We start from the raw sequence: 60,948 nt of genomic DNA, 5'->3' as shown, positions 1-60,948 counted from the left end.
GTGGAAGGGATCTCAAAACGGCAGCCCCCTTAGCTCGTGTGAATGCACCACCAGCCTTGACACCCAAGTGGGAGATTTCCTATCGAGCATCCCAACGACACCCGGAAATGTGGCTTCCACTTCGTTAGACTGCGCCCCCTTTACTCTCCCCTTTCCGCCGCCAGCCTCAATTCTTCGACCAGCGACGGCGGTGGGGTGTCTACCGCATTGCCTGCCAAACCTAGGGTCGGCGAGGAGAAACGAGGGGCGCTTGTGGCTCTTCAGACAAACAACAACAACTCTGTGGAGTTAAGGAGAAGACGTGCGGAAAGAAACGAGGGCGTCATAAATAACCCCCGGGAGCAGGCGGCATGTTGGGCAGCCTGAAACGCGCCTGCTGCGCCGGAAGGCCCCCGCCCCGCCAACCATTCAGCTCAGCGCGCCACCCGGTCAAGAAAGCCCCCTCCCCTTTTCCCACACTGGCTCTTCTTGGGGTTTTGCCCGCTCCTCTTCCTCGTCGTCGTCGTCCCGAGGGCAGCCGCCGCGATGCCGCTTTACGAGGGCCTCGGGAGCGGCGGCGAGAAGACCGCGGTGGTGATCGACCTGGGCGCGGCCTTCACCAAGTGAGAGGCGTCCCTCGATTTATCTCCCCCCCCCCCCGCCTCCTGCTTCCTCTGGGCGTCGCCGACCCTCCCCGCCCCCCCCCCCCCGCATATTTGTTGTTGTTGTTGCTGCCCTCCCCGCCCCCTCTCGTTAATAATAATAATAATAATAATAATAATAATAATAATAATAATGATGATGCCTCGGGTTATAGACGCTTCAGGTTACAGACTCCGCTAACCCAGAAATTGTACCTCGGGTTAAGAACTTTGCTTCAGGGTGAGAACAGAAATTGTGCTCTGGCAGCGTGACGGCAGCGGGAGGCCCCATTAGCTGAAGTGGTGCTTCAGGTTAAGAACAGTTCAGGTTAAGAACGGACCTCTGGAACGAATTAAGTTCTTAACCCGAGGTACCACTGTAATAATAATAATAATAATAATAAATATTGTATGCCGCCCTTGATCCATAGATCTCAGGGCTGATCACAGCATATAAATACAAGATATAAACACAAAACTACTTGATGTATTGGTGTTTCTCCTTTTGCAAGACGACGCCATATTTTTGCCTTTCGCTCCTATTTACTCCCAGGAGGGATGTTGCAGACCTGGAAATTTGTTTTTGTTTTGATTTATTTCTAAGCCGCTTTTCATTAAAATGAATCAAAAAGGGCACTAAATAAAGGAGGGGGGTTATTGCTTTTATTTTGATTATGTATTTTGTGGTTTTATATTTTGATTTTATTCTGTGAACCGCCCTGAGACCTCTGGGTATAAGGTGGTATATAAATTCTGTTATTATTATTAGTAGTAGTACAGTGGTACCTCGGATTAAGTACTTAATTCGTTCCGGAGGTCCGTACTTAACCTGAAACTGTTCTTAACCTGAAGCACCACTTTAGCTAATGGGGCCTCCTGCTGCTGCCGTGCCACCAGAGCATGATTTCTGTTCTCATCCTGAAGCAAAGTTCTTAACCTGAAGCACTATTTCTGGGTTAGTGGAGTCTGTAACCTGAAGCGAATGTAACCTGAAGTGTATGTAACCTGAGGTACCACTGTGGTATCATGATATGTATTTTGTGGTTTTATATTTTGATTCTATTCTATGAACCGCTCTGAAATCTCCAGGTATAGGGCGGTATATAAATTCAATTACTATTATTAAAACAACAGCAGCAAATAAATTGATGCATGTATGTATGTTTGCACGCTCTCTCTCCAAAATGCCATAATGTGATTTTACGAACTTATATCACGCTGCCTCTCACTCGCCTTTTCTCCAAAATTAAAAAGACCCCAATGCTGCTGCCTTTACCAAAGACAATCTGGGTCGCTGGCTAAAAGCATTTTCTTCTTTTGCCAATCTAGACAAAGTTGTTTGGAATAGGTTGGCATATTTATAGAAATACACACATTTACTATTCAGTCTTAAAATTCCAGGTGTGGCTTTGCAGGCGAAACAGGGCCAAGATGTGTTATCCCTAGCGAAATAAAGAAACCTGGAATTTCAAAGGTAGGCCCCTTTTTTTTGTTTAAACGGCTAACTTTTGCTGTATATTAAAAGCTTGTTGAATGCAAATCCATTTAAGGTATTTTATCTGTGGTAACTTCTATAACGCTAACGTTAATTTTTCTTTAGTATTATTGTTATTGTGTCCTGAGAAGATTATAATCTGAAGTTCAACGCTGGGAAGCAAATGGAGGCAAGACAGGGAAGCAAGATTTGGTTGTTTTGGTTGCTTGAGTTCAGTAACGAAAACATCCCGACATCATCCATCTACAATAAATACAACATTAAAAATGGCTGGGCCTTATTTTTCAACTTCTGTTGAAATAAGTCCTGTGTTCGACAGATTTATCTGATGTAATACCGTCTCTATCAATATCTGTATAATTAATGGGATAAGTAATGCTGCATTTCTGTGTAAGTTGCTGAGACCTCCTCATAGGATAGGATGACAAGTCATGTGCCCTTAAACTGGTGTAGCCATAAATACAAGGGGTTGAAGGATTTGCTTAAGTTCTTTCCGTTCCACCTTAAAAGGGAGTAGGATGTTTGTGTCACAGCCTGCGTATTTCCTGTTCACAGGATGTTTCTGTTTTGATAGAGCTGTTGTCTCTCTCTCTCTCTCTGTGCCTGAACACGCAAGCAGGCAGTCATGTTTTTTCTTTGTTCTGACCAACGCTGAATAAACTTCTAAATAATGCTCTCCTGCGTGCATCTTTCGCTGTGCAAATTCTGCTGATAGAGCGTGCATCAGCTCTGGAATGTGGCAAGCTATTTTCTGGAGCTCGTGTCACTAATTGCTGATACTGTATCTACGGGAGATCGATGGATCGTCCGGAGGTGACGTGGGGGCCATGATGGGCTTTATCTCCCTGGCAGTATCCCAACAGTAATACCGTCTCTATCAATATCTGTATAATTACTGGGATAAGTGATGCTGCATTTGTGTGTAAGTTGCTGAGACCTCCTCATAGGATAGGATGACAAGTCATGTGCCCTTAAACTGGTGTGGTCATAAATACAAGGGGTTGAAGGATGTGCTTAAGCTCTCTGGGGTCTTGCGAACAATCCTCCTAGCTAAACACCAGTTGTCGGGTGGCAGTAGTGACATTTGGTGGCATCTTACCCTAAGCAAAGTGGACTGGATTAGGAGATGAGAGAGGGACCGAGGAGAAGGAGGAGCTTTGTTAGCTAGACCAGTATTGGGCTGCTTGCATAGGGGTCTAGCACAGGTAAAAGTTCACTAGGTTCCCACTAGATTACAGTGGTGCCTCGCAAGACGAACGCCTCGCAAGACGAAAAACCCGCTAGACAAAAGGGTTTTCCGTTTTTCGATGCGCTTCGCAAGACGAATTTCCCTATGGGCTTGCTTCGCAAGACGAGAACGTCTTGCAATTTTTTTCGCTTTCCCCCCTTTTTCTAAGCCGCTAATAGCCTCTTAGCCGCTAAGACGCTAAGCCTTTAATAGCCGCTAAGCCTTTAATAGCCGCTAAGCCGCTAATAGGGTTGCTTCGCAAGACGAAAAAACCGCTAGACGAAGAGACTCTCGGAACGGATTATTTTCGTCTTGCGAGGCACCACTGTAGTTTACAACTATCGAGAAAGAAACCTGTTGTTATTTTTGAAGGCAGTTCAGTGTGTGTGGTGATGATGTTAAAACTGTTTCAAATGGAATTCTTCCACAGCCTGTCAAAGTTGTTCAATACAACATCAATACAGAGGAGTTATATTCGTACCTGAAGGAGTTCATCCACATGCTGTACTTCAGGTAGGAGATGCCACTGTAATGACTTTTCCTCTAATAAGCAATTGACTAGGAAATGGATTGCTTAGGTATCCTGTTGCAATACAGTGCCATAATGGTTGTATCAAGCATTATAAAGTCTACATCCGCATTTGAATTGTACATAATTTGGTGTTGCATCTGTGAAGAGGCTTCCAGAATTGGGAGGCTGAGCTCGGATTGTCTGTGTAAAACAGGTAAGGGGCACCCTCGTTGCCTCAAAGACCATTCTGACCTTCAGCACTCTTTGAATCTTACGTAGCCTAAGACACAGGAATTCTGCGCTTTGGCTTGTACGTTAGACTAAGCCAAGGTGGGCTGGAACCTTGTATTAGGAATTGGAAACTGGATAATATTGGGCCCACACGTCCCCTGCAAGCCAGTCACCTGTCAAGTCACCTGACCATAGCGATCAACCGTCCCTTATTTGGTGGGAAAGTCCCTTATCCCAGCACCGTGTCCCGCTACTGTCCCTTATTGATGATGTCCCTTAAATTTCCCGGGTTTCAAAGGAAGCAGCTCCTCTCCCTCCCTCCCTCCCTCCCTGCCGGCCAGGGAGGAGGGAGGCGCCAACTGTGTTGCTTGGCTGCATTGCTCACCCAATAAGGAGTCTAAGAATGACTGGGGGGTGGAGCTTGCATGCCTTGTGCCGATCAAATTGGCCGCGTTGCCTGGGGACTCACCTTTGCTCAGCGCTTCTGAGCGGAGAGGTGACGGTGGTTTTCCTTGCTGCATCCCCTTTGCCGGGTTGCTGCGCTGTGGGAACCACCGCTTGAGGCTTTGTTTGGCTGCTGGCTGGGCTTTCTGCCTTTGGCTTGGAGGGGCTCAGAAGTCGAACATACCTGTGCTTGGAAAATCCCTTATTTTGGCTGCTGATCCCTTATTTCCGAGGTTGCTGGTCCCTTATTTTCAAATCTGTAAGTTGACAGCTATGCACCTGACATCACAACGACAGTGTTTCTAGAAGAAAAATGTCCATCTGCAATGCAACTTGAACCCAAAATGTGCCTGAAGACAAAATAACAGACTCCTGCAGGCAGCAAACCACCTCGACAGCACTAGGGAGTTTCTAGTGGGAAACTCCATAGTGCAGCTAATCTAAATGGGGCTCACTGTCAGAGTCTATCAGTCAGCAAGCCCTGCTAGTAAACTTTCATTCAGGAGCTCATTTGGAAGTCCTGATTGTTCCTTCGTGGCCACATCCTTGCATTACTGCATGTGATATCAGGTGTGGGGCAGGTGGGCATGATTTGGGTAGGGACGACTGCCTCGCAAGCCATATTGGGACCAGTGCTGGTTCTTATTCAGTCCAGAAGCCAAAGTTTCTCCTCCCATGCCATACGAAGAGTTTAATTCCAAAAGGGGCTTGAGTCAGTTTTGACCAACATTCCGTTTGGAAGAAAATAATTTCTGGCTAGGGCCTTTTTTGAATGCAAACACGATTTTCAAGGCTTGCTAACAATGACTTAGGCCCAAAATTTATACAAGATTTTTTATTTTGTATTGGTAGGACTCATGGCAACATCTACAGGTCAAAATTGGGTTTTTTGTCAAAATTAACTTAAGCCCCTTTTGGAATTAAACTCTTAGGTCATAGCAACTTTAAAGAGCAACAAAATCTGCTTTCCTGCCTGTAGGCAGGGTCTCCTTCCTCATATTTTTCTGTGCCAAGAGACAGTGTTCCAACATGTGGCTCTGCTCATTCTCCCATTCCAGTCCCATCCATACAACATTATTTCTAGCTCCTGTTGTTTTATTTATTAGCTGTGCAGTCCTGTCTACAAGTAAGTCCCACTGTGTTCGAAGGGATTGAATCCCATACAATGGATTGCAGCTTATGTTGAGTGACTGTGGTAATCACCAAAGTCTTGACTGGGGGTGATTTATTTTACAAGAAGAGGTACCAGCTGTTGATTCTGCTTTCTGGTCTCATCCATTCACTTTTCAGGCACTTGCTGGTAAACCCCCGAGACCGCCGTGTCGTGATTGTGGAGTCTGTACTGTGCCCTTCCCATTTCAGAGAGACGCTTACAAGGGTTTTGTTCAAATATTTTGAGGTAATGCATTCCAGACGTCTGCTGCAGCTGCCTGTCTACTTGTCTAGGTTTCTTGGCTTGCTTGTGGGGAAAGCAGCTGCTGAGCTCACCTGGGCTTTTCAGTAGCTGCTGTGTTAACGGTTGAATAATGGCCAAAGCCTGGATCTCAGTTCAGTTCCACAGCAGCACCTGCAAAGCAATCCCCTTAAAAATGGAGCTTAATAAGATGGCCAGGTGCTGGAGACCTGGCTTTGCAGTTCCAACATGAACCTGCTGGGTGGTGCAGCCTAGAACCCTGTACCTGCCCCAATGGTGCTTATGGAGCATCCTCACTCGCAAAGTTTTCCATACCAACCTGAATAGGTAGGGTAGACAGGTATTCACAGAGCTAGTCAAAGGCAAGAGGAAGCGCTATTGAGCAAGGGGGAGATTTGTGTGTATATCAGAGCCCTTGCACCTGCAGAAGAGTGCTGAATTATTATGATTGTTTATAAATATAAATATAATAATATATTTTATTTATACCCTGCCCTCCCCAGCCAAGGCCAGGCTCAGGGCGGCTAACAAGCAATAAGCAATAATAAAAACAAGTTGAATGAATACAACTTAAAAACAAGATTAAAATACAACATTAAAACATTGAACCATTAAAATGCAGCCTCAATCACAAGAGGAGAAAGGAAAAAAGAAAGGCTTGACTCCAAGCCAAAGGCCAGGCGGAACAACTCTGTCTTACAGGCCCTGCGGAAAGAAATCAGATCCTGCAGGGCCCTGGTCTCACGAGACAGAGCGTTCCACCAGGCCGGGGCCACTGTTGAAAAAGCCTATCTACATAATCAAGACACAATTCAATCAAAACATTAAAATGAATATCCATAGTTAAAATATGCAGCAAGCTCATTAAAACAGCATGGTGGTTAAAACAGGATCTTCAGATCAAGAGAGCAGGAGAATGCTTGTCTAAACAGCTGTGTCTTCCAAGAGCCGGCGGAATGCCAATACCGATGGGGGCCACTCATATTTCGGCAGGGAGGGCATTCCACAACACTGGCGCCACCAGTCCAAAAGCCCAGCTTATCACAAGGGCAGCTTTCTCCAATCTGGTGTCCTGGGCACCCCAGGCTACAAACACTCTTAAGGTCCCATCTGCACTATATGTTCAACCCAGTATCCTACCCATTTTAAACATGTTGGCGGCTTCCCCCAAAGAATGCTGGGAGATGTAGTTTTATGTGGGTGCAATTCCCATAGTGATTTAACAATCACTCTTCCCAGGGAATTCTGGGAATTGTAGCTCTGTGCGGGAAATGGGGGTCTTCTAACAACTCCCAGCTCCCATAGAAAACGACAGCTCCCAGGATTCTTTGGGGGAAGCCATAGCTGTCTAAAGTGGTGCTGCTTTAAATGTTTCATGCAGATGGGACTTAGCTCTCTCTTTCAAATACATCTAAAGGGAAGAGCAGTAGCCTGTCTCACTGCATGATGGTTATTTGAATATGAGAGCTCAAGATGGTAAAATAGGGTACTATAGTCATACCTCAGGTTACACACGCTTTGGGTTGCGCGATTTCAGGTTGCGCACTACGCCGAACCCGGAAGTACCGGAACTGGTTACTTCAGGTTTTGGTGCTTGCGCATTCGCAGAAGCGCCAAATCACGACCCACGCGTGCGCACACGCGGCGCTGCAGGTTGCGAACACTAGGTTGCGAATGTGCTTCCCGCACGGATCACGTTCACAACCCAAGTATCCACTGTATAGAAATGTCTAGAGTTTTATAGGCCCATATCCTTTTGAACCCTAGCTACCAGTTGCCTCAGAAAGGCAGGTGCTTGATGCTTCCAGACCTTCTAAATTCTCTTGCAATGTGTTCAGCTTGTCACCTCTGTGTTCCTTCCAGGTTCCTTCGGTGCTCTTTGCCCCAGGCCACCTGATGTCTCTCCTGACACTTGGGATCAATTCTGCTATGGTCTTGGATTGTGGCTATACAGAAAGCATGGTGCTCCCCGTATCTTTTTTTTTACTCTCTGGTGTGACTACTTCAGGAGGAAAACATTAATCAAGACAGCTTTTAACTCCCACAGTCAACCTACTCAACGGGAGGCCTGTTTGTCTCATGTCTGTCTTTGCCAAACTTTCGGAAGACACTTGATTCTTACGCATGCTGGCCTTACGAGGTCACACTTGCTTCTGCAACATGCTTTCATCACAATTCCATTCCTTTCTGTCTCACATTCTCCCTCTTTCCATATCGTGAAAGATACAAAAAGATAGTTGAAACAAAATAAAATAAAATTCCTTCCAGTAACACCTTAGAGGCCAACTAAGTTTGTTCTGGGTTTGTTCTTTCGTTTGCATGCACACTTCTTCAAATACACTGAAACAGAAGTCACGGGACCCTTATATATAGTGAGAAAGTGGGGAGGGGTATTACTCAGAAGGGTGGTGGGAATGGGTGATTGGCTGATAAGTGTGGTAAACCTGTTGACGACTGTTAACGACTGCAGTTGGGCTTACATTAAAAAGCAATGGGTGAGATGGCTAAAAATGGGTGAGTTGGCTCCTTATCTCTCTCGCCCTGGCCTAGCTACTGTGATCCACGCGGCGGTCACCTCCAGACTGGATTATTGTAACTCGCTCTACGTGGGGCTACCCTTGAGACTGACCCAGAAACTCCAGCGGGTTCAGAATGCTGCGGCGAGACTCCTTATGGGGTCTTCGCTGCGAAATCACATTCACCCGGTACTATACCAGCTGCACTGGCTCCCGGTGGAGTACAGGATCAGGTTTAAGGTGCTGGTTTTAACCTTTAAAGCCCCATACGGCCTAGGACCCTCGTACCTACAGGACCGCCTCTCCTGGTATGTCCCACAGAGGAACTTACGGTCTGCAAATAAAAACATCTTGAAGGTCCCAGGCCACAGAGAGGTTAGGCTGGCCTCAACTAGAGCCAGGGCCTTTTTGGCCGCGGCTCCAATCTGGTGGAACGCTCTGTCACAAGAGACCAGGGCCCTGCGGGACTTGACATCTTTCCGCAGGGCCTGCAAAACAGAGCTGTTCCACCAGGCCTTTGGTCAGGGCGCAGCCTGACCCCCCCTCCTCTGGCAATCTGCACAGAATTTTACTTATTGGTTGCCATAAATTCGATTTTAATTAATTTTTATAATGAAATGTTTTTAGAATCGTTGGATTATTTTGATTGTTGTTAGCCGCCCTGAGCCCAGCTTCGGCTGGGGAGGGCGGGATATAAATAAAATTTATTATTATTATTATTATTATTATTATTAAAAATAGCTAAAAATGGGGGAACATTCTATGCAAGATATCAAAGTAACTGTCTTATTACAAAAGAATTTCAGAAATAGACTGGAAAGAGAAGTTGCTGAATTGCAACTTAATACCAAACTTAAAACCATGGAGAGACCTGGTCTGAATAGAGACATTGGATTCTTATCTCATTATACATAATAAAGCCATCTCGGCCATCTCATCCCTTGCTCTTTCCTGTAAGGCCACGAAAGCTCATACCAATAACAAACTTAGTTGGTCTCTAAGGTGCTACTGGAAGGATTTTTTTAAAATTTTGTTTCGACTACGGCAGACCAACACGGCTCCCTACCTGTAACTAAAACCAAAAGATAGCTTGTCACTGGACTGCTTCCAGCCCTCCAAAAGACATTTCTCAAGCTTTTGGAGAGCTCAGGGCTGCAGTATTTGGAGCCAAACAATATAAGTTTATCTTCTTTCCTCTTTGGCCCATTTGACTTGTCAGTTGATTGTATGGAGAAGGAAGCAGCTGTTAGAAAGATGGTGCTTGTGTGGTTCTTGTACCTGGTATAGCATAAATACTATTCACGAAACATCCTTAGCTGCTTGCAGATCTATGAAGGAATTCCAGTTCTGAACTGCTGGGGGGCGCTACCGTTGGGAGGAAAAGCCATTCACAAGTAAGTTGACAGCAAATATTTTCGCAAAGTTGGAAGGGACCTCGAGGGTCATCTAGTCCAACCCCCTGCAATGCAGGAATCTGAACTAAAGCATCCATGACAGATAGTCAGCCAACCTCTGCTTAAAAACCTCCAAAGAAAGTCCACAGCCTTCCATTCCACTGCCAAGCAGCTCTTACTGTCAGAAAGTTCTGCCTGATGTTTAGTCTCCTTTCTTGTAATTTGAATCCACTGGAACAGGAGAAAACAAGCTTTCTCCATCTTCCACATGACGTCCCTTTAGATATTTGTAGATGGTTCTCATATCTCCTCTCAGTCTCCTCTTACCCAACTCCTCCTTCTGTTCCTCATAAGGCTTGGCTTCCAGACCCTTTAACATTTTGGTTGGCCTTCCTCTGCACTCATTCCAGCTTGTCAACATCCTTCTTAAATTGTGGCGCCCGGAACTGGACACGGTATTCCAGGTGTGGCCTGACCAAAGCAGAACAGAGCAGTATTATTCCTTCCCTTGATCTGGATGCTAGACTTCTGTTGATGCAGCCTAGAATAGCATTAGCTTTTTTTTTTTTTTTGCTGCTCATAAGGAGAAAGATTTTCCACCAGTCCTCCAAGCATGACATCTGAAACATGTGAGCATCCTCCAGTTGCCTTGCAGGCCTTTGTGGAATAGTTAACACTGGCTGGTGGTGAGCCACTGTCCGTCTCATAAATACTAGGAGCAGAAAGTTAGAAATGGCTTGTTGTGCGTATGCATCGTGTTGCCTGAATGCTATTTTTTGCTAAATCACCTTTTTTGCAATCCTTTAGAGAACTGGAGTACCAGCTGCTGGAGCAAAGCACTGTGGATACAGGAACCACCAAAGGACAGAGCCTTCCCTCAGTGATGGGTAACTATTATTACAATTAATGAGAGGCGGGTGTTGCTTATTGGAACTGTTCAGATGAGAATGGGGTAAATCCCCTCTCCTCCCATTCGATTTTTTTAAAAAATATAGTTTTTATTAAATTTTCTGTTTTACAATTTCAGATAAACATTTTACATACTTGAAATATCAATGACTACCCTTCTCTTTCCATGGTTCAGATTGTATATCTTAAATCCCTGCATATTTTACCAGTCAGTTTTCCATTATTATGTCCATCAAAAATTATTTACGCTGTTGAATTAATCTTAATGCTGCCATCGTTTTCATCTGCACACAATTATTTTCCATATATACAGTAAACGTTTTCCAATCTTCTTTAAACGTATGTTGTTCTTGTTCCCTTATTCTATAGATGAAACGGAAAAAAATAGAATATCGTGGAAAAGTTCATTTATTTCAGTAATTCAACTTAAAAGGTGAGACTAATATATGAGATAGACTCATGACATGCAAAGTGAGATATGTCAAGCCTTTATTTGTTATAATTGTGATGATCATGGCATACAGCTGATGAAAACCCCAAATTAACTATCTCAGGAAATTAGAATATTAAATGAAATCAGCAAAACAAGGATTGCAAATAGAGCAATATTGGACCTCTGAGAAGTAGAAGCATATCTCACTTTGCATGTCATGAGTCTATCTCATATATTAGTCTCACCTTTTAAGTTGAATTACTGAAATAAATGAACTTTTCACAATATTCTAATTTTTCGAGTTTCACCTGTATATGTTAAGTCTGCAATCTGTGCATATTCCATCAGCTTAAGTTGCCATTCTTCTTTAGTTGGGACCTCGCTCATTTTCCACCTCCCATCCGATTATTGTTACTAAAAGAAAAGTAGAAAGCAAACCCTTTCAAGTTAGAAAAGGGAGTGTCAGAAATGGTTCATGAATTCTTATTGCCGCTAAGAAGCAGTGATCGACATGCATTACTGAATCTGTTGGTTTCCAACCATGAGCAGGTTGGTTGAAAACATAAAAAGAGCCCGTTTGCTGGACTTTTTCTGTTGCTTATTTCAGATGAAAGGACCATCTACCGTATTTTTCGCCCTATAGGACGCACTTTTTCCCCTCCAAAAATGAAGGGGAAATGTGTGTGCATCCTATGGGGCGAATGCAGGCTTTCGCTGAAGCCTGGAGAGCGAGAGGGGTTGGTGTGCACCAACCCCTCTCGCTCTCCAGGCTTCAGGAAGCTATCCGCAACAGCAGGCGAACAGCAGCCTGCAGCCCGAAACCCGGGGAGCGCAGCAGGGCGCACCCCGGGCTTCAGGAAGCTCTCCGCAAGCCTTGGGAGCCCGGCGCGACTTCCCACCGGGCTCCCAAGGCTTGCAGACAGCAGCCTGTTCCGCCCCAGCCGCGCAAGCTCCGGGAGCGATGGCGAGGTTGCGCAACCTCGCCTTCGCTCCCGGACACCCAGCCCCGAGGCAATAATAATGATAATTATTATTATTATTATTATTATTATTATTATTATTATTATTTATTTATACCCCGCCCTCCCCAGCCAAGGCCGGGCTCAGAGCGGCTTACAAGCAATAATAAAAACAAGATGAATGATTACAACTTAAAAACAAAAATAAAATACAACATTAAAATAAAGGAACATTAAAATATTAAAATGTAGCCTCATCGCAGGAGGAGAAGGAAAAGAAAAAAGAAAGAGAGGGAGGGAGGGAATCAAATGGGCTCCAAGCCAAAGGCCATGATCCATCCCGCTCGCTGTCATGGCTTCTTTGCTCTTTGGGGCTCGGGGGGGGGGATAAATTTTTTTTTCTTTATTTCCCCCCGCCCCCAAAAAATAAGTGCGCCCTATGGGCCGGTGCACCCTATAGGGCGAAAAATACAGTAATCCTTTTCTCACTATGGCTGCCTCTGGGAAGTCTCAAGTTGGGCCTGAGGGCAATATTAAGCGACAATATTCCCTGCTCTGCTGCATAATTGGGGGGGGGGCGGATGTTATCAGGTGTCTGCAGGATGAGGCGCAAAGTTCCACACACTGCAGTTGTCCTGTTACTGTAGAGAATATGTGTTTTTAATAATTGGATTATTCTGAAGGACTCTTCTGCTCATTTGTACTAAATTCTAAGTGCATTCTGTCTTTGGGTGCTTACAGTTCTGTTGATGCTGTTTGAGCAAAACCTATTTTGTCTGTAAGCTGCCTTGAGTCCCTGTAAGTAAAAAGGGTGGGGTATAATCATCATCATCATCCTGTATTTTAGGTTCTGTTCCAGAAGACATTGTAGAAGACATCAAAGGTAAGATGACTGCCTTCATACAAACCTTAGCTTTCCTTTCATCCAGAAATTGCCGTTTGTAAACTTCGCAAGGGAGCAAACCATTCCTGAAATGGATTGCCTTGATTTTAATTGATTGCCTCATTCTTGCTGGTATAATCTTAATATTTACAACCAGATGAAGGTTTCATTTTTGGAATAATAATTTTTCAGAGTAGTATTTACAGTTATATCAAAAATTACTGATTTGGTTATACTATTAGAAATGCATAGACAAATAATTATGAAATTATTGTGAGGTTTAATAAGTTAACTGTATTTGGACAACTTTTCTGCTGTACTTTATTTGAAGGAGAAAAGTAATCATTTCCTTAATACAGTGGTGCCTCGCAAGACGAAATTAATCCATTCCGCGAGTCTCTTTGTCTAGCGGTTTTTTCGTCTTGCGAAGCAAGCCCATTGACGGCTTAGCGGATTAACGCTATTAGCGCTTTTAGCGGCTTTTAGCAGCTTATCGGCTTAGCGGATAAGCAGATAAGCGGCTTAGCGGCTTAGAAAAAAGGGGGGGGAACCTGCAGGAACTCGCAAGATATTTTCGTCTTGCGAAGCAAGCCCATAGGAAATTCGTTTTGCGAAGCGCCTCCAAAATGGAAAACCCTTTCGTCTAGCAGGTTTTCCGTCTTGCGAGGCATTCGTCTTGCGGGGCACCATTGTAACTATTTAAATAATTTATTTAACTAAAACAATAACATTATAGCATATGTATCCATGTTTGTTAACTGATGTGGTTAAACAATTAAAAAAACAGCAACAACTGAGTTTTAGCACACGTGAAAAACTTAAAACAAATCCTGATTTCCTGATTTCCTGCCTTTGGACTATAATGTAACTTAAACAGAAAACTATCTTTAGAAAGATTTTTCCTCCAAAAGCATTTTATTTTAAAAATCCAATTTAAATCAAAAAAATCCAATTTTTTGGATATATTTTTAAAAATCATTGGTGTGATATGCTCAAACTGGCGTGCTCTGGTGAGTGACCTGACCACTGAATTCTGCGCTAGCTGAAGTTTCTGAACAGTCTTCAGAGGCAGCCCCACATATAAATGCATTGCAGTAATCCAGCCTAGAGGATACAGAGCATAGACAACAGCAGTTAAGCTATCCCTCTCCAGATAGGAGCGTAGCTGGACCACCAGTCGAAGCTGATGGAAGGCACATTGCAACAGTGAGGCCACCTGAGCCTCAAGCGACATGTCAAGAGCAGGCAACCTCCCATCCATACGCCCATTAAAAGGTTTTTATAGACCAGTGGTTCTCAACCTGTGGGTCCCCAGGTGTTGTTGGACTACAACTCCCATCATCCCTAGCAAGCAAGGCCAGGGATGATGGGAGTTGTAGTCCAACAACTGGGGAACCACAGGTTGAGAACCACTGGTATGGACTGTTAGGCTGAGAACAGTTCTGAAACCATTTCTGCTCGTCTCCAAAGTTCGCACCTGTTTCGTGAGCGACCTCCAGCGGGGGCTGAAAATCCAGGCGGCGAAATTCAACCTCGACGGCAGTGCTGAGGTATGTGAGGAAGGAGCTGGATTTCCGCAATCAATAAGAATGAACTTGATTGCCTTCTCTTTCGCTTTTCGCCCTCTGACAACCTCTCTTGTATTGCAGCGCCCCACTCCACCTCCAGACGTGGACTATCCGTTGGACGGAGAGAAGATTTTGCACGTGAATGGAGCAATTAGGTTAGATTAAAAAAAAAAAAATTCTTGATTTCCCCCTCTAAAAACTAAGTGCACCTTATGGTCCGGTGCTCCTTATGGAGTGAAAAATACGGTAGTTTTATCCTGTGTTCTAGTAGTACGAGAGAGAGAGAGAAAAACGCCGCTCTCTTTTGACTTGCTGTGCAAACGTGGCAGCCGCTATCCAAAACACTGTCATCACTGATGGCTCAGCTGGTAAATCCACATAGCCAAACAGAAGGAGCAACAAACTTTGCCTCGTGGGGGTGTCCTAATGTCAATTTTGTGCCTTTGGTTTTTCAGCTGGGAGGAGTTGCATGGCGTCTTCTGATCCCTTGTTCTAAGTCTGCATTACTCAAAAGCCTCCGTTTGCTTCTTTCCAACAGGGATTCTGTTGTCGAAATACTCTTTGAGCAGGACAACGAAGAAAAATCGGTGGCTACTTTGATCCTGGATTCACTGGTTGAGGTACTATGGTTGGCATTCTGCTTCTCTTGGTTCCTCCCACTCCGCCAGGGATGAATCTCCCACCCCCACCATACAGAGCGCACTCACCCTGCAAACTAGCTGGCCCTTCTGTCCAAGAGCAGAAGATAAGCTTCCTCCAACCTTCCGCCGTGCGTCATTTTCTCCCAGTTGCTGGGACGGACTCCCTTTTTGTGCCCCATAACTCGCCGAATTTTAAAGAGTTCAGAGTTTTAAAGCAATGCTCAGATTAGCTCTGCCAGTTATAAGTCTGAATTCGTTATTAATTTTGGAAGCTAGCCACTTTCATAAGATGCCTGAGACTTCACGGTGTGGCTTTGAAGCTGCTCCCCCTTCGTTCCCGCAGCTCAATCCCATCCCCGAGTCTATTATTAAGACCCGGGGAGCAAGAGAGCACTTCTGGGCACCGCTGGGTACCACGTCCCTCAGGATCTCTTCCTGAAATTCCGAGGTCCACATAGCCTTCGCGAAACCTCTCAAATAACCCCCACACCGCTCGAGACCCCCCAGAGGGTTATCTCGCGCTTCTTTTCATGGCCGCAGCTCTGCCGGAAGTTCAGAAGATAAGCTTCCTTAGCAAAGCTGCAATGAACCTCCTGGCAGCCACGCAGTTTCAGTCATGTTGTCTGCCAATCCTCTGGTTGATCTGCTCCACTCCCTGCCATCTGCAGCCCCTTTCCTTTCCCCCTCCGCAGATCAGTATGTCGCTACACACACACGGACATTGTGGCAAACCTGCAAACTGCACACCAGCCCTTGTTGAGCCCGTGGCCCGAGTGAATCATCTTCTCTCCTCCCTTTCTCTGCCAGTGCCCGATAGACACCAGGAAGCAGCTGGCTGAGAACTTGCTGGTGATTGGCGGCACCGCCATGTTGCCAGGATTCCTGCACAGATTAATGGCAGAGATCAGGCACCTGGTGGAGAAGCCCAAGTATAAGGAGACACTGGCGTCCAAGACCTTCCGAGTGCACACGCCACCAGCCAAGCCCAACTGCGTGGCCTGGTTAGGAGGTAAGTCTGAGACATCTGTGAGTTAACTTTGGGGTTCTTTGAGGGGCTCACAACTCGAGAACAGGGCCTCCTCTGCAGTGGCTCCCCGTCTGTGGGATGCTCTCTCCAGGGAAGTCTGCCTGGCGCCTTCATTATACATCTTTAGGCGCCAGGCAGAAACGTTCCTTTTTAACCAGGCCTTTGGTTGACCTGATCAACATCCTGTACCCTTTTAAAATGTGGCTCTGTTTTTTTTTGGGGGGGGGGTATTATTGGTGTTGGGATATTCTGTTCCACCTTAAGAACAGATGTGTGGATTGTTGTATGTCACATGTCTGTTTACACCCCAGCACAGCTTGCTGGGAACTTCCGTTTGGTGTATAGCTATTGCTTGGACATGAAGGGAAGAAGACATGTTTTTCCTTTCGTCCTGATGTATGCTGAATAAACAGCTTGTAAATAAGCTCACGCAGCCTTCTCCTGCCACTTCTGTTGCACAATGTTATTTACTCTGCTGAGTGTTGCATGCTCCAGCTTCTGAAGGCTCCTGAAGTTGTGGGTCACAGTTTCATGCTGATCCAAGGACTGGAGATCTGCCTGTCTTACCGGTCAGTCAGCTGGGGGCTGGCAAATTGCCCCCGTTTCCTTGGCTGCATCCCAACAATTGGGTTATTGTTTTTACTTTGATTTTATACATTGTGATCTTTTACGTTGTGTGTACGTTTCCAAGCACAATTCAAAGTGTTGGTGCTGACCATTAAAGCCCTAAACGGCCTCGGTCCAGTATACCTGAAGGAGCGTCTCCATCCTCATCATTCTCCCCAGACACTGAGATCCAGCACAGAGGGCCTTCTGGCGGTTCCCTCGCTACGAGATGTGAGGTTACAGGGAACCAGGCAGAGGGCCTTCTTGGTAGTGGCGCCCTCCCTGTGGAACGCCCTCCCACCAGATGTCAAAGAGAAAAATAACTACCAAACTTTTAGAAGACATCTGAAGGCAGCCCTGTTTAGGGAAGCTTTTAATGTTTAATACGTTATTGTATTTTAGTGTTCTGTTGGAAGCCGCCCAGAGTGGCGGGGTATAAATAATAAATTGTTGTTGTTGTTGTTGTTGTTGTTGTTGTTATGTGAGACCCCTGAGACCTCCGGGTTTAGGGCGGTATATAAATTCAATTAATCAACAACAACAAAACAACTCCAGCCCTGAGTCCATACCAAGATCGACCCAGAGGTGCTGCATTGCCCAAATGCGAATGAAGCCTAATGAAACAAACACTTCTTGTCCCAAGAATCTCTAATTCCTGCTTTCTGTTCCGTGTTCCAGGAGCCATCTTTGGAGCCCTCCAAGACATCCTAGGCAGTCGTTCTGTGTCGAAAGAATACTACAACCAGACAGGCCGCATCCCCGACTGGTGTTGCCTCAATAATCCTCCATTGGAAATGATGTTTGATGTTGGGAAAACGCCCCCGCCTCTGATGAAAAGGGCCTTTTCCACAGAGAAGTAGGAGTCTGCCTGAGACACGGATCCTGTTTGCATTGTGGCACTTCCTCCCTCCCTCCCTCCCTCCTCCTGAGGTTGGACTGTGATGGAGCTGGAAGCACACGTTCAAGCAAACCAGCAAGGGTCCAATTCTGGAGCAGTAGACAAGCTATCAGCCACTTCTGCTCCCCCAACTTAAGATGATACCCCAATGATAATGTTTATTTATATGTACAGTCATTACAAGGGCCTGAGCTTTCAACCTTTGCTGTTATTTAAAGCATTCTAAAACTTGTCAGAACCTGAAAACGCACTTCCAGGCTTCTCTGCCAAACTCAATGTAACGTTTTATTTCACAGTAGTTCATTAAAATGTGTAATTTATCAGTATTTGTGCCTGTGTGTTTTCTCCATGCATCCTCCTGGAGTAGGCTTTCGTGCAGCTGACTCTTGTTTCCCAAAGCTTACATCATAATAAATTGGTTAAAGATGCTACAAGACTTTGCTTTTCCTGCACAGATTAACACTTCTACCCCTCTGGACGTTTCCCCCCTTTTTGAGTCTTTTTCATGTTCTCGGGCCTACTTTGCCAAAGGTTTGAAGTGAAATCTTACACCTCTGTATCGGTTGAAATGGCCTTGAGTCCTCAAAAGCTTACACCACGGTCCATTTGTTAGTCTTTAAGGTACCAGAAAACACTTTCTTTATATCAAACAGTACTGTCTTTTTCACTTGCTCACTACCAAATTCCCTCATAGTGATCTCTGCCTGCTGACAGTCACCTCAGAGTTACCTGAGGTGGGATCTTTTGGATTGAGGCAACCATTGTTGTAATAATAATAATAAATTTTTATTTATACCCCGCCCTTCCTGGTTCAAAAACCAGGCTCAGGGCGGCTAACAACAAATTTAAAACACTTTAAAACACTTAATTATAAAAGCAGCATAAAATACAGTATAAAAACATGAATAACAATAAAATGCAAAAATCAGATAATCCCCAGGGCATTGTTGTTGTTGTTGTTTAGTCGTTTTGTCGTGTCCGACTCTTTGTGACCCCATGGACCAGAGCACGACAGGCACTCCTGTCTTCCACTGCCTCCCGCAGTTTGATCAAACTCATATTGGTAGCTTCGAGAACACTATCCAACCATCTCATCCTCTGTCGTCCCCTTCTCCTTGTGCCCTCCATCTTTCCCAACATCGGGGTCTTTTCCAGGGAGTCTTCTCTTCTCATGAGGTGGCCAAAGTCTTGGAGCCTCAGCTTCAGGATCTGTCCTTCCAGTGAGCACTCAGGGCTGATTTCCTTCCGAATGGAGAGGTTTGATCTTCTTGCAGTCCATGGGACTCTCAAGAGTCTCCTCCAGCACCATAATTCAAAAGCATCAATTCTTCGGCGATCAGCCTTCTTGATGGTCCAGCTCTCACTTCCATACATCACTACTGGGAAAACCATGGCTTTAACTATACGGACCTTTGTTGGCAAGGGCTAGCTGGCTGAATTGGTCCTACTTGGGCCAGCGAGGAGGCCAGGGGAGAATTAGATGTGGGGTCTCAGGGCGGGTGATCTTCATAAAAGGGGAGGGAAGAGAAGGGAAATAAAAAATCAGGCTGGATTCAAATTAAAGGCCAGGCAGAATAGCTCTGTCTTACAGGCCCTGCGGGAGGAGGTTAAATCCTGAAGGGCTCTGGTCTCATGGGACAGAGTGTTCCACCAGGTCGGAGCCATCACTGAGAAGGCCCTGGCCCTGGTGGAGGATAAGCTGACTTCCTTAGGGCCCTTGTAACCCATCCTTTTCTTGCTGAGTTGGGTGGCCATGTGCCCTACTTTACAGATGGAAATCCTTGATTTGAAGGCATCCTCTGCTCAAAGGACGCTCTGGTCAAAGTCCAGTTCAAAGATAAAGAATAGTTTAAATATAAAGAATAAGGGTATAGTGCAGGGACCTTGGAAATTGCCCATCAACAGTGAACACCTAGACAACAGATTGAGCAGACACACAGAACACCTGATCACCGTCTTCCTGGCTAGTGTGAGATGTCTTGTGTTTCTGCGTATATAACATTTCCATATATGCACCTATGTATAAATTAGCATGTGCAAATCAGTGTTCCCTTTCTTTAAAATTTATTTTTATTTGATTTTACAAGTATAAAATTATAACAATACAACCATATACAGTACATCCACATTTAAAGATTTCTCCGAATCTCTGGACTTCTCACCTTCCCCTCCATGGGTCCTACTTTTAACCTTTTCTACTACATATTTTTTCAATAGTCCATATTTTATATAACTCCATTATCTCCATAGTACTTGCTACATTACAAGTGTTCCTGCAATTCTGCTAATGTTTTCATCTGCTTACAGTGGTCTCCAAGATAAATTATAAATTTTCCCCATTCTTTATTGAAGTTTCTGTCTTCTTGGTTCCTGAGCTTTCTGGTCAGTTTTGCTGTTTCAGTGTAGTCCAAGAGTTTGAATAAATAAAAATAATTAGGAAAATTGTCCAGTAGCGCCTTAGAGACCAACTAAGTTTGTTCTGAAGAAGTGTGCATGCACACAAAAGAGACAGAATAACAACAGGAAAAAACTGCAGAAACCCAGAAGACAAAAGTCAAACATTGATGTGCATTATAATGAGTGAAATAAATATTTGATCCCCTATCAACCAGCCAGATGTCAGGCTACCTGGTATCTTCACTGTATGTAACGAGCTGAGATTAGAAGCACCTGCTGTAAGGATCATAGAATCCTAGAGTTGGAAGAGACCACAAGGGCCATTGAGTCCAACCCCCTGCCAAGCAGGAAACACCATCAGAGCACTCCTGACATATGGTTGTCAAGCCTCTGCTTAAAGACCTCCAAAGAAGGAGACCTCACCACACTCCTTGGCAGCAAATTCCACTGTCAAACAGCTCTTACTGTCAGGAAGTTCTTCCTAATGTTTAGGTGGAATCTTCTTTCTTGTAGTTTGGATCCATTGCTCCGTGTCCGCTTCTCTGGAGCAGCAGAAAACAACCTTTCTCCCTCCTCTAAAGGAGAGGCCTTACCTGTAATCCCAGCTCGTTAACAGTATCTGTACAAAAGACACCTGTCAACAGAAGCAATCAATCCAGCAGATTCCAAAGTAGCCACCATGACCAAGACCAAAGAGCTGTCCAAGGATGTCAGGGACAAGATTGTAGACCTGCACAAGGCTGGACTAGGCTACAAGACTATTGCCAAACAGCTTGGTGCGAAGGTGACCATGTGCCAATGGTGCAACTCGGTGGAAGGCGCATTCCTACATTCTCCGCCACAGATTAAAATGGAAGCCCAGCTTGATGGTCTGTTACTTTTGAACACATTTAATCCCAACAAATCCCAAGACGTCTCTATTCACCCTGCACCGTTCTGAAAAGGAGACTCGACCTCTGCGCTTGGGTTCTGCTAACCTGACATGCCACATGTTTAATGCTCTGTGGGTGTCTTCCTATGCTCTTTTCCTTCTGTTGAAGTGCTCTGGGAGACGATCAGTCTTCCAACCGGTACCGCAGCTTTAGCTGGCTATCTGCTCTTCATCACCTTCAAAGATCTCCAGAGGAACAGAGGAAAACCAGGCAATCTGTACCATACACCCAAAGCACAGGGCTGGGAACTAGTTTGCGAAGGGTGCTGGGAATTGTAGCTCGGTGAGGGGTGTGAACTACAGCTCCCAGCACTTGAGGGGCAGCCATGTTCTTGAAATGTCCAGTTCTGGGCACCACAGTTCAAGAAGGACACTGACAAACTGGAACGTGTCCAGAGGAGGGCAACCAAAATGGTCAAAGGCCTGGAAACGATGCCTTATGAGGAACGGCTAAGGGAGCTGGGCATGTTTAGCCTGGAGAAGAGGAGGTTAAGGGGTGATATGATAGCCATGTTCAAATATATAAAAGGATGTCCGAAGGAGGAGAGAGAAAGGTTGTTTTCTGCTGCTCCAGAGAAGCGGACACGGAGCAATGGATCCAAACTACAAGAAAGAAGATTCCACCTAAACATTAGGAAGAACGTCCTGACAGTAAGAGCTGTTCGACAGTGGAATTTGCTGCCAAGGAGTGTGGTGGAGTCTCCTTCTTTGGAGGTCTTTAAGCAGAGGCTTGACAACCATATGTCAGGAGTGCTCTGATGGTGTTTCCTGCTTGGCAGGGGTGTGGACTCGATGGCCCTTGTGGTCTCTTCCGATTCTATGATTCTATGAAATAATAATATATTTATTATTTATACCCCGCCCATCTGGCTGGGTTTCCCCAGCCACTCTGGGCAGCTTCCAACGAAAGATTAAAATACAATAATTTATAAAATATTAAAAACTTTCCCTAAACAGGGCTGCCTGTTTCTGGTGTGGATGTGACCCAAGACAAAGCCTCTCCTTGTTCTCCAGGAGGCCACATCCAAAATTATCCTGCTGCTGAGATGCATGCTTTTTTTGGATATTTTTTTATTTATACTTTTCGACTTCATACATTTCCCTGATTTTATACATTTCACTAATTTTAAAATAATTTTATCTGGAAATATTCAACCAACCATTTCCATTCTTTTATTTAAAAAATGGTTATCTTGATTTCTTACTCTTCCAGCAAATTGTGTTATTTCTGCATATTCCATAAGTTTTTGTATCCATTCTTCCTTTGCTGGGACTTCTGCTTCTTTCCATTTTTGGGCAAGTGACTTTCTTGCTGCTGTAGTAGCGTACATGAACATGCATGTGCTGAGATGCATGCTTTTATACACAACCGCATTAGCAAATGCCCATGAACCAGCCTCTGAGCAGACACGGTTTTTCACAGACCAGCTACTTTCATGCCTGTTTTAACTATTTGGCTCCTCATTGAGAAACACTGGAGGTTGTTGCGGTGATGTAAAGGGGCTCATTGAACTACAATTCCCAGGCTACGCTGGGGAAAGTTGCGCCTTTTGAAGCCAGTTTAATTTCAAAGCCTTTGTATGACTCAAGTGCTTGTTGCACACCGTCAAATGGAAGTCAGGTGTTATAGTGTGAGCACCAGCACAGCTTTGCTTGGGTAAGCCTGTGAGATTCTCCTGTATATACCAACAGATCTAGAGAGCAGTCAGGAGAACTCTCCCAGTGAATAGCTTCTCAGGCTTTCTTAGACCACCTGATTCCCTTTTCTCCAATTAAGGGGGTTTCTTAATTCAACTCACCTGTAGTCATTTACTCCCAACACCACCAGCTGGAGAGATGTTCTCCAGGTTGCTACAGCAGTTTCCATCTTCTTTCTCCATCCATACTGTTACTGGAAACCGTTGACCTGCTCTCCTGTGGAATAGGGAAACCAAGCATGGATGAGGATTTATCCCTGGAAAAGTACCTGGACCAGTGTACAGGCCAGGTAAAATGAAGGATGCTGGGGCTTAATCCTTAATCTGTGATATATTAGTGTATTTTTGGTTTTTATGGAAGCCGCCCAGAGTGGCTGGGGAAACCCAGCCAGATGGGCGGGGTACAAATAATAAATTATTATATTATTATTATTATTATCCATTCTGAAAGGGCAACTGTTTTTCCTGCTAGTATTGCCAGAGTCAAAGAATACCTGCAGGCCTTAGTAAAAGGCGGCTATCCGGTTTTTACTGTGGAACTAGCAAAACTCCCAGTCATGCTACTGGAACAAGTTGAGCAAGTGTGTTGTTTCCACATTTATTTTGATGGATTCTGGTCATATTATTTCTGTTCTGCTCCTATTGCTTAGCATTTAGGAACATAGGAATATACCTTATATTGATTCAGCCTATTGGTTCATGTGGCCCAGTAGGGAGCAGGGTTTAAAGCAGGAGTTTGTCCCAATCCCAGGTGGGATGTGTGAGGATACAAGAATTTTGGGACATAATATACAACAAACTTAAAAAGATCTTTAAATTCTCCTTTCAAAAAAACCCCAGAGGCTTTCTGTTAGGCATTATGTCCACTGAAATACAAAAAAACTTTAGAACAATCTTTATGTATGCAACCACGGTGGCCAGAATTCTGGTAGCAAAAAATTGGAAAGGTGACTTAATTCCTACAAAGCTTGACTGGCAGGTGAAGATGATAGAATACCTGGAACTGGCGAAAATGGCTGGGAGAATAAGAGGAAACTCAAATCAGAAAGTGAGCAAAGAAATGGACAATATTGAAAGAATATTTAAAACAATACTGTGAAAATGCTAATCTCCTGACAGGTATAGATTGAATCTTGAATATTAAAGAGAATTGTAAATGTAAAAAAATGTTCCTGAGATGTAATAGATATAATAGGAAGTGCGTATAGGTTAAGAATATTTAGAAAGCACAATGAGGGGATTCGGAAGTCAAAAATATGTGTGATGTTAGGTGATGTGTAGCCAATTAATGTTGGCATTGTGGTATTGTTTTTTCTGTTTGTGTTGCATGTTTTGCAATTAATAATAATAATAATAATAATAATAATAATAATAATAATAATAAATTTGCCCCAGTCATCCATCAGGGATTGGACCTGGGATCTTTGGCATTAAAAGTATGTGCTGCACTAAGTAAACTGGGCAAATCTAATTACCGTATTCCCAAATTGCAGATAGCGAGCTGAAGCTGAGTGTTAGTGGACATTCTAAGAAGGGGAAGTGTGCCGGAATGTGTGGGATAGCGCTTGCTTTGACACAACACCATCTAACCTCCCCGCAATCAAATCGGAATAAATGCCCAGAATCTGAATAAATGCCCAGTAGCTGTGGGTGTTGAGGTTTGTGAGAAACGGCAGCTTTGAAGTGGACAATTAGTGAGTTGGCAAGAAGCCAAGTGACGCAAGAGTAAGTGAGGAAGTCTGCTTGGAGACAGGGAAGCCTAGCAACCACAGCTGTCAACTTTTCCCTTTTTTTAAGGGAAATCCTATTCGGAATAAGGGAATTTCCCTTTAAAAAAGGGAAATGTTGACAGCTATGCTAGCAACAGGTGGTGATGGGCTAAAAGTTTTCCCTTATAAGCAGCATGACACAGTAGTTTGGTGTTGGAGTTGTTGGAAACGAAATTTCCCTTTTCCCTTATGGGGTATCCAAGAGCCCATATAGAGAACTTACATAGGTTCCCTATTGGTAGAAGAGAATAATAGAGGCCAACCAGAGAATATTGAGAAGCAAAGCAGCTAGTAAGCCTGATCTTTATTGATCTGTTGCAACAGGGTGCTCCCCTCACATGCAGGAAAGGAGGAGGAACCCAGAAAAATGGTGTGCAAGGCCTTATAAAGACTTTTGAAATTGCCACCCTGTAGATCAAGACCACCCCCAGAAACATCATACATACATCACAGAAGGGGTGTAACCTAAGACCACCCCTCAGATACATCACACCTACATCACAGAAAAGGCGGTCTAAAACAGAAAATTTGAATGTTGTGTTTCTCCTGTCGTTGTTTATCTCCTGTCTGGCAGGTCACTTGATTGGATTGCCTGGGGAGCCTGGCCAGTCTTTTGTAGTGATAAATACTTAGTTCCTGAGCCAGGTCACAGGCTCACACCCTGTTCATATCTTAAATGTGCCCTTAAGACAGGATTTGTGAGGAAAGAGACAATCGGGAGGTTTCCCACTTTGACCTTGCAGAGAAAACATTTGCTCAGTTTAGGAGTCAAAATGGTTCCAGGTCGGTCTTCCTGTGCTGATCTATGTACGTGCTTGGTTGGTACACTTATGAACATTACTATATATCTAAGACCTCAAAATTCCTATCACAGAGTTCAGTGGTTGGTGTGTAGAGTAAGAATCAAGTCTGTGCGTATAGTAACTTGTACAAAGCTGTGCTGTACTCTGTATATAATAAAAGCAAATACAAATCAAGTTACTGTTCAGCAAGTTATGTTCCTGAGTTGTCATCCTGGACTACACGGACTAAGCAGCCGGTAGCAGAGAGGTTTGGCTGAGATCCACCAACAGTGGCTTCAATACAGTAAACATGGCCCTATGAGGGAAAAGCCATGGCTTTGCTCGAATTGTGGTCCTCTGCTGGTGCAGAGAATTTTGAACGTATTATTTTGGAGGGATCTGGCATAGACTCCTATCACTAGACCCCATGGACTTCAAGTGAAGCTGAATAGTGGGGAAATTCAGGACAGATCAAAGAAAATGGCAGTTAAACTATGGAACTCATTGGCACAGGAGGCGGTGATGGACGCCAATCTAGATGGCCCTGAAAGAGAATTGGACCAATTTATAGCGAAGGGCGGGACGTGTGTGGCGTGTGGGTTAAACCACAGAGCCTAGGACTTGCTGATCAGAAGGTCGGCAGTTCGAATCCCCGCGACAGGGTGAGCTCCCGTTGCTCGGTCCCTGCTCCTGCCAACCTAGCAGTTCGAAAGCACGTCAAAGTGCAAGTAGATAAATAGGTACCCCTCCGGCGGGAAGGTAAACGGCGTTTCCGTGCGCTGCTCTGGTTTGCCAGAAGCGGCTTAGTTATGCTGGCTGCATGACCCGGAAGCTTTATGCCGGCTCCCTCGGCCAGTAAATGAGATGAGCGCCGCAACCCCAGAGTCGGTCACGACTGGACCTAATGGTCAGGGGTCCCTTTACCCTTTACCTATAGCGAAGGGCTTTTGGCAACTGCTAGCCACAGTGGCTCGGCTCTGCCTCCACAGTTGGATTCAGCAATGCCTCTGAATCCCAGTTGCTGGAACCCACAGGAGGGGAGAGATGCTCTTGTGTTCGAATCCTGCTTGCTGTTTTCCCCCAGGCAAGCCACTGTGAGAACAGCATGCTGGACTAGATGGGTCCAGCAGCCTCTTCTTATGTCCTATTAATGCAGAAGTGTGATGACTGTTTTTTTCTCTCTCCCATGTTGTGATAGGATAACTTCCCACCATCCAGCCCGCATGTTTCTGCTCCCATGAGCCCCTTTGCGGCAGACTTGCCTCCTTCCTCCTACCAGGGAGCATCGTTTCATTCTCCGCCCAATCCGACCCACAACTTCTCGATTGACCTCAGCTTCCTGCCTGACTATTTAAGCCCGGATAACAAATATGAGGGCCGTGCAATGGTATTGGAAGAGCAGCACGGCTCTCAGTCAGGATCGCAAGATAGTGGCATCTTCCTGAATGGCCTGTCCCGAGAGAGGGATGAAAACGCAACTCAACCATCACCCGATGCTTCTGGGATGCCCGATGCCTCTGGGACCTGTCTTCCCATGAACCCGATGACCCCTATGGCCTCCGCTTCAGAAGGTTCTTCTGGCATCGTCCCACAGTTGCAGTAGGTTCATTCCTGTTAGAGCGCCTTGAAGCTTGGGTGACTTAGACTGAAAGTCACTCTTGTTGTTTGTAGAGTTCAAAGGCTTTGTTTATGCAGGAACTGTTTACGGGATGAGTGGAGATAGGAGAGAAATAGACATCTCGTCTGGAGAGAACAGCAAACAACAAATGACTCAGCTTTTAAGGGGTGGAGTTAACTTAAACACAGAGGCTTACCAACAAGTTCTGGTTAGCTTTCTACACAAACAGTGCCCCCTGGTGGGTTAAAGTTATATGAGTATTAAGTACAAAATCAATAAATTGAAATATGGTTCCTTTTATCCAGCAAATCATTATTATTTTTTTAATTGTTATTTTTCTATGTTTTTGGTTGTTCTTATTTTTATCTGCAAGCTGCCTTTTGTCCCCATCAGGGGACTACTACTACTACTGCTGCTGCTGGCCATTTTGGGGCGTTCTCCCTGAGCAAGTGGGAGCCTGCCTCAAGGTTCTAAGCAATGGCAACACGTTCTCTTTGCTCATCTTTAACTCTCAGGTTCTATGTTTAAAACATGCGTTGGATGTGCTTTGAATGTACAGTGGTATCTCGGTTTACAAACTTAATCCGTTCCGGAAGTCGGTTCTTAAACCAAAACCGTTCTTAAACTGAGGCGCGCTTTCCCTAATGAGGCCTCCTGCCGCCAGTTCCCCATCCACCATTCAGCTTCTGTTCTTACACTGAGGTAAAGTTCTCAAACCAAGACACTATTTCCGGTTTTGCAGAGTTTGTAAACCGAATCGTTCTTAAACCAGACTGTTCTTAAACTCAGGTACCACTGTATCGTGTGAATGTTCCCAAACTAGCAAGGTCAAATTTATGCAATCCCAACAGATGGTTGATTTCCTGAACCAATTCCATCTAGAAATAAGAAGAAGAGGAGGAGGAAGGGGTGGACATTCAGTTTATGACTCAGTACTGAAAGGAATGGCAGATTTGCTGTGATACATCCCATGAACTTATCCACGCCACTTCTAAGCACTAAAGGCACCTTTGTCAATCTGTTGCATCCCCTCGTAAATGAAATTCTAAATGTGCAATGTTTCTCCCTTGTTCTCCTAGGAATATAGTGGCCACTGTAAACTTGGCTTGTAAGCTGGACCTCAAGAACATAGCCCTTCAAGCTAGGAATGCAGAATTCAACCCAAAGGTAAGTCCCTGGGAAACTGTTTGGTGCCATTCCTCTGAGAAATTGTTCCCCTTTGAGATTCTGGTTGGGCTCAGACTTAAAAAAATATATATATATATAATTTTTATTAACAAACCAATCAAATCACATTAGTTCCAAATTACACAGCCAAATTTTTAAATTTTTGTTGGGGGTACCCATGCTTTAAGCTCAGAAGGGGATCCAAACATCTCTCTTGCTGCTGCTTTAATGTTCACAGTTCTGTCCAGATACTATTCACAGTTCTGTTCAATCTTCTCTTTATTATTTTCCTCATCTTCTTGTTGTTGTCATATATTCCTTTCTTTGTGACCTCTGATAGTCTCCACAAGCGGGTTGAAAACAAACATTGTTATGTCCTGTGTGGATTTTATTCCTCCAAGAGCCATATTCAAACAGACAGACCCATTTCCGCACTTCCATACAAAACATTCTTAAAGTCTGCCCATTAATTCTCGCAGGTCTGTCACTCTCTCCTCAATCTTCTCAGGGGGTACTGCCAGGTCAAACTCACAGTCCCATATAATAACAAGCCATGGTCTCCTCCCCCTCGATCATAAATCCTGTAGCCAGACCTGCCCTAACAAGTCTCTTTTTATAACTGCGTCACAAAGGCCTTTCATTCCTTTCCAGATATTCCACAAGCCATGCCTTTGATTAGTGATTTATTTCCACACAGTTCTTAATCATCCTGCTTGTTATCAGTAATTGCAACGATTCTTCTTGGGGGGAGGATTGTTAGGTACTCACATGGTTGGGCTCAGACTTGGTGGACTCTAGAGATGGATGTGCTGGGGTAGCTCAGTCGGTAGAGCATGAGACTCTTAAGCTCAGGGTTATGAGTTTGAACCCCACGTTGGGCAAAAGTTCCCTGCATTGCAGAAGGTTGGAGTACATGACCGTCGTGGTCTCATCCAATTCTACAATTCTAGAATGTTGAACTATGACTTTGAGAGACCAGGGTTCGAATCCCCACCCAGCCATGAAGCTCATTGGGTGACCTTGAGCCAGTCACTATCTCTCAGCCTAGCCTACCTCACAGGTTTGTTGTGAGGATGAACTGGGGTGGAGGAGAACCTTGTACACAGCCTTGAACTCCTTGCTTAGAAAAGGTGCCATATAAATGTAATAATAGAAAGGGCTTGTGGAAAACAGGTCTTGTAGATTCCTCCATTGCAAGAGCCTCAGAAATGAGAAGGATGAGCATGCGCAGAGTGCACCTGTCGGGTCAAATCTCTGTATTTCATAAGATACCGCCGGAGGCACTTGTCTAAAACAGATTCACAAGGTGGTAATCTGGTTTTTTTCCTGAACGTTAGAGGTTTGCTGCTGTGATCATGAGAATTCGAGAACCAAGGACAACAGCCCTCATATTTAGTTCCGGCAAAATGGTCTGCACAGGAGCGAAAAGGTAAGCTTTTACTATGAACCCAGAATAAACGGGGCACTGACATGGCGGGCAGGATTGAGGTTTCTGCAAATCTTAGCTTTCTTTCTCTCCTTCCTTTTAAAATACGTTTTGCCTAGCCATGTGACTCTGAAAATAATAATAATAATAATAATAATAATAATAATAATAATAATGATGTTTATTTATACCCCGCCCTCCCCAGCCAAGGCCGGGCTCAGGGCAGCTAACAAGCAATAATAAAAACAAGTTGAATGAATACAACTTAAAAAAACAAGATTAAAATACAACATTAAAATATTGAAACATTAAAATATTAAAATGCAGCCTCATTAGGGGGTTGGACTCGATGGCCCTTGTGGTCTCTTCCAACTCTATGACTCTATGATTCTATGATCACAGGAGGAGAAAGAAAAAAGGAAAAAGAAAGAGGGGGAGGGAATCTAATTGGCTCCAAGCCAAAGGCCAGGCGGAACAACTCTGTCTTACAGGCCCTGCAGAAAGAAATCAGATCCCGCAGGGCCCTGGTCTCATGAGGCAGAGAGTTCCACCAGGCTGGGGACAGTGTTGAAAAGGCCCTGGCTCTGGTTGAAGCTAATCTAACTTCCTTAGGGCCCGGGACCTCTAGGGTGTTGCTATTTATGGACCTTGAGGTCCTCTGTGGGGCATGCCGGGAGAGGCGGTCCTGTAGGTACGAGGGTCCTAGGCCGTGGGAGAACAGAGAAACAAAAAGGAGGAGAATGGCCGACAAGAATAAGGAAACAACAAGAACTGGACAGAAATGGGAAAGGGGATATTTGGGATATCCAGATTTGACAAGCTTATGGAATTAAAATTGGAGTTTCTACTCCTGGATATAAAAATCTGGATAGAAGAAATGGACCCTCTTCTCGATAGACTTTTTTTTAGGATTGGACATTCGTAATTAAATGATTGGACATTCGCAATTAATAAGACTGGCAAAGAATCAGAGGGATGTGGGTTTAATGTAATGTGGGAACTCCAGGAAGATATTAGAGATGGAGGGCTAGGAGGAACGTAACAGGGAAAAAGGGGAGGGAAAGTTGGAATCCAAAGGTTGTAAAATTATTACTTAATTCTATGTTGTTGTTTTTTATCTGTATTAAAGGGGGAAACTCGTGGAAGGGAATAGATCGATCTTAGGGGGATGGGAATTACGCTAAACTGGGTAATGGAGGATGATTACAATTTGGGGATAAGAATTTGTTGAACCTAATTGTTTATTTGGAAGATTTGGAATACATGAGGGGGTGGGGAGGGGAAGTCCTAGTTATTGGAAAAAGTTTATAAATTGGATTTAATTTGTTTTAATTTGGAAAACCTTAATAAAAATTATTTAAAAAAAAAAAGAAATAAGAATTGTCCAGTCCAAAAATACGGTTCAAAAGCTTTACTAATAGAACTTGTTGCAAAACAGACTTGCAACAGTAATGTTACACCCAAATTATTGCATAGTATCATATGCTTCTCCACGCATAGGTTAAACATCTTAGAAACATGAAATTACTTCACATTTCTCTCCAGCTGCTTCCAGGGAGAGAGCAAAGACCAACTCACACAAAATGGAGATTTGCAACCCAATACCTTTCTCATGTGATCTAAGTTAACACTCCACGTGCAAGCTTGCAGAGAGACATTCTAAGTTGATTATCATCTCTTAGGCTCTCTGTTCCTCTTGCTTAGCTTCAATGGAATTTTCCCAAGTTGCAGCTGCAACAATAAATATACAGAGTTATTTTTCATTTTGATGTACAATTAAATAATTAATAATAATAATAATAATAATAATAATAATAATAATAATGTTTTATTTATACCCTGCCCATCTGGCTGAGTTTCACTATCCACTCTGGGTGGCTCCCAATCGAGTGTTAAAAAAAATACAGCATTAAGTATTAAAAACTTCCCTAAACAGAGCTGCTTTCAGATGTCTTTTAAAAAGAAGATAGCTGCTTATTTCCTTCACATCTAGTGGGAGGGCGCTCCACAGGGCGGGTGCCACTACCGAGAATGCCCTCTGTCTGGTTCCCTGTAACCTCACTTCTCGCAGTGAGGGAACCGCCAGAAGGCCCTCGTAGTGGACCTCAGTGTCTGGGCTGGACGATGGGGGTGGAGACACTCCTTCAGGTATACTGGACTGAGGCCGTTTAGGGCTTTCAAGGTCAGCACCAACACTTCGAATTGTGCTCGGAAACGTGCTGGGAGCCAGTGTAGGTCTTTCAAGACTGGTGTTATGTGGTCTCGGCGGCCACTCCCAGTCACCAGTCTAGCTGCCGCATTCTGGATTAATTGCAGTTTCCAGGTCACCTTCAAAGGTAGCCCTACTTAATGGGGAGCGGGGAGCAAACTCAGGCCACTAGATTAGCTGGGATGGGAAATGGCTCAAGGAGAGAAGTCAAAAGTTGCAGCCTCTCAGCAGTCAATGGGGCGGCCCTGCTCCCTTGGTTCCCTCTGCAGCAACCTGATGGAAGGTGCTCTGTCCAATGACAGCTATTGGAGGGGAAGCCTGATAGAGCTGGCTTTTCAGCCAAGCAGATGATGCTCCTGTTTGGCTTCTCTCCCTTCTGCTGTATCCTGATGGAACCATTGCCAAGCACAGACCAACCTATAGCCCTCCTCAAACCATAGCTGTCAAACATCCCTTATTTGGCGGGACAGTCCCTTATCCCAGCGCCGTGTCCCGCTGCTGTCCCTTATTGATGATGTCCCTTAAATTTCCCGGGTTTCAAAGGAAGGAGCTCCTCTCCCTCCCTCCCTGCCGGCCAGGGAGGAGGGAGGCTCCAACTGTATTGCTTGGCTGCGTTGCTCACCCAATAAGGAGTCTAAGAACGACTGGGGGGTGGAGCTTGCATGCCTTGTGCCAATCAAATCGGCCACGTTGCCTGGGGACTCGCCTTTGCTCAGCGCTTCCCAGCGGAGAGGTGACGGTGGTTTTCCTTGCTGCATCCCCTTTGCCGGGTTGCTGCACTATGGGAACCACCGCTTGAGGCTTCGTTTGGCTGCTGGTTGACTAAAATCCCTTATTTTGGCTGCTGATCCCTTATTTTCGAGGCTGCTGGTCCCTTCTTTTCAAATCTGTAAGTTGACAGCTATGCCTCAAACCTTTGGTGGCTGGATTTCTGCCCCACCCCCCTTTTTGTGTGTGTGTGAACCTGCAGCGAAGAACAGTCGCGGCTGGCGGCCAGGAAGTATGCCCGTGTGGTGCAGAAGCTTGGGTTCCCTGCTAAGTTCCTGGATTTCAAAATACAGAACATGGTGGGCAGCTGCGATGTGAGATTTCCCATCCGGCTCGAAGGCCTGGTTCTCACGCATCAGCAGTTCAGTAGGTACGTCCATCCATGCCGCTGTTGGAAAGGAAAACAGAACATTTGCTCTTCCTGTTTTGGGGGATGTTATGTACTGAAGTTCTCACCCTGGGCCAGCAGGGGGATACTGTAGATAGTTATGCAAATAAGGGATCAAAAGTGACGTTCAGTGATTGGATAGTTTTAGAAAATTGTTACAGTTACATGGTACTGGAGCTCTATATAAGCAGGCTGACTGAACCCTTCAGTTCAGTTCTGTTCTGGCCTCTGAATAAACAAGAGCTGTTGAAGAATCGCTGTGTCATCTGATATGTTCACCCACAACTTAACAGGGGAGATGCCTGAAATAGCTTGTGGGTGTGCAAACCGGGGAGCACTTTGCCCTCAGGGCAAGATCACGTTCTAGTCCTCTGCTGCTTTATAATAATAATAATAATTTATTATTTGTACCCCGCTCATCTGGCTGGGTTTCCCCAGCCACTTTGGGCAGCTTCCACAAAGGCCAAAAAATACACTAAGATGTCACACATTAAAAACTTCCCTGAACAGGGCTGCTTTCAGCTGTCTTCTGAATGTCAGGTGGTTGTTTATCTCTTTGACATCTAGTGGGAGGGCGTTCCACAGGGCGGGCACCACCACCAAGAAGGCCCTCTGCCTGGTTCCCTGTAGCTTTGCTTCTCGCAATGAGGGAACCGCCAGAAGGCCCTTGGAGCTGGACCTCAGCGTCTGGGCAGAACGATGGGGGTGGAGACGCTCCTTCAGGTATACTGGGCCGAGGCCGTTTAGGGCTTTAAAGGTCAACACCAAGACTTTGAATTATGCTCAGAAACATACTGGGAGCCAATGTAGGTCTTTCAAGACCGGTGTTATATGGTCTCGGCAGCTGCCCCCAGTCACCAGTCTAGCTGCTGCATTCTGGATTAGTTGTAGATTCGAGGTCACCTTCAAAGGTAGCCCCACGTAGCCCCATTTACACTGCTTGTGAATGGAGGGCTTGCATCATTGCAATGGATTTGGAGTAAGCGGTCATATGAACATAGCCTGGTGCTGATATTGTATCCTCTCACATAATTCCACAATGATTCTTGCTGGCTTTGCTAACCAGGACTACCTGTGTCCCTCATGACCTTTTCAGAAGCCGCTTCCTCCCTTTTTCTTTCGAAGAGGGTAGACGCTCTTTTGATATCTCACCTCCCCCTTTCTGATGCATTAAACCCCAAAGTCACATAAAACCCTTCCATTAGTCACATACAATGTCAAATGACTTTCTAACTTCATGCATTTTAATTCTTTCTTAAACAGCTATGAACCAGAACTGTTTCCTGGCCTCATTTATCGAATGGTCAAACCACGGATTGTATTGCTTATCTTTGTGTCTGGAAAAGTGGTATTAACTGGTAAGTGATGCACAAACTATTGACCTAGGAGTTTGCATGTGAAGGGGAAGAAAAGGCTATAGGCACAGTCTGTTGGAAACATCTCCAGTGCGAGCCCTGTTGAAATGTATGGGAGCTGTAAAATCGGACATCTTACATTTGTTCTACCAAAATTGCACCGTGTGACAATCGGTGCAATCCTATACCTATCTATTCAGAAGTCCCACTGAATTCAGCAGGGCTTATGCATAGGTTAGTCGTATTGGACTGCAGCCTAAGAACAGTTTCGTTTTATTACACCCAGATCAGTGTAGTGTGATTATCTCGGTTTACTGATGTGTGAAATGCGAAAAGCATTTTAAGCATCACTTCTGCCCTAAAACTATAAGGAAGAAAAGAATTTAAGGCCCTTTTCTGAAGCCTGCAAAAATATTAAAGGTAAAGGTAAAGGACCCCTGACAGTTAAGTCCAGTCGCAAACAACTCTGGGGTTGCGGCGCTCATCTCACTATACTGACCAAGGGAGCCGACATTTGTCTATTTATTGACCTATTTATCTACTTGCACTTTGATGTGCTTTCCAACTGCTAGGTTGGCAGGATCAGGGACCGAGCAACGGGAGCTTACCCCATCATGGGGATTCGAATTGCTGACCTTCCGATCGGCAAGCCCAAGACTCAGTGGTTTAGACCACAGCGCCACCCGCTGTGTCTAAATACATAATATTATGTATTTTACATAATATATATTATGTAATTTTATTTTATTATGTACAGTGGTACCTCAGGTTACATACGCTTCAGGTTACATATGCTTCAGGTTACACACTCCATTAACCCAGAAATAGTTCTTCAGGTTAAGAACTTTGCTTCAGGATAAGAACAGCAGCAGCAGCAGGAGGTCCCATTAGCTAAAGTGGTGCTTCAGGTTAAGAACAGTTTCAGTTTAAGAATGGACCTCTGGAACGAATTAAGTACTTAACCCGAGGTACCACTGTAATATTTTATTATATATTAAGTAAAATTATGCAATTTTACATAATATATAATATGTACATTGTTGTTGTTGTTTAGTCATTTAGTCGTGTCCGACTCTTCGTGACCCCCTGGACCAGAGCACGCCAGGCACCCTGGCATACATTACAAGATACATAATGGTGATAGGATAAGTGTGTGTGTGTGTGTGTGTGTGTGTGTGTACACACATGTGAGAAGCGGGAAACAGGATAGCTGTTTTAGGGGGAAAGTGAACAGTGTAAATTCTTAATAAAAAACTATTGATTTCTCATTGAAATGGATAGCTGGCAGGTTTAAGAAAAACGAACCCAATCGGAATGCTGTGGTGGCAACTAGGGAAAATTAATGTGAGATAGATTTGTCTCTGTTCAGGTCAGGTGCAAGCTGAGCTAGAAAAACAGTATGTCCAAACTGAGATGAAACAAAACAAATTCCTTCTAGTAGCACCTTAAAGACCAACTAAGTCAGTTCTTGGTATGAGCTTTCGTGTGCATGCACACTTCTTCAGATACACTGAAACAGAAGTTTCCAGACCCTTCTATATAGTGAGAAGGTGGGGAGGGGTATTACTCAGTAGAAGGTGGGGAGGGGTATTACTATATAGAAGGGTCTGGAAACTTCTGTTTCAGTGTATCTGAAGAAGTGTGCATGCACACGAAAGCTCATACCAAGAACTGACTTAGTTGGTCTTTAAGGTGCTACTGGAAGGAATTTGTTTTGTTTTGACTATGGCAGACCAACACGGCTACCTATCTGTAACTCAAACTGAGATGGTAATTAACATTATAAGCCAGGAACTGATAAGGAAGGAAGGTGTCATCTACTATGGTAGGCTTTTCAACCAGTCTAGTGGAGATGATCGAAAACCATCCCACTCTGATAATGGAGTTCAAAAGGGCTGCGCTATGGAAAATTTCCCCCCATTTCCCCCTTCAACTTTACTCTCCTGGCAGAGAACATTTTTAGGGCATTGCTCCTAACTTCATTTCATTTCTTATGAATGTTATTAATGCTCATTTCAAAACCATTTTTCCTAGGTGCCAAATACCGTTCTGAAATCTATGAAGCATTTGAAAACATCTATCCAATCCTGAAGGGCTTTAAGAAAGCTTCTTAATTTTTTTCTGATAAACTGTATAGTTTAGGCGAGTTTTAGCATCAAGTACAAAATTCTCAAACACACAAACTGACTGTTGACAGTCAAATACCTCTAATCCTCTGTTACAGTTTGACACTGTCAGTCTGTTTCATCGTATTCTTCTTGTTGTGAATTCCTTACAGAAAAAAAGGCTATGAACTTTGAACAGTGTGAAATGTGATAAAAGAGATATGAAATACAAAAACTAGTTCTGTAAGAATGCCTTACGGAACAGGTTAGCATCTTGGAATACTGTTGAAATCGAAATGTTCCCCATTTTTTAAATGTGTTTTTGTCTAAAATAAAGATAAATCACACTATTAAAGTACTGGGTTGTTGTTGTTTTTAATTATTCATTAAACAATATGTAGTCTAGCCACATTGGCTGAAGATGCATGTTAGTCTTAGAGGAGACCCATTCAACTGGCCTGGTTCTAGCGCATCAGTTCAGTAGGTCGTCTTTTTCTTTGGTGATCACTCATAACTGAGTATGTTTGTCTTCCATGAACACAGTCTTAAATATGTCTGTCCGCACCTCTGTTGTAAGGAAAGAGGCAGGGAAAGAGAAAAAGGAGTGTTTACTCCTGTAAAGGAGAAGCAGAGGTGTGTGTCATTAGCATATTGCTGGCGTTGGTTGGGAAACTACATGGTAAAATCCAGATGACTGCAGATGTCAGAGAATTGAAACTGAAATACTTTATTGTCATTTGTACAACTTGTATACAGTGAGATTACATGAGCACCCCCCACTTAGCTCTCTTAGTCTTAATTCCCCTCGTTTACTGACGCGCAACCACCAAACCCGAAGGTCAGTTGCCCCGTTGTTATCTTTTCATTCAGCAGCCTAACAGCCCACGGATAGAAGCTGTTCTTTACCCTGTTGGTGCGACTAATCGTGCTTCTATATCTTCTGCCTGAGAGCAGGAGATCAAGAAAGTGCCGGCCAGGGTGTGAATCATCCCTGAGAATTTTCCTCACTCTCCTGAGGCAACGTTCTTCTACAATGTCATCCAGCGGATTCACAGGACAGCCCATAATATCTTGTGCTGTATTCACCACCCTCTGTAGGCACTTCCTATCAGATGATGTCAAACCAGCGGACCACACCATGATGAAGTATGAAAGGACACTTTGTATTGTGGACCGGTAGAAAGAGATAATCAAATGCTGATTGACATCATTCTTCCGCGATACTCTGAGGAGATGGAGTCTCTGTTGGGCTTTCTTAGCCACCTGGGTTGTATTGATCTTCTAAGTAAGGTCTTCACTGAGATAAACTCCTAGGAATTCAAAGGAAGAGACTCTCTCCACACAGCCCTCCCCGATGTACAGCGGGGCTAGTTTTCCTCTCTTCCTCCGAAAGTCCAACACCATCTCCTTTGTCTATGGAATGGCTGCCTTTTGGTTTTCCTATTGTTCTGTAAGTGCGAATTTCACAAATTCGGCTTCAAACGCGAACCAGCACAAACCTTTTAACTCCCTGACTGCCGTTGAGTTTATATTTACAGTGGTGCCTCGCAAGACAAAATTAATTCGTTCCACGAGTCTCTTCGTCTTGCGGTTTTTTCGTCTTGCAAAGCACGGCCATTAGCGGCTTAGCGCTATTAGCGGCTTAGCGGCTATTAGCGGCTTAGTGGCTATTAGCGGCTTAGAAAAAGGGGGGGAGGGGAAAAACTCGCAAGAACTCGCAAGACGTTTTCGTCTTGCGAAGCAAGCCCATAGGGAAATTCGTCTTGCGAAGCACCTCAAAAACGGAAAACACTTTCGTCTAGCAAGTTTTTTGTCTTGCGAGGCATTCGTCTTGCAGGGCACCACTGTAACTTTCATAATCACATTAATTTTCCCCGGTTCCAAAGGCAACTTCTCCTTTCGGCAGCCGGCAACCTTTAAACCCTATGCAAAAAAAAAAAAAAAAAAAAAGCGCAGAGAAAATTATTATTATTATTATAATATTATTATTATTATTATTATTATTATTATTATTATTATTATTATTTATTTATTTATTATTATTTATTATTATTTATACCCCGCCCATCTGGCTGGGTTTCCCCAGCCACTCTGGGCGGCTTCCAACAAAACACTAAAATACAATAAATAATAATAGTAATAACAATAATAACCCAATAAGTAAAAGTGAAAATACTCCCAAATTATAGGAAGGCAAGAATGAAATCCAGCGGAAACGGAGTCGGCCTTGGATTGGGCAGGGAGGCAGCCAATAGGAACCGCTTCCCCATCAAACACCGCCCCCATTCTTCCCCGCCCCTTAAAATACGTCACCTCCATTCCTTCCTCTTTTAGCTGCGCTCCCACACCTGCCTGGGATTGGGATGCGAGGCAGCCAATAGGAACCGCTCCCCCGCATCAACCCCCGCCTCCCCCTTGGAGCGTCACCACCTTTCCTTCCCCTTTAAACTCCGCCCGTAGGCCCGTCTGGGATTAGCCAATAGGGGAGCCGCTTCCTCCATCACACCCCGCCTCTGCGTAATGCGTCACCACCTTTCCTTCCCCTTTAAACTCCGCCCGTAGGCCCGTCTGGGATTAGCCAATAGGGGAGCCGCTTCCCCCGTGACACCCCGCCTCTGCGTAATGCGTCACCGCCGCTCCTTTCCCCTTGAAGCCCCGCCCACGCGCGCGTCCCCTCCCTCCCTCCCTCCGCTGGTTGTTTTGTTTCCCATCATGCCCCGGAATGAAAACAAAGTCCCACGTGACCGCCGGGCGCCGCGAGCCCGTCGGCAAACATGGCGTCTCCCAGGGGCGGCGGCTGGACGGGCCCGGCGCAGCGCCCGCGGCGGCAACAGCAGCGCCCGCCGCCCCCCGGGGTTGGGGCCCCCGGTGCCGGCAGCGCCGAGGGAGCGGAGGCCGGGGCCGAGGCGGAGTCCCGGGCCGAGGGCCTGTACGTGGCGGTGGAGCGCTGCCCCCTCTGCAACACCACGCGGCGCCGCCTCACCTGCGCCAAGTGCGTCCGCGGGGGGGACTTCGTCTTCTTCGACGGCCGGGACTCGGAGCGGTGGGTGCCTCGGAGGAGGAGGAGGAGGGCGGCCAGGCCCTTCCTCTTCCCCTTCCCTCCCCCCTTCCCCTTCCCCGGGGTCTCTGGGCCCCTTGGCTGCGCTTCTCCTCAGGGGGCTCCTCAAGCGGGAAATTCGGCAGCCCCCCTCTCACCTCAGCCTCCCAGGTGGGGGCCCGGCTGCGGTTAAGGCTTTATCCAGGATAAAGAAAGTGTATACAGTGGTACCTCGGGTTACAGACGCTTCGGGTTACAGACTCCGCTAACCCAGAAATAGTGTTGTTTAGTCGTTGTTTGTTTAGATGGCCCACCATCTCGTCCTCTGTCGTCCCCTTCTCCTTGTGCCCTCCATCTTTCCCAACATCAGGGTCTTTTCCAGGGAGTCTTCTCTTCTCATGAGGTGGCCAAAGTCTTGGAGCCTCAGCTTCAGGATCTGCCCTTCCAGTGAGCACTCAGGGCTGATTTCCTTAAGAATGGAGAGGTCTGATCTTCTTGCAGTCCATGGGACTCTCCAGAGTCCTCCAGCACCAGAATTCAAAAGCATCCATTCTTTGATGATCAGCCTTCTTTGTGGTCCAGCTCTCACTTCCATACATCACTACTGGGAAAACCATAGCTACCCAGAAATAGTACGCTTCAGGTTACAGACTCCACTAACCCAGAAATAGTGCTTCAGGTTAAGAACTTTTCTTCAGTATGAGAACAGAAATTGTGCTCCAGCAGCAGCGGGAGGCCCCATTAGCTAAAGTGCTTCAGGATAAGAACAGCTTCAGGTTAAGAACAGACCTCTGGAACAAATTAAGTACTTAACCTGAGGTACCACTGTATATAAGTGGCTCCGGCTCTCTGCACATGCTCAAAGGCACTCCCGCAGCTCAGTGCTGACAGGTGGCCGCTGCCCCCCAAGGTCGAGGCCTGAGACCTGGCAGTAGACCTCGCCAGCCACTCAGGGCGCAAAGGGTTGGCATGTTAATGAGGAGGCTGGTAGTTCCAGCCCACCCAGGGACTCCTGTCTTGTAAACTTGTCATTTTGTATTAAATTTTGTTAGTTGCTTTCTCCTGCCCAGGGCAACTTACAGCTTACCTGTGGTGGCTCAGTGTACCTGTGGGCATCTGTTGGTGTAAGCGGGGCCAAACACTTGGGGGATGGTCCATGGTCTTCATGGCCAGCTTAGGGGCTTCTGAAAGGGATCTGGCTTGCCCCGGTGTGAAACAGGATGCACTCAGTCAGATCCAGTGGTACTGTTCTTACGTTGTTAGCACTGAAGGAAACCCAGCCTGGTCTGGCAGCATAAAGTCGTCTTCAGGCTGGTGGTATTGTTTCCCGATTCTTCTGGCTGTACTTGCCCAGGTGCTGGATTCCTCCAGTGCCGTAACAGGGACATACAGCTCTTTACATGACCCTGGGTGACCGTACACATTTGTTAATTTAAGCAAGCTGTTAGGTTGAGTATCAAACCTTTCTGTTCTAAATGGTAGGCACGGTAGCTGACTTTCTGTCTTGCATCTTAAGCAAGACGCAAGAGCAGATGTTGTATTGTAGAATTCGAGGGGTTTTTTTGTAAGCTTTGTAGTCCCTCATTGATAGGCCATAGTAGATCCGTGGAAGAGCATCTGCTTTGCATGCAGAAGGTCCCAGGATAAAATCCTTGGCATTTTCAGGTAGGGCTGGGAAAGACTCGCGCCTAAAGACATGTAATGATGGCACCAGGTGGGACACCACAGAAAAGAACTGTTCTCATGTTGTTGCCCTCTGAACCTCTTGAGAAGGGGGCGGGGGACATAGAGAAGGGCCCTGGATGAGGTCCTGAGCCATTTAAGGCTTTATAGGTCAGCACCAGCACTTTGATTAGGGCTCAGAAACTAATTGGCAGCCAGTTCAGTCAGGCCAGGATCGGTGTTATATGCTCAGCTCCTCTTGGTGAGCAACCTGGCCGGTGAATTTTGCACCAGCTGAAGTTTCTGAGCCGACTTCAGAGGCAGCCCCACATTTAACACATTGCAGTAATCTAACCTAGAGGTTACCAAAACATAGGCCACAGAAGTTAGGCTATCTGTGGCCCGATAGGGGTCCAGCTGGGCCAGCAGCCAAGGATGACAGAAAGCACTCTCTGCCACCGAGACCACCTGGGTTTCAAGTGACAGCAGTGGATCCAGGAGCACCCCAAATTACATACCTGTTCCTTTAGAGAGAGTGTGTGTGTTTATGATTAAAATAAATCATATTTATGATTTCACATATGTCTTGGGTGAATTACATTTTTTGTAAACAGGAATAAGTCACAAGAGCGAAATATTACATAGCATAGCTGTCGTAACTCCCGCTTCTCAACTCTTAACTTCACAGAAGTTTGAGTCACTTGGATCTCAATAGGATTTATATTTCCTCATTGTTAGTCTGCTCCTGACTGAAATGCAGTGTTTGTTTCAGGAAACGTTCTTCCAACACTTTGTTTGTTAAGAAGTTCGGCCTTGGTTAACATTTAATTGTCGATGATGAGTCACAGTTTGGCAGGAAGTCCTGCCGTTAGTAAAAACAAAGGCAACCTGCTCCCCTTGTTTTGTGCAGGGTGTTTTGAGTATTGTGTCATAGTTTTGAGAAGTACAGTGGTACCTCGGGTTAAGAACTTAATGTCGTTCCGGAGGTCCGTTCTTAACCTGAAACTGTTCTTAACCTGAGGTACCACTTTAGCTAATGGGGCCTCCCACTGCTACTGCCGCACAATTTCTGTTCTCATCCTGAAGCAAAGTTCTTAACCCAAGGTACTATTTCAGGGTTAGCGGAGTCTGTAACCTGAAGCGTCTGTAACCCGAGGCACCACTGTACATTGTGGGGGGTGGAAATACTTATTTCCAGGAGCTAACAAAAATAGCGTAACATAATTGCTAAGGCAGTCTTTGCCAATCTGGTGCCCTTCAGAACAGATTTTGGTTACAGATTGTTGTTTTCTTGAGGATGAAACAAACCACATTTCCTGTTTCAATTTCAGATTTAAAATTAAGCCAGGGATTGTGACTTGTTTCTGCCTGGCATGAGAAGCAGCAGAATGGGCTGTTAGTAGTGGAAGATTTCTTTTTTTTAAAAAGAAATGAATTTCAATAAGTGTTTTGTGTGTCTTACTTTGCATTTACAGTGACACCTCGGGTTACAGACACTTCAGGTTACAGATGCTACAGGTTACAGACTCCGCTAACCCAGAAATAGTACCTCGGGTTAAGAACTTGGCTTCAGGATGAGAACAGAAATTGCGCCGCGGCGGTGCAGCAGCAGCTGGAGGCCCCATTAGCTAAAGTGGTACCTCAGGTTAAGAACAGTTTCAGGTTAAGAACGGGCCTCCAGAACGAATTAAGTTCTTAACCCGAGGTACCACTGTACTGGAAAATGTTCAGCATCTTTTGGAAACCAGAAAAATGTTTAAATGTGCTCCTATGCAAGTGTACTCCAAAGTAAGCCCTGGTAGGTTCATTGGGCATTACTACACTGTATAGGATTGTGCAATCTGAACATAGTGAAGCTTGTTTCTGCGTAAACTTGCATAGGCTTTTCCTCTAATTTATACGTGGCTCCTTTAGTTCTGTCAGTTTTACATTTTAGATTGGCTACTGCTTTTTGTATTTTTTTTCTTTGGCTATGTTTGTTATGCTTGTTTTTATGCTTTTGTCAAGGTGCGCGGCTCAATTCTCACGCTACCCTTCCTCTCTCCTTTTTCCCTCTGTTTCCCCCCTTCTGTTCCTGTGGCCTGGGGGGCCTGAGGGGGTGCAGTAGATTGGGGAAATTGTAGGGATTTGGGACCTTCTTCCCAAGAGTGAGCCAAAATTTCTGTTGATGAAAACACAATACCACTTAATAAATTTAAATACAGTATACCAATGTTATAAAGAAACAGAAGGGAAGAATGGTGCAAAATCGTTTAAGCAAAAGTTGTCATCAGTGTACCTTTGATTGCACATCTCTTTCCAAATGATTATATGTGGCTGGCTTTTAACAGCTCATCGCTTCTTTAGGTCACGTGCGGCCTGACCGCAGTCTTGTGGTGTTACTATTTTTGCCAGAATCCCATGGGTGGTGCATTGAATGATACAGCACGTGGTTGCGTATTCCCAATCTCTTATGCTGCTCCTGCTCAAGAACATGAGGACTATCTGGCAGGTTCAGGCCACGGTCAGCCTTGAGGTGACCTATCAGAAGTTGGCTGGCAGTCTTCTAGTGAAACATAAGCTGCCCCTCACCAAACTCCTGGTCTAAGTTAAGCCGAACAGCTGTACCCAAAACACTCTAAACAGTGTTAGAAACTCAGGTATATAAGATAATCACCAAATGGCACCTTAAACCATGGCTATGGTCGACGCAGCAGAATATCTAGGTGCCTTTATTATTATTATTATTATTATTATTATTATTATTGTTATTATTACTACTACTACTACTACTACTACTACAGTGGTACCTCAGGTTAAGTACTTAATTCATTTCCGGAGGTCCGTACTTAACCTGAAACTGTTCTTAACTTGAAACACCACTTTAGCTAACTGGCCTCCTGCTGCTACCACGCCGCCGGAGCCTGATTTCTGTTCTCATCCTGAAGCAAAGTTCTTAACCTGAAGCACTATTTCTGGGTTAGCGGAGTCTGTAACCTGAAGCGTATGTAACCTGAGGTACCACTGTACTACTACTACTAATACTATTCTTCTTTTCATTTCTATACGGCTTTACAACACATTAAAACATCTAATAAAACAATTCAGAATAAAACAAATTCAAGTATCAAGGAAAATATTTCAGATCCTTCTCTAAGTGACATTTTGCTTACCTACTTAATATATATAACTGCCGCATAGTGGAAGTGCTGTAGGAAGCCAGGGTGGTGTAGTGGTTGGACTAGGAGCCGGGAGGTCAGGGTTCAAATCCCCACTCGGCCATGAAGCTCACTGGGTGACCTTGGAGCCAGTCGCAACCTCCTAACCTACCTTGCAGGGTCGTTGTTGGGGTTAACGGAGGAAGAGGGTGAACTATGTACTCCTTGGAGAAAAAGGTGGGAGTCCAGCACAACAAATAAGCTCTTTTGCTTACCTGCTTAAGAAAGCTGGAGTGTTTTAGAGTATATTTAAAAAAACATTGTAAAATTAATGAATGTTAGAAAGATGCTGGAATAAACTTACATGGTCTTAGCAGAAAGGTTATAAAGAATTATGTTAAAATGGATTGTTAATGGGTTAAAGTGTAAAATTTAAGGTTAAATTGCGTTAAGATAAATTATAGAACAAAATCTGAGAAAGAGGGAAAGGACTTGCTGAAACAATTATGAATTAAGAATACAAAAAGGGAGGCGGAGGAAGTCATGGAAATAAGTAAATGAAAGATAAATATATGAAAATACTGGGTGTTATTGTTTTTAAATGTTATTGTTTAGCTGTATTGATTTTGGGTTTTCTTTTTTTTAGTGTTGTATTTTCCTTTATTTTTGAAGTATTGTAATCTTTTTTATTACTTTTTTTTGTAATTGTTAAACTTTAATAAATATATTTTTTAAAAAAAGAAAAAGAAAGAAAGCTGGAGTGTTCAGCCAGATGGAGATGTCAGTCGCAGAACGTTCTGTCCAGAGATCTCCATGTGGTCGCAAGTGGACCTGTGCCAGGCGCAAAATGTGCCTGGAACCTGGGGGTTTCCTACCACTGATTAAAATGTCTGAGATTGTTGCATCCATCTTTTTACTCCTTCAGTAGATGAGGTTGGTGCTCTGCTGTTGCTAAGGTAAAGGTAAAGGGACCCCTGACCATTAGGTCCAGTTGTGGCCGACTCTGGGGTTGCGGCGTTCATCTCACTTTACTGGCCAAGGGAGCCAGTGTACAGCTTCCGGGTCATGTGGCCAGCAGGACTAAGCCGCTTCTGGCGAACCAGAGCAGCGCACGGAAACGTTGTTTACCTTCCCGCCGGAGCGGTACCTATTTATCTACTTGCACTTTGATGTGCTTTCGAACTGCTAGGTTGGCAGGAGCAGGGACCGAGCAACGGGAGCTCACCCCGTTGTGGGGATTCGAACCGCCAACCTTCTGATCGGCAAGCCCTAGGCTCTGTGGCTTAACCCATAGCGCCACACGCGTCCCTTAGGTATATAAAACACCTAAATTTCAAAGTGCTGTATGGAGATTTAAAAAACAAACACATAGGCTGGGCTATCAAACAGCAGATCTCCTTCACTTTCCACAACTTTGAACCTCTTTCTTTTCCAGGTTTTCTGAAAAGAAGGAGAGATTGAAGCACCTTAGAAACAAGCAGCACGAATTCCAGTCCCAGTAAGTCCCAGTTCAGTTTCTTTTACCTGCTTTGGTTGGCTTAAAGCACAGGCAGATCGTCTTTCGAACCTCTGATGTTTGCTGAAAGCGTAGTTCTGGTTGCCAGCTAATCTTCTGCTCCTTCTGCTCCCCTTCTTGTAGGTTGTTAAAAGCTATGGAGGGGAAATGGATAACTGACCAGCTGGTGAGTCCTGTGGAAGTCTTCCAGTTCACATTGAAGCGCAGTGGCCACTTTTCAGTGTAGACCCGCACTGTTTTCTTCACATGAGAAGGAACCACATATCAGCCCTGCGCTCGTGGGTCTCTTGTGCATGCATACCCAGGGGAGTGTGGAGTTGTACTGTGGGGCACCAGCTTCAGTCCAGTAGTAATATTTTGCATTTATATAACACCCCCCCCAAGTATTCGAAGCACAACATCCACATTGTCTTGGTAAGCCATGCAACAACCCTGTAAGGTTGATCCTTAAACCTCAGGTCCCTTTGGGGCATTTAATGATGATTTCAGAGAAGGATAAACACAAAGCCATTACAGAGCACAGTGTCCTGTAATTGTTGAGTTGAAAGGGACCACGAGGGTCATTTAGTCCTACCCCTTGCAGTGCAGGAATCTTTCTACCCAATTTGGGGCTTGAACCCGTGGCCCTGAGTTTAAGAGGCTCATGCTCTACCAGTTGCCAAAGTAAACCTACATTTTAAAAGGGGAGATCGAATACCCTTAATTTCGTTGGATGTCTTGTACCTGTTGAGTTTAGCAAAGGAGAGTTGCTTTTATCCTATGCTTCCACCAGTGCAATGTAGCGTTTAGAGTGTAGGTCTAGGACCCGAGAGACCTGAGTTCAAATCCTGACTCAGCCAATTGGATGACCTTGGGCCAGTCAAACTCGTTCCCAGCTTAACCTACCTCTCAGGGCTGATTCAAGGAGAAAGCAGGAACTGGAAGAGGACCATGTGCAATGGTTTGAGTTCATTGGAAGAAAGACAGAACGTAAGTTAATTACAGCTACTTTGGCTGGAATTTCTTTTTTATTCTGAAGGTGTAAAAGTATCTGTCTGGTCTAGCCTCCATCCAGTCTTTCTGTTTCTAAGGCAGTGCCCAAATAGCTGGCAAATAAGCAAGACATATAACTTTTTTGCTGAAGGCGAATTTGGTTGAGAGAATAGATGTATCTGTTGTCTTACTTGCCCCTAAAATAATAACGCCTTTGGGGAAAGCAAAAAGCGCTGTTCTCGCACTGAATTACCACAACTCAACCAGCCCCAGGATTACTCTGGGTCACAGTAATTTAATGTTTATACCTGGTGAGGGGCTCATGAAGCCTCTTGATTGAAAACATTGCAGTGTGCAGTTCAGGGGATAATAAATAGCCCTATCATAGGTGCTGCTCCTTTGGGCCCTGAGACAAAACTGATTGGTTGATTAAGGCTGTTGAGGTGGTGGATTTTGGGGCAGCTCCTCTACTTGCTCTGTTTCTTTCAGAGGTGGAAAATAATGTCCTGCAAAATGAGGGTTGAGCAGCTGAAGCAAACGATCTGCAAGGAAAACGAAGAAATGGCACGAAGTAAGTGATGCTCGTGCTGGGAGCCAGCGTGGTGTAGTTGTTAGGAGCAGCGGACTCATAATCTGGTGAACCGGGTTCGCTTCCCTGCTCCTCCACATGCAGCTGTTGGGTGATCTTGGGCTAGTCATACTTCTTGAAGTCTCTCAGCCCGCTCACCTCACAGAGTGTTTGTTGTGGGGGAGGAAGGGAAAGGAAATTGTTGGCCGCTTTGAGACTCTTTAAGGGGAGTGAAAGGCGGGATATCAAGTCCAAACTCCTCCTTCTCCTCCTCCTCCTCTTCTTCTTCTTCTTCAGTAGAAGTGTTGGTAGACTCCATCTGGAGCACTCCTGTTCCCATAGCTGAACGGTTTTGCAAAGCATGCTATGTGACCTTAACATTCCCCAGAAGCTTATCTGGGCTTCTTCTATGATAAGATCAGTAACGGCAGGCAACATCCCCAAAAGAAAGTTTGGCCTTTGTTTGTCAGTCTTCCACTGTAATCCTCAGTAGCGGAATAGCATTGGGCATGTTTGAGGGGGCCCTTTCAGTTGGTTCAAGCAACCCAGAGCAGTGGGTCCCCAGCTGTTGTTGGACTGCAACTCCCATCATCCCTAGCTAGCAGGACCAGTGATCAGGGATGATGGGAGTTGTAGTCCAACAACAGCTGGGGAAGCAAGTTGGGGAAACAACTGCTAGAGCAATGTAACTAACTCTCTTTTATTAATCACAAGTTAACAGCTGGGGAAAAAATCAAGTTTAATAATAATAATAATAATAATAATAATAATAATAATAATAATAATAATTTATTCTTTATACCCCGCCCACCTGGCTGGGCTTCCCCAGCCACTCTGGGCGGCTTCCAAAAAAAGATTAAAATACTGTAATACATCAAATAGTAAAAGCTTCCCTAAACAGGGCTGCCTTCAGATGTCTTCTAAAAGTTTGGTAGTTGTTGTTCTCTTTGACATCTGGTGGGAGGGCGTTCCACAGGAAGGGTGCCACCACCGAGAAGGCCCTCTGCCTGGTTCCCTGTAACTTGGCTTCCCTGTAACTTGAAGCTAAAAAGCAAAGCTATTGCCTAGGACTGGCCGTCTCTGATCGAAAGAATGAGCCGGTTGCAGCACCAGTTTGAGGAAACGACGGTTCCACCCCGAAAGCTAACCATTGCCTTTGCTCTGCCCCAGACTCCGAGTGGCTTCTCCGAATTAAGGACGAGAACCAGAAGCTCTACCGCAGGGCCCAGCGGCATCAGGAGAAGAAGGAGAAGATTCAGAGGCACAACCGCAAGCTGGGAGAGCTGGTGGAGAAAAGGAACTACGACCTGAGAAGCCAGCACGAGCACCTTGCAGGCCTCCGGCGCTCGCATGTCCTGGAACTCACCTCCGTCATCTTCCCTATCGAGGAGGTGAAGATTGGCATGAGGTAGGGAAGGAAGGGGCAGCTGCTGAGCCAGTGCGGTGAGCGGACCGCTCGGGAGACGGTGCTCTCTTCCTCGGTCTGCAAGGTGCAGCAGGCGAGAGGCATACGTGTGCTCTTTTGTGGGGTTTAGTAGTAATAATAATTTTGCTATTTACTGTATTTTTCGCTCTATAGAACGCACCAGACCATAGGATGCATCTGACAATAGGAGGGGGAGAACAGGGGAAAAAAAATCACCCCCTCTGCTCAGCGCCCCTTCAGTGAAGCGGCAGGAGAAACTGAGCCCCTTCCATTTCTCCTCCCACTTCGCTGAAGGGGCCCTGCGCAGCTCTCCCTCTCTGCTGAAGCCAGGAGAGTCTTGCTCTCCCGGCTTCAGCAAAAGGAACCCGAAGCCTTTGGAGTGCAACGGGACCCCACTTGCTCTCCCGGTTTCAGCGATAGCAACGCAAAGCCTCCAAAGCGCAGTGCAAATTCCCGCTGCACTCCGGAGGCGTCGCGTTGCTTTCGCTGAAGCCTGGAGAGTGAGAGGGGCTTCAGCCCTTCAGCGAAAGCCACGCGAAGCCTCCGGAGCACGGAGGGAGTGCTCCCTCTGCGCTTCGGAGGCTTCACATTGCTATCGCTGAAGCCAAGGAGCCTGCATTCCCTCCATAAGACGCACACACATTTTAATTTTTGGAGGGGAAAAAGTGTGTCCTATAGAGCGAAAAATACGGTATATCCATGCTCATCTAGCTGCAAAGCTGTGGGCAGGAAACCTGGTGGCAACTGGAAGGCCATGGGAATGTGGGGAGAAGGGGTTGTGTTGAAATGGTCCTTACCCCCTCCTGACGTCACCCAGTTTGTACCCAAACCAGAATCACGTTTACTTGGGTGAAAGTCCCTTTGAGCCGCAGTGGGATGTACAGCTTCATTTAAAAAAAATTACTACATTTCTGTCTTAGGATCAGAGAATTCTGACTGGGGCAACCCAGATAGATGGGCTGCATACAGACAATAATATTATTACAGTCGTACCCCGGCTCCCGAACGCCTTGGGAGTTGAATGTGTTGAAAACTGCAGAGCGTACGCAGACTTTCCGGAAGCATTTGTTTGCCAGCTGGCAGGATGATCAGGAACAAAATGCTGCCTACTAGTAACTTGGTTTCTTAGAGATCTATTATGTACAACAGCAGACTCACAAGCTACTATATACAAGTTACAGATATGCATCTTAACACTCACTCTCTTTCTCTCAACAAAACTTCAACTCACTCCAAGACTGTCCTACACACACAAAGAAGTCATGGGTCATTCTGCCTATATGGGCGACCTCCTCCAACAGTAGAGCTCCCATATCTCCAGGCAGAAACTCCCCCTGCTCAGTCTCCCTGGCGTTCAGCCAGCTTACTAATTGCTCACTCTGCCAAGCTGCACAGAAGCACGTAGGCAATGTCCCAACAGAACGTTCCGGCTCCCAAACGATCAAAAACCAGAAGTGAGTGTTCCAGTTTTCGAACGTCTTTTTGGAAGCCGAACGTCCGGTGCGGCTTCCGCTATTATTTCCGGCACACCTGCACAGTCATAAACCAAATGGAAGCTACGCCTTGATTTCCGAACGTTTTGGAAGTCAAACGGGCTTCCGGAACGGATTCCATTCGACTTCCGAGTTACGACTGTATTATAATAATAAAGAGTTGTAGAGTTGGAAGGGACCACACGGTCTTTCTAGTCTAACTCCCTGCAGTGCAAGAATCTGTTTGTTCAATGCGGGGCTTGAGTCCCATGCTATGCTGACTGAGCTATCCCATATAGGCTTATCCTGCTCAAGGGGACATGCGTGGTTCTTAATTTTCCTCTGTTTTACCCTGCGTGCTCTTAAAGGGTGACTTCTAGGTGGCTGGTTGGGTGGGGGTAATTAGTTTGCTTGGGGTTGCAGCCTCAACACCTGTTTGTCTTACGCCTGTTTTCAGCTTTCCTTTGACAGAAGCTAATTCCTTAAATGTTCAATTTTAAGCACTTTCTGCCCAAGGGAGATGATGTTAGCATGGATTTATTTCTTCCACTGAAAGCAATGTGCTTAATTTTAGCCACAATGTTTTCTTTTCCTGCTTTTTAGAGGAAAAGCTGGACTCCTGGGACGATGTCCCAAGGAGTTCATTTATTTCTGCACTTTCTGCCCTTGAGCACAGTTTGCCCCAGTTCACGGAGGGGACACCAGTGGCAGCCGCTAGTGGGGGTGGCTATATCCTTCCTTAAAAGGTAAAGGGACCCCTGACCATTAGGTCCAGTTGTGGCCGACTCTGGGTTTGCGGCGCTCATCTCGCTTTATTGGCCGAGGGAGCCAGCGTACAGCTTCCAGGTCATGTGGCCAGCATGACTAAGCCACTTCTGGTGAACCAGAGCAGCGCACAGAAATGCCATTTACCTTCCCGCCAGAGCGGTACCTATTTATCTACTTGCACTTTGACATGCTTTCAAACTGCTAGGTTGGCAGAAGCAGGGACCGAGCAACGGGAGCTCACCCCATCACGGGGATTCGAACCGCCAACCTTCTGATCAGCAAGCCCTAGGCTCTGTGGTTTAACCCACAGCGCTACCCGCGTCCCTATATTCTTCCTTAGAGACCGCCATTCAGCCTCTTGCCTTTATTCCAGGGACCCCGCAGACATGTCGTCCGAGAGCGACAACGCCATGACTTCTAGCACTGTGAGCAAGCTTGCGGAAGCCAGGAGGACCACCTACCTGTCCGGGCGATGGGTGTGTGACGACCACAACGGAGACACCAGCATAGGCATTGCGGGGCCTTGGATCACCCTTCCCAACAACGGAGATTATTCTGCTTACTACAACTGGGTGGAAGAGAAGAAGACCACTCAAGGGCCAGGTAAAAAAAATTTCCACAGAGCCTCTGGCTGGTCTGAAGTTAAGCTCACTGGGAGTAAGCCTCTGCTCATTCCTTCACTCAGATTATGTGGTTAACATCAATGCTGAGCACGTAGCTCAGACTGAATTTAGGGAAGCCTGGGAGTACGTCAGCAGGGCTCCCCCGTCGGTTGCGATTCTGCAGCCACACAAAGCTGTGGAGCACAGATCCAGGCAGAGAATTCAACTCCCTAAGAATCTTGGCTTCCTTTCCTTTTCCTTTTTTTCCTGGTTGGAAAAAAAAAGGCAGAGCAAATTTCTCGGCAGCGTGGTTGTGACAACATGCCGGCAAATCCCTCGCCTGCAGAACTCTTAGAAGCCGGAATGGCGGCAAAAATGTCAACTGGGGTTTGGGATTTGTGACTCGGGGTTCAGAGAAGATAAATAACTTGTATAATTTATACACTGTTTCGCAACACGGTTTTAATTTTTGCTTGTGTCCTGTCCGTGGGTGTGTGGAAGCAAAAGTCCCAGGGGCCCTGAGATAGAGCTGGGCAGAATTCAGGGTTCACGTCACAGCCATGGACAAAGTGAGTTGAAGTTATGTGCAGGTTATGTGCTTCCTTGACATCTCTACCCCTCCATACAGTGGTACCTTGGTTCTCAAACTTAATCCGTTCCGGAAGTCCGTTCCAAAACCAAGGCGTTCCAGAACCAAGGCACACTTTCCCATAGAAATTAATGCAAAATGGATTAATCCATTCCAGACTTCTAAAAACAACCCCTAAAATGCAATTGAACATGAATTTTACTATCTGATGAGACCATTGATCCATAAAATGAAAGCAATAAACAATGTACTGCAGTCACACACTCAATCAATAGCTAAATTGGGTTCCACACAGTCACAAAAACAAAAAAAGCCACAAAAATGCAAAATAAATAGCAAAAGCAGACAGATCTCAGCATAACACTCAAAACGGAAGGGTGGGACTCAAAACAGAGCACATTCGGCTTCCGAAAAAAGTTCGCAAACCAGAACACTTACTTCTGGGTGTGAGGAATGTGTGTGGTTTCTCACGAGGATAACAGCCAGGAATCCGACCTGTCTTTCACAGGTTTTATTGAGTGCAAACTATGTACAGTGCAGAAGTTCATAATCCATGTCTCCCTCAATCACTAGCAGATTCCGGAAGTGGTTTCTTCCGAATTGACTTCCAGCACAAAAGCCCAGGGAAACCCCCTCTCTGTCTCTTTTCCTTACGTTTATCTCCCTGGCAAAAACTCTGCGATGGAAGTGGCATTTCAAACCTCTTGGGAGTGGGGTCGTGGCTCATCTCAGGCTGGATGAGCCTTTGCAACACCCCCCCCTTTCCTTCTTCCTCCGTTTCTCCTGAGGGCCCGCCTTCACCAGACCCTAGACGAGGTGCAGCTGCTCAACAAAGGGGGAGGCTCTCTGTACGTTCCTACCTCTCTCCCCTCCCTTGATGGCAGCCCCCTGACACAGTGTTTGGGTTCCAAGGCATTTGAGAACCAGGATGCCCATGTATTTGTTTATTGCATTCCTACCCTATCCTTTCCTCCCAAGCTCAAGGCAGCCTACGTGCTTCTCCCCCTCCTTCTCTAATCCCAACTACAACCCTGTGAGGCAGGCTGAGCTGAGAGGCAGTTATGGGCCCAAAACTGAGCTTCATGGCTGAGCGGTGATTTGAACCCTGATCTCCCACCTCCTAGTTTGGCACCCTAACTACTATACAACACTGCGATCTAAGGCTCCCTTCTTGATGGGGCTGTTTCCTGGGGAGACGTATATAGTTGATACTCCTGGGGGGGGGGAGCCCTTTTACAACCTACTGACGGGGGGGCCTGTTGTTGTTGTTTCCCTTCCAGACATGGAACATAACAACCCCGCTTACACCATCAGTGCTGCCCTGTGCTATGCAACTCAGCTTGTCAACATTTTGTCGCATATACTTGACGTTAACCTTCCCAAGAAGCTGTACAACAGGCAAGTTGTCTTGGAATAACCCGGCGGGCGGCGCCAGGGGAGCATCGTGTGTTTTGAGCACCAGGTCTATAAGTGCATGAACCCCAGTTTAACGGTAAAGGGACCCCTGACCATTAGGTCCAGTCGTAGCCGACTCTGGGGTTGCGGCGCTCATCTCGCTTTATTGGCCAAGGGAGCCAGCATGAAGCTTCCGGGTTATGTGGCCAGCAGGACTAAGCCGCTTCTGGTGAACCAGAGCAGCGCATGGAAATGCCGTTTACCTTCCCGCCGAAGCGGTACCTATTTACTTCCACTGGCATGCTTTCGAACTGCTAGGTTGGCAGGAGCAGGGACCGAGCAATGGGAGCTCACCCCATCTCAGGGATTCGAACCGCCGACCTTCTGATCGGCAAGTCCTAGGCTCTGTGGTTTAACCCACAGCGCCACCCGCGTCCCTGAACCCCAGTTTACACTCTGGGATTTTCTTCTGTGTGCAACGTTTCGGAAAGACCCCGTTTTCTGCAGGGTAGATCCGATGCAGCTGAACAGCTGGACTCGCCATACAATTGCACGTTGTAACAATTGCAAGGGAGTATACGTGAAGCAGTTTGAGCTCCCCAAGGCCCGTGTGGTAGCACTAGAGAGGAAGCAAAAAATGGAGATATTTGAGAGCGGCGTGGATTTCACCTTTTCTTTGTGCATTTGATAAGTCTCCCGCAGAAAACAAAAAGCCCAATAGCTGCTTGCGGGTTCGTCCTCTGGGTGTAGGGAGGGACCTCTTGTGCAGCATTTCCCAAACTTGGGGTTCCAGCTGTTTTTGGATCACAACTCCCATCATCCCTGACCACTGCTCCTGCTAGCTAGGGATGATGGGAGTTGTAGTCCAAAAAAACAGCTGGTTACTCCGGTTTGGGAAACCCTGGTCATGGGTCTCTGCTTACTGAACAGGACCCACACACACACACACACACACACACACACAGAGAGAGAGAGAGAGAGAGAGAGAGAGGGGTGAATGCATATAGGTTGGGTGGCATGGTCTGCAGCTTTGACTTAACCCTTCCCCTCTCGAAGGGATTCCTTCCAGAATGCGGCAGCTAGGCTGGTGACTGGGAGCGGCCGCCAGGACCATATAACACCGGTCTTGAAAGACCTACACTGGCTCCCAGTACGTTTCCGAGCACAATTCAAAGTGTTAGTGCTGACCTTGAAAGCCCTAAACAGCCTCGGCTCAGTATACCTGAAGGAGCATCTCCACCCCCATCGTTCTGCCCGGCCACTGAGGTCCAGCGCCAAGGGCCTTCTGGCGGTTCCCTCACTGTGAGAAGTGAGATTACAGGGAACCAGGCAGAGGGCCTTCTCGGTAGTGGCGCCCTCCCTGTGGAACGCCCTCCCACCAGATGTCAAAGAGAAAAACAACTACCAGACTTTTAGAAGACATCTGAAGGCAGCCCTGTTTAGGAAAGCTTTTAATGTTTAACAGACCACTGTATTTTAATATTCTGTTGGAAGCCTCCCAGAGTGGCTGGAGAAACCCAGCCAGATGGGTGGGGTATAAATAATAAATCATCATCATCATCATCATCATTATTTCTGTATGGAAGAACTGCCTGAACAGTTAGTTATGCCTCCTTCCAGAAATGGAGATGGGCAAATGCACGCTTTTCCCTTTCCTGCCAACTGGCCGAATAAAAGCCATCGTTTTGCCAAGATTTGGTTGATTTGCTAGCGTTGCAGAAGGCTAACAGGAGAGGATCCTTTCATTGAGCGCTCTCTCTTCAGTTTGTGCATGTGTTTTTAACGTGTCTTGCAGTGAGTTCTGCGGGGAAAACCTCAGCAGGAGGAAGTTCACGTGGGCAGTGAAAAAGCTGAACGCCAATATCCTTTACCTTTGCTTTTCTCAGGTACAGTGAATGCAGTTTTTCTTTTTTTCTTTCAACCTCTCGTGTGGCTTCACACTTTCCCTTCCTCGTCTCAGCACAGTTTGGCTGATGGATGTTTTGCTTTCTTCCTCTTCCAGCACATAAACTTAGACCTCCTGCATCCTCTGCATACACTCAGGAACCTGATGTACCTGGTCAGCCCCGAGGCAGAACATTTGGGAAGGTAAGAGGCAGCTTCCAGCCCCTTTTTTGCCCTGCCATCACCACCTCGCCCTCCTTGTCCCCTTGCTGTGCCGCTTCTAAGCCTGGCACAGCCTTCCCCTTGTGGTTGAATCCTGACAAGACAGAAGTACTATTTTGCGGGGACAGGAGGCTGGTGGGTGTGGAGGATTCCCTGGTCCTGAATGGGGTAACTGTGCCCCTGAAGGACCAGGTGCACAGCCTAGGAGTCATTTTGGACTCACAGCTGTCCATGGAGGCGCAGGTCAATTCTGTGTCCAAGGCGGCTGTCTACCAGCTCCATCTGGTACGTAGGCTGAGACCCTACCTGCCCACAGACTGTCTCGCCAGAGTGGTGCATGCTCTGGTTATCTCCTGCTTGGACTACTGCAATGCGCTCTACGTGGGGCTACCTTTGAAGGTGACCCGGAAACTGCAACTAATCCAGAATGCGGCAGCTAGACTGGGGACTGGGAGTGGCCGCTGGGACCACATAACACCGGTCTTGAAAGACCTACATTGGCTCCCAGTACGTTTCCAAGCACAATTTAAAGTGTTGGTGCTGACCTTGAAAGTCCTAAATGGCCTCGGTCCAGTATATCTGAAGGAGCGTCTCCACCCCCATCGTTCTTTTAATGTTTGATGTATTACAGTATTTTAATATATATTTTTTGGAAGCCGCCCAGAGTGGCTGGGGAGGCCCAGCCAGATGGGCAAGGTATAAATAATAAATTATTATTATTATTATTATTATTATTATTATTCCCCATCCCTGTGCCACCAGGATACCTCCTCCCTCCCTCTGCTCCCTCAGGGCCTCCTTTCCTAATTCAGCTTTCCCTGAGCTATGAAATGGGACCATGACAACTGAACAGAGAGCCAAATTCAGCAACAAAAACTGCTTTATACTGAACTGGAGCAGCGGTCCACATAGCCTAGGAGAATCAGCTCTGGCTGGCAGCAACCCTATGTGGCTTGGAGGGAAATCGGCATCCACAAGCTGAGCTGGACCTTCTACCTGAAGGGGAGATGAATTTCAGGCCTGGGGGCTGAATGTAGCCGTCCAAGTCTATATCTCTCACCCTGGGGCTCTTCGCAGGCCAGGCCTTCTCTGCAGCCCTGCTCCCCAGCCCCCTTGGGTCCTTTGGCCAGACTGCAATGTATCCTTAATATGGGAGAGAGTCTCTGTGGTTCACCATGGTGGAGAGGGGTTAGGGCCTTTTCCCAGCAAGCTTAGTTCCTTTGGTTTCCCTTCAGCTCCCATCAGAGCGTAAGAGGCTTGGCAAGCCATTCTGGCCTCAGTGGACACCCTTTTCCTTACTTTTGTTCTTTAAATTTCACTGGAGACCTTCCAAAATACTATAAGAACCTGGATTCCTGTCCCTACACCACAGCTTACAGCATTATTATTAAGTGATCCACCAGTCAGTTGAAACCAGGCACCCCCAAACTCTGCCTCCAGCTGTTTTGGGACTACAACTCCCATCATCCCTAGCTAACAGGACCATTGGTCAGGGATGATGGGAATTGTAGTCCCATTGGAGGGCTGAGTTTGGGGGTGCCCGGTTTAAACCTTGTTTTTCTGGAGGGTTTGTAAGTGTAGCAAAGCTCTGTCATTCTCCTGCAAAAGGTTTCTTCGTTCCTCTTGCCAGTCCCGATTTGCGAGTCGTTTTCCCCGTAAGCCGAGTCAGTTTTTCCAACCGCAGGTCCGGGCCGTTCGAGATCAGCGCCGACCTGGAGGACTCGATGGAGTTCGTGGACCCCAGCGGCGCCGGCGAAACGGACGAGAGCGGCGACGAACGTGTCAGCGACGAAGAGACGGACCTCGGGACGGACTGGGAGAACCTGCCCAGCCCCCGGTTCTGCGACATCCCCTCGCAGACGGTGGAGATGCTTCAGAGCCAGAGCACGCTGGCCTCGCGGGAGCCCATCGCCAGCAGCAGCGCCGGAGGCATGATCTCCTCGGCCGCGGCCTCCGTTACCTCCTGGTTCAAAGCGTACACTGGACATCGCTAGGGTGACACTCGGACCTCTACGGGGGGGGGGGGGAGTTCCTGCCCCACATCCCGCCCACCATCACTGTAGTAAACCTTCCCAATTCTGCTAATTAGTGCCTGGAACATCAAGGGTCAGACTTCTGATTACGTAACACGCTCTCCCCTCCGGAAGATGCTTTCAGTTTGCCCAAGCTTGACTGCGCGGCAGTCACCTTGCATCTTGTTTTCTCTCGACACACATTTTGATCACTTGAAAACGGAACTCTGTGCCTCTTCCGAGTCCCACGTGTTCCCCTGAGGGTGAAAAGAGGAGGATCCTTCAGTTTCTTTTTTAGTTTAGCCCCTTAAACAAAAAACAAAAACAAGGAAATAGATCTGGGGTTACGTGGCCTGGCAAATCATCTTGAAGCATGAAGACTGAAAGAGAAGTCTATCGTGGCAGTTCTGCCAGTGCATGAGGCCACCACATCCCCTGTGATTAGTTCCCAGCAGGGTTCTTGGGTTATGTTTGTTTGTGTGTGTTTATTCTAAAAGTGTGCACAGGGGAGAAAATTTGCAGCACAATATGCACATTTGTAGAGCCTTCTGGCAAGATGTGCAGATTGCTGCATTTCTTTGTGGTCTCTGATCTCCGTTGCCATAATTTTAATACAGAAAACCATCATGTTTCTTCAATATCAATAGGTTATTTATTTTTTAAGGGGAGAAAATAGATGTTAGGTCATGCCGCCTTTGTGTGAGTGTGCGTGCGTGTGTGTGTGTGCGCGCACGCTCTTATGGATCCAGTTGCAGAACGTTTTTTATGCTGAGTCGCTCAAGAGTTCCCTGGCTTCTTGCTCTGGCTGCCCGACACCAAAGAAAGCCTGGACTGTAATAACTTGCCAATACAGAGCAATTCTACTGCTACAATAAGGTTTGTCTCGTCACAAATCCTCTTTGTGTGCAAAGGAGCCGCACTTTTGTTTTGACGTTTGGTCCACGTTCCATGTGGTTTGTTTTTTTTTTTTTTAAAGAAATCCTGTGCTCCTCGTGGAGAGCAATGAGGCTTGTGTTCCTCCTTGGTCAAAAACCCCATGAAATCCTCCTGGTTCTTGCAGCCAGTTCAGCTTCTGGTTGGATGTAGCACGGTGCCCCTCGAACCTCAGCCTGGCTTCTGACTAGGCAGGCTTTTGGCAATTGGGGGGGGGGGCGAATTAGGCTTTTGGCAATGCACCCTTTCCTTGTTCAGCCCCCCAGAGAAAACCATTCCTGGTTCAGGCACTTAGTGGGTGGAGATTCGGAGCATGCAAATCCATCTCTCCGTGTATAAGAGACAGCGTAGGCCCTGTGTGCATGGAGGCCAAGACTCGGCAAGGAATGAGTGAGCAAAAGGTGCAAGTCAGGCAGGGCAGGTGGGGAGGGGACACGTGCCCCCACGCCCCCATGGAAATTTGGGCTGGAGTTCCACCACAGATAGAGAACACTGAAGTCCAGCGTCCAGTGGCACGATGTAGCAACCCCCAATGCGTTACAGAACAATAGAGAAGTTGGCTGTGGGTTTCTGTTGCTGCCCTTGCTCTCTTGCAACCCCGCCGTGGCCTAATGTGCCAAGTGTGCACCTTGGGGGAGAGGTGCCAGGCAGGCAGGCAGGCTCCCTGCCCATGCCACTCCCAGCAGTGTGAGCCCAAGGATGCTTTCCTGCCATGATTCATAGTCACATGGTGCAGTCCTGCGGGCATCCGCTTCTGTGGAGTAGCAGACATGCCGAGACCAAAATCGTGCCAGGCAAAAGGCTTCCTCCTCAGAGATAACGGGCCTGGGCTGGTGGGCATTTCTGCACTTTTACGCAGTCTTCAGGAGAGGGTTCCAGCCGCTGGTGCTGAATATTTGGCTCTTGGCTGTTTCGATTCTGTGATGTGTTTCTGCTCTGTTTCTCTGCTCCCACTTTGGCCTGGAGTTGGGTGTAAGTTGGTGGCGTGGGGAACCTTGCGTGGCAGACGTACCTGCGGGCGGTGGGGTTCTGCGTATTTCTGTTAATAAACCAAAGATCCCACCGGTTCAGTGTTTTCAGTTTTAAACCCGTTGGGCGGGATTTCCCAGCCCGCGAAGACTTAATGCAGAAGAACAGCAGCAATGTAATCCAGCCTGCTCCATCATCGCAGGCTCCCGGTGAGGTTTTGTCCAGCTACGAGAGACCGGAGGGAAACTGGGGGGTGGGGGTGGGCAGGGCTCACTTATCTTTGCCTCAAAGAATGCTCAACATGGGACACTGCCCTGCGAGTCTCTCCTGTTTCTGAAACAATACGTGTGGAAGGAGGTCCTGTGAAAGAAGGCACTTTATTAGTTGCAAAGGAGTTAGGCTGCTCAACGCTGGGCTTGTAGCTGCTGGGTTCTCGCAGCTGGCCCTGGGCCCTCTCCCCCTTGTAAATATAACTCTGTTCCTCCCCTGCCCCATGTGTTTCAACCATTCTGCTGCTTATTTATGGTTTGTTTAAAAAAGAAGAGAGGGGAAACCCTCTTAATAGGAAATGCCAGTAAACCACAAACCTTTTGTCAGTCCTGATTTCTTTGTCTTAAAACGATGCCTCTCTAGCACCGTAGTGTAGCATACACTTGGAATTCACAAAGGTGCGCCCCAAGGATTGTAATATGTTAGGGTGTCAAATCCTTTCCAGAAACACTTTTTTTCTTTTTTGGTAACAATGGTATTTTCCCCGGTTGGTTTTTGTTTTATATGTATATATAAATAGATACACACACATATATAAAAAAAAGTTTTTACACATATATAGCTATGTGGAGAAACTGGGAGTGTGTGCCCGAAACGCTAGTGCAATTGAGGTGTGATTGTGTTCTGCTTGAATGGCGAGGAGCAGAGAGGCTCCCCATTAGCGGACTGTTGTGGCTGAAGACAGCCGGCTGAGCATCTTTTGGGTCATAGTTGTGGCGCCACAGAGGCAAGGCTGCGCATTTAGGGTCAGTGGCCTCAAAAGATACTGAGCGAAGCTTCTGAAATGCTCTCCACCCTCCAAGGGGGATTTATGTTTGAGGGTCCCCAACCGCTGGCTGCCTTTTCAGCAAACCTTGCGCCCCTTGCCCCACTAGGTAGGGTTGTAACCTAACAGATGCGTGTGTTTTTCTAAAAATTTATTGTATTATTGCAATAAATCTTTTAACAGGAGTTTTCCTAAGGTTGGCTGGTATGGTTTTTATTATTGTTGTTATTCTATTCATTCTGACTTGGGAGAGGCTAGTTCTGTGAATCCTCGTGGGTTTTCTAAAATTGTAAGGAACACTACGAAGATGACAGTATTGTGTGTTGTATACAGTGGTGCCCCGCAAGACGAACGCCTCG

At 46.0% G+C, this 60,948-nt stretch overlaps 3 protein-coding genes across 6 annotated transcripts; all 3 read left to right on the top strand.

Annotated features, from left to right (window-relative positions):
* Window positions 1-414: 414 nt before the first annotated feature.
* Window positions 415-18,103, top strand: ACTR10 (actin related protein 10). 2 transcript variants are annotated; one of them, XM_081863607.1, is made up of 13 exons: window positions 417-602; window positions 2,022-2,094; window positions 3,774-3,856; window positions 5,820-5,928; window positions 7,807-7,914; window positions 9,786-9,853; window positions 10,661-10,740; window positions 13,002-13,037; window positions 14,508-14,587; window positions 14,687-14,760; window positions 15,144-15,225; window positions 16,054-16,255; window positions 17,558-18,103. In XM_081863607.1, exons 1-13 carry the CDS (start codon window positions 526-528, stop codon window positions 17,737-17,739), a joined length of 1,254 nt encoding a protein of 417 aa, XP_081719733.1. In that variant the 5' UTR covers window positions 417-525; the 3' UTR covers window positions 17,740-18,103. The 2 variants fall into 2 exon arrangements, with proteins under 2 accessions (XP_081719732.1, XP_081719733.1); XM_081863606.1 differs by having other exon boundaries at window positions 415-602; window positions 14,508-14,760.
* A 4,232-nt stretch (window positions 18,104-22,335) lies between these two features.
* TBPL2 (TATA-box binding protein like 2) lies at window positions 22,336-36,682 on the top strand. Of its 3 annotated transcripts, none has more exons than XM_081865166.1 (7): window positions 22,336-23,092; window positions 26,552-26,952; window positions 28,051-28,138; window positions 29,476-29,567; window positions 32,744-32,911; window positions 34,193-34,287; window positions 36,319-36,682. In XM_081865166.1, exons 1-7 carry the CDS (start codon window positions 23,042-23,044, stop codon window positions 36,396-36,398), a joined length of 975 nt encoding a protein of 324 aa, XP_081721292.1. In that variant the 5' UTR covers window positions 22,336-23,041; the 3' UTR covers window positions 36,399-36,682. The 3 variants fall into 3 exon arrangements, with proteins under 3 accessions (XP_081721292.1, XP_081721293.1, XP_081721291.1); XM_081865167.1 differs by lacking the exon at window positions 22,336-23,092 and adding an exon at window positions 24,755-25,354; XM_081865165.1 differs by lacking the exon at window positions 22,336-23,092 and adding an exon at window positions 24,755-25,454.
* A 2,470-nt stretch (window positions 36,683-39,152) lies between these two features.
* ATG14 (autophagy related 14) lies at window positions 39,153-58,289 on the top strand. Its single transcript, XM_081862716.1, has 10 exons — window positions 39,153-39,432; window positions 45,661-45,723; window positions 45,865-45,907; window positions 47,203-47,284; window positions 48,452-48,689; window positions 51,321-51,550; window positions 53,419-53,536; window positions 55,329-55,419; window positions 55,536-55,621; window positions 57,324-58,289. Exons 1-10 carry the CDS (start codon window positions 39,164-39,166, stop codon window positions 57,631-57,633), a joined length of 1,530 nt encoding a protein of 509 aa, XP_081718842.1. The 5' UTR covers window positions 39,153-39,163; the 3' UTR covers window positions 57,634-58,289.
* The last annotated feature ends 2,659 nt before the right edge of the window (window positions 58,290-60,948 follow it).

This window comes from Podarcis erhardii, assembly GCF_964252035.2.
Source record: "Podarcis erhardii genome assembly, chromosome: 1".
In the NCBI taxonomy this organism is placed as follows: Eukaryota; Metazoa; Chordata; class Lepidosauria; order Squamata; family Lacertidae; genus Podarcis; species Podarcis erhardii.
Note: the sequence above shows the minus strand (reverse complement) of the source record. Positions and strands in the feature narration are given on the sequence as shown.

What these genes read in the sequence shown, in the direction of transcription:
- TBPL2 (XM_081865165.1), top strand. Translation starts at nt 25,377, where the DNA reads ATGTACGTGCTTGGTTGGTACACTTATGAACATTACTATATATCTAAG. An exon ending in ATGCAGAATTCAACCCAAAG is followed by an intron (nt 28,139 to 29,475) that starts GTAAGTCCCTGG and finishes CCTGAACGTTAG; the next exon opens with AGGTTTGCTGCTGTGATCAT. An exon ending in GTCTGCACAGGAGCGAAAAG is followed by an intron (nt 29,568 to 32,743) that starts GTAAGCTTTTAC and finishes GTGAACCTGCAG; the next exon opens with CGAAGAACAGTCGCGGCTGG.
- ACTR10 (XM_081863606.1), top strand. Translation starts at nt 526, where the DNA reads ATGCCGCTTTACGAGGGCCTCGGGAGCGGCGGCGAGAAGACCGCGGTG. An exon ending in CTGGGCGCGGCCTTCACCAA is followed by an intron (nt 603 to 2,021) that starts GTGAGAGGCGTC and finishes TTAAAATTCCAG; the next exon opens with GTGTGGCTTTGCAGGCGAAA. An exon ending in CACGTGAATGGAGCAATTAG is followed by an intron (nt 14,761 to 15,143) that starts GTTAGATTAAAA and finishes TCTTTCCAACAG; the next exon opens with GGATTCTGTTGTCGAAATAC.
- ATG14 (XM_081862716.1), top strand. Translation starts at nt 39,164, where the DNA reads ATGGCGTCTCCCAGGGGCGGCGGCTGGACGGGCCCGGCGCAGCGCCCG. An exon ending in AATGGATAACTGACCAGCTG is followed by an intron (nt 45,908 to 47,202) that starts GTGAGTCCTGTG and finishes TGTTTCTTTCAG; the next exon opens with AGGTGGAAAATAATGTCCTG. An exon ending in AAACGAAGAAATGGCACGAA is followed by an intron (nt 47,285 to 48,451) that starts GTAAGTGATGCT and finishes GCTCTGCCCCAG; the next exon opens with ACTCCGAGTGGCTTCTCCGA.